This window comes from Sorex fumeus, unplaced genomic scaffold, assembly GCF_029834395.1.
Source record: "Sorex fumeus unplaced genomic scaffold, SorFum_2.1 ptg000218l, whole genome shotgun sequence".
NCBI classification, from domain to species: Eukaryota; Metazoa; Chordata; class Mammalia; order Eulipotyphla; family Soricidae; genus Sorex; species Sorex fumeus.
Genome location: NW_026606275.1, coordinates 1,686,968 through 1,755,356, shown reverse-complemented (window position 1 = coordinate 1,755,356; position 68,389 = coordinate 1,686,968). Strand labels below are relative to the sequence as shown.

The window sequence follows — 68,389 nt, the reverse complement described above, 5'->3', positions numbered from 1 at the left end:
ACTGAGGTGCTGAAGTGGGGACCCCCCGCCCTGAGGAGGGTCAGCTTCCTGTCCCCTCCCCGGGAGGCGCCTTTCTGCCACTGAGCACTGTTGGCCGAGTCAGGGCTGGGCCGGGCTCCCTGACTCTCTCAGGGCCCCCGACGCTAGGACCCGGTGACCCCCTCCCCAGGCCCCTCCAGGTCTGTGTCCTCCGCGGTGGTCCCAGCCCAGGGGTCCCCCATGCTGATGTGCCAGCTTGTGTGGGGCCGTCCCCTCCCCCAACAGCCCCTCCCCCTCCCCCCCTTGGCTTCAGCCCCCCTCCCCCTGTCCATCCCCACTTCAGGGCTGTCTGGGGGTGGGGAGCAAGGCCCCCCAGGAGCAACCACTCTCCCCAGCCACCCCCTGCAGACCCTCACCAGTGCCCCTTCCAAGGAGGGACTCCTGGCTGGGGCTCCAGGCCTCTGCCCCAGGGCCTTTGCACAGCTGAGGCAGAGGTCACCCCCCCCCCCCCAGGCTCCCCTATCAGACGGGAGATCCCTCCGCCCAGCTTCTCACTCCCTGGCTTCTCTATTTCCCTTTCGCCCACGGGCTCTCCACACTCTCCCCACCGCTCTCCTTCCCGTCCTCCCTCGGAGTGGGCAGCCCCGGGGCCCTGCCTTCTCCTGGTTCTGCCCCAGGCACGGGGCTGGCCCGGCAGTCTCTCCGTGACGGGGCGCAGGACCATGCACACACACAGCCATGCACACACGCACACACATGCACAAGACACACACACATGCATGCACAGACACACACGCACACACGTACACACATGCACACACACATGCATACTCTTGCACACATGCACACATGCACGCATAAACGCATACATATGCACACATGGACACACGCAGACACACGCATATATGCACACACAGACATGTGCACACGTGTGCGCGCGCACACACACACACACACACTGCCTGCGCAGGTCCGTGAGCCCCGCTCATCTCGAGAGCAGTGCTGGGCGCGGTTCCGCCTGCCCCAGGGTTCCGGGGTTTCCACACGCCTCTCTCAGGAGCCCAGACCAAATGTGCGCGGCTCAGGCCTAGGGTGACTCGGGCCGGCCAGAACCAAGGTCCCTCCTTTTCCCGGGAGCTGGCGTCTGGGGCCGAGGCAGCCCATTCGGCGGGTCCGGGACCCCCGAGACCTGGGCTTGGCTCTTCCTCCTCCTTGCTGCACTCTGCCAAAGGGGCTTTCTTCCTCCTGCTGGGAGAATGGTTGCGCGGTGCCCGCACCCCGTCTCCGACCCCACAGGGCAGCAGCCCAGCCAAGGAGCCGCGGGGGAGGAGGACACCCCTCCCCTCTGCCCCCTTCAGGGCTGGTGCGATGGCTCGATGGCTCGGGCGCCCTCCGAGATGGGCCTTCACTCACGCCCGCTTTGCTCCTGGGTCAGTCCCAAACCAGCCCCTGAGGCATGGCCAGAGGCCGGCATACAGGGCTCCCAACCCAGCCCACCTTCTAGGCTCCCCCAACGGCTCAGAGTCATCCTAGTCAGCCCAAGTGCTAAGCATCTCAGGGAGGACATATCTGGACGTGGACATTCTTCTAGAATTTTCCAGAAAGCGAGAGGGTGAGGGCCGGTCACCCCGGACCGCTTGGCTTTGCGAGTCGCCCCTGAGTGGGGGATGGGGGGTGGGGGTGTGGGGGTGTGTCTTGGGGAACTTGCTGCCTGAGACTGGGGGTTCCATGCAGCAGGGCGGGGGCAGAGGCCGACCCCTCGAGGGCCCGAACACTCCCCCGACTGGGCTGGGACAGATGACCGAGTCCTCACCGTCCTCGCTCAGGCTGGGCTTTGAAGAGTCCGTGGGTTGCGGTGACCCTGGGCCGGGCTCAGGGTCCAGTGGGAGGCAGGAATGAGCACACAGGGCTTCCCACCTTAGCCCCCAGCAGGCGGCACGGAAGGAACCACCTGGTGTCCTGAGATCGAGTCTCGCGCTCGACCTCCCCGTGGGAGCTGCTGGCGGTCTGAGAGAGTCTGAGCTGCCCCCCCCCCCCCCAGGCGCCAACACTGAGCGAGGGGGCAGGTTTCTGCCACCACACCCCCTGCCCCGGCCCTGGCCCCACCCTGGTCTCCCGGCAGCCTGGGAAGAGCAGTGGGAAAGTGGGATTCCTCCGTAGGACACACGAGGGCAGCAGACACGAGGGAAAGCCGAGACCAAGCCAAGACCCATGTACAGGCCGGCGGGGGAGGAGCCGAGGAAGGGCCGAGAGGGCAGGCCCGGAGCTGGGGGAGGCGCCCTGAGCACTGTGTCCCCCAGAGCTGCCCGGGGCCACGGGCTGGGTGTCACCCGTAGCCACACCCACGCACCCACCCAACCCGGAAAATGTCCCGACTGCAAGCCTCCTCTCCCGGTCGCAGTCGGAGCTGTTGCTGGTGCGTCCTCCTCTTCCTCCTCGTCCTCGTCCTTGTCCTCCTCCTCCTCTTCCTCCTCCTCCTCCTCCTCCTCCTCCTCCTCGTCCTCCTCCTCGTCCTCGTCCTCCTCCTCCTCCTCCTCCTCCGTGACCCCCACAGCGGAATTTCTGGATTGCCTCGTTCTGCCTCGCTCGGGAGAGCCACAGGAAGCGGCAGAGAGACTTCAGAGAGCCGCAGAAACGGCCACTTTCCCCGGTCTAGGTGGAGGCCGGGCTGAGGGAGAGAAACTGAGGAAAGGTCCAGCCCTGAGGCGCCACCCCTCCCGCCAAGCCAAGGCCCCACCAACCACCCGCGGCCCAGCCCCTGCCCTGTGGTATCTGGAGACATCTCTCTCAGGGTCCCAGGCCAGGACACAGTCCGGGATAGCCCGCGGCCCACCTGGGTTCCCGCCTGCACCTCCCGGTCCCCCTGCAGCACCCTGAGCTCTCCCGGGTGGCCCAGCTGGGCCCTGCACCAAAGGGCTGGGCAGGGCCGTGTCCTGGACCCTGGCACTGACCCGCGGGCCCAGTGAGTCTCACTGGGACTGACCAGCAGGACCCCCGGGAGCCTCCCTCCTGCCTCCAACAGGTGTTGGAATTGGGACTTTGATAGTGAGCAGGAATCAGGACGCAGGACGGGAGAGAGGAAAGGGCCGGTCCCCGGGGAACTCCGGCCTCTGCCACAGCACGCCAGCAGGAGGGCCGGGGGCTCAGGCAGACACCTGGGCCAAGGCAGCACACACACCTGAACACACACCTGTCCTGACACTGGACACACACCTGAACAGGACCAACACACACAGACACACACACACACACACACACCTGTCCTGAGACCAGAACACACACCTGTCCAAGAGTAACACACACACCTGTCCTGACACCGGACACATACACACACACACACCTGAACAGAACCAACACACACACACACCCGTCCTGAGACTGGACACACACCTGAACAGGACCAACACACACACACACACACATACACACCTGCCCTGACACCAGAACACACATCTCTACAGGACCAACACACAGTTCTGAGACTGGAACACACACCTGTCCAGGACCAAGCACACGCATGTCGGCTGAGCTCAGCATCCACGCACCTGTGTCCTGCAGGGATGGACAGTGTCAGGGTGAGGACTCGGTAAAAGTGCTCTGAGCTTCCCTGGAGGGGCTGGCGAGGCGATGCCATCCTCTGAAGGTCGTGGCATGGCGCCCCCCTCGGGCGGCTGAGGATCATCCTTAGTGGGGCCCCTCTGGGAGGGCACACCTGGCTGGGGCCAGGGATCCGGGTCACCCTGGCCGGGCTTGGGGGAGCAGGCGTGGTGCTGGGGATCGGACCCAGGGGCTGCGTCCAAGGCCGGCACCTTCCCTCCACCCCCTCCCCATGTCCAGCCCCCCAGGCGAGGTTTGCACCCTAATATCCGGTCGGTTCTGTGGAATACGGAGTGTCCATGACACAGTCGCTTACCCTGAATTTTCATGCAATGACCGAGGTCGAGCGTGTCCACAGCGAAAGCTGGAAACACGCATTGAAGCAGGTCGGCTTTTTCGTCCGCTGTCGTTCACCATCCTTGAAAGGTTCATCCAAGCCGTAGTTTTAAATTTAAAAAAAAGTTAAGTGACTGGAAATCAAAGGCGGGCAGATGCTGCCCAGCCAGCGAGTCTCTGTCCCAGGGAGCAGCTGGTCTCAGGGTTTCCGGGGGAGGATGCAAACCAGCGCTTCTGAGTCGGAAGTGGAGTGCTTCACCGGAAGACACGGTTAACTTCGTGTCCTCTGCCAGGGAGATTCACAGAGGGATGGGGGCGACTCAGAAGGGCACTGTGGGCAGGGGCTGTCAGTTCTCAATCACCCCCCACCCCCTCCCACCCCAAGCCCCCAACACCCCATCCGGGCAGGTCACTCCCCAACTTTCCAAGAGCCATGGTTAGGAATGGATTTATTTGGGGGGTGGGGAACCCCACAGTTAACAACTTCCTCCCCTCAAAGGTCTAGGCTCCTGGGCCTTGGCTAGAGTCGGGCCTGGCGCTGGCCTCTGGTTGGGGGCTTTTGAATCACCTCAGCCCTCCTTACGCAGGGAACCCGCTCACTCAGAGATGTCTGGAGACAGGACGCCCGGGGTTGCGGCCCTCCAGGGCAGGTCGCGGCGGGCTTGGGCTGGGCGCGTTGGTGGGTGGGTGGGGGGGGCGGCCTGCGCGTACAGAGGAGGCCGAGAGGGGCCGCGCCCACCCGGCCCGAGCGCAGATGCTGCGAGGAAACAGCGCGGAACCGAGCCCGACCCGACGGGGCGGCCGGAAGCGAGGGATGGGGCCGTGGGCACCGGGGCGCATCCGGGACGGGGCCGTGGGCACCTGGGCGCAGCGCGGTCCGAGACCCGCTGGGCGCAGAGACTCGACGTCTCCAGCCGCTGCAAAGCCTGAATGGGAAGGAGCCCCCGGCCCCCCGCTTGGCCCGCCGGGGTTGGCGCCAGCGCGCCGCGCCCCCTCCCCGCCCGGCAGGGGCTGACGCCACGACCCGCGGGCCCCAGCCCCCCCCCCCGCTCCCCCCCCCCCCCGCCACCCCCCAGCCCCCGGCCACCCCCAGCCTCCGGCCTGCCTGCCCCGCGCCAGGCTCACTGAACCTCCTCCAGGTGGCCCGGCCTAAGGCGCGGCTCAGCGTCCCCCTCTCGCCCCGCCGGTTCGAGCGCCCGGAACAGGCCCCGCGGCCACTGGCCCCCAGCGACCCCCCCCACCCCCAGCGGGCAGGCCCGCCCCGCCCTGCCTCCCCCTCCCCCAGCTCCTGCACCCCTGCAGAATCCAGCTCAGGGGAGGGGTGGGGGAGCCGGGCAGCCAACAGTCTGATGATCCCGGGTTGGACCCGGGATCCCCCCAAACACACCCCCGCAGCTCCCAGGGCGCGGAGTGCGAGAGTGCGCCCTGGTCAGGCTGGCAGGACGGAGCCCAGGGCAGGGCCCGGAGCGGGATGTTGGGTCCAAACTCCACCCAGCCGCAGGGGGGAGGGAAGCGCAGGAACTGGATTCTTGGGGCGCTCTGCGGGGCGGGGTGAGCCCCCTACGTCTGCGAGGGTGTGGGCTGGGGCGCGGCGGGTCTCCAGGGCTTGGCCTCTCCAAACCTCACCTCCAGAGGCCGAGGCCGGCGCACCTACATGGCCAGGGAAGGGCAGGCTCTGCTCCAGGGACCCACAGGGACCTGGTGTCCCTTAAAGGAGCAGCACTCCGCAGAGGGCCTCAGCAGGACCCTGTGGGCATCGTTGGGGGGGAGCAGGTGCAGCCCAATAGCGCCCCCCACCCCCACCCCCGCTGTGAGGGGCTGGGGGGCCTCTCCTGGGAGTCCCCTGGGGTAATCCGCACAGCCTGGCCCCTTACCTCAGGCTCCCAAACAGGGCGCTGGGGGTGTTGGCTGGTGGCCAGCAACTCAGGGCACTGCTGACGGAACCGCAGCAGTCTCTGTACCAGAGGGGCCCCACTGGACCCCAAGCCCAGAGCCCCACAGCCCTGCGGTCAGTGAGTACAGCCCAGCCCCTTCTGGGGCATTACGGCTGTTCGGCATTCCTGAGGACCACCCTTGGGGGTGGGGGGGCAAGTTTCCAGTGACACCTTTCCCTCTTAGCACACCCTGGGGACGGAGTGGTCCTAGGACGGGGGTCTGGGGGCTACAGGCCAGGGAGTCCGGAGAGCCTCGGGTGCCCCATCCCTGGCCTGGCCCCTGAGGTGGGGGTGTGTGGCCCGCCTGGCCCTCCTCTCCGCCCGGCCTCCCCGCCCCACTCTCCCGGTCGGCTGTACTCTCGGATTTCCCTCTGGGCAGATTACTCTGTGACAGGCTGTGATAAGTGGTGATTCGGTGCCTCTTTTGATGGCAGGATTGCTTTGTAAACAGAAGCGCCAACTCGCGGGATCCCAGTTCCGCACCAGTGACTGCGGGTCCTGGCACAGTGCACACTGGCAGCAGGTCACCTGCTCGGGCAGCGGATGGCGCGGAGGCCCTGCCTCCAGCGCTGCCTCTGGGCCCCGCGGGGCGTGCCAAAGCACACGCACATGCATACACACATGCACACACACACACATGCACACGCATGCTCACACACATGGTCACACACGCACACACATGCACACACATGCTCGCACACGCACATACACATGCACACACACACTCACACATGCACACACACACTCACACATGCACAAGCACATACGCACACACATGCACATGCACATACATGTGCACCCACACACCTCCCAGTTAAAAGTGAGCCCAGGACATAGTGTCAGCCAGCACAGGTCAGTGCGGGCTGCACAGCAGCCCCCTTGCCTGGTCACCGGTCACCATACTTCCTTTAAAATGCAGGGCTGGGCTGGGGAGGGCCCTTCTAGGCCCTTCTAGACCCTTCTAGGGTCCTCAGGGTCCTGGCCGTGCCCCCTCCAGCCTGCCCTGCTCCTCCCTCCCCTGTAGGGTCACATCCCAGAACCCGGGCTGCCTGAGGTGAGGGGGCCGGCGGGCCAGGCCCAGTGCAGGCGGCAGTGCCAAGAGACTGGCCCCGGCCCTTGCCCAGCCTGGGGAGTGTGGGCAGAGCCCTCGCAGGCTGTTCTGCTCCTTGGCCCTGGGGGAACCGAGTGGGGGCTCCACACCGAGAGATGAGGGCCAGGGCACCCCCCAGATCTTGGCGAAGACGCTCCCGCAGGAAGAGGAGAGGGTTTCACTGCTGTCTGGGGTGAGTCACAAGCTAGGAATGGTTCCTCGGGCTCCCCACCCCCAGCGCCTGCAGTCAGAACCGGTCCCCTGGGAGCAGGTAAGGGGTGCAGGTCGCGGCCAGCGGGGGTCTGGGAGCGCAGGCCCCGCCCCCCGCGAGTCCCCGCCCAGGGGGTCAAAAATGCTTTTTCGGACGCCAGAGCTGGGGGTCGGGGGTCTCAGGGCGTGGCGTCGGCCGGGCTGCAGGCGGTGGAGGCTTTGGGAGGGTCTCACAGGGGCAGGCCCCGACGGGAGGATGAGGGCTGAGGCCCCGGGGGAGGACGGGCCGCAGTGACGCCCGCAGTGGGAGGCAGCTGCGGGCTGGGCGGAACCGGCCCCGGCGCTGCGGGGAGGGGGCGGCCTCTGCGGGCCGCGGCACCTCCTGGCCACGTCTTCCGCCGCCCAGTGTGTGACCGAGTCCACGGAGGGGCGGGACCAGGCCCCGAGCTAGTCCACGGAGGGGCGGGACGGGTCACTGCGGGACCAGGGAGGGCGGGAGCCCCGACGTCTGTCCGGACCCCGGGCGCGGGCGCAGGATGGACTCCAAATCCGACCCGCGCGGGCCGCTCCTGCATTCCTGGACCCTGCCCCGCCCCGCCCCCACCCCACCGTCCAGCAGACCCCTGGGGCGCCTCCCCCAGCCCCGGGCCTGGGCCGCGGCCGTCCACCCGCCGCTGGGCTGCCCGCTTGACGGGCGCGCGCCCTGCCTTGCCCTGCCCTGCTCGGCCTGGCCGTCCAGGCGGAGGGTCCCTAGTCCCCCGCGCGGGTCCTGTGCCACGAGCACTCTCCTGGCGGGAGCCCCGCGGCCCTGGGCCAAGCCTCGCGAGGTGTGGGCACCACTCGCCACCGCCACCGCGGCGAGGGCCAGCGGGCAGGAATCCCCAGCAGACCCCGCGGCCGCCTGCGGAGCCAGGGGCTAGGGCGGGGCCCACCTGCCCGGGGGCTGCGTCCAGGGGCGCCTGGTGTGGGGACTGGGCTTCAGCCACGGGCGCTGACCTTTCGCACACATTCCCTGCCGAGTCACAGTTGACGGATGGGAAACCGGTTTTTTGGTTCCCGGCGCGGACCACGCAGAGCCAGGCCCGCATGGTCGCGGGGTCCCTCCCCGCCAGGTGTGGCTCCGCGAGCCGAGCCAGGCGGCCCCAAAGCCTGTGGCTTCTTTTAAGCTCCTTCTAATTAGAAGCCGCCGTGAAATCACCCGAGCGATTTTATCTGTCTTGGGAACTCAAACCCCAGCCCCAAGCCCCGGGGCCCATCCCAGAAGGGCCACCACCCCTCCCCCCTCGAACCCCACCTTTAGAGACCTTCTCGAGGAAAAGAGGGAGCGCTGGGGGGTGGGGAGGGGTCGTGGGGGGCTTGGCTGGGGAGAGAGGAGGCAGCAGCGGGAGTTGGAGACCTGGGGGGGGGCGGCGTGGGTGGACGGGGGCGCGGGGATCCGCGGGTCCGGGGGTCCCGGCCTCCCGGCGCGCGGCACCAGCCCGGGCCCGGCCCCGGGCCGCCGGGCGGGCGAGGGCGCGGGACCCCCGGTGCCGGGCCGGCTCCGGGGACAGCGCCGCGCTGGGGCGCGCGCAGCCGCTGGGGGTCCGCCGTCCCCGCCGGCCGGCCGGGCGCTGACCGGGAAAGCGGGTTGGGGCTGTTGGGAGACGCTGGGGCCGATGGCGAGATTGCGCGGCTATAAATCCATCACTTCCCAGGTCGGCTCGCGGCGCGCTGGGACGAGGCTGGCGGAGCGAATTCCTGGGCCAGCGCGCATGCGTCGGCAGGTAGCAACCCAGCTCTTTATGACCAGGTGAGATGTGGGTGAGCAGGTAAAAAAGGAGGATTTGCCTAAGCGATCCCAGGCAGCGGGGCCGGCCGAGCCCTCCAGCGCATGCCCGGCGGGGACTGTCGCCCGGAGCGCCCAGCCGCGATGTCCATGCTTGCCAAAGTGGGGGACTGGCAGGTACGGGGGTTTGCCGGGGCGGGGGTGGGCGGGGAGGGCGCCGCGAAGTGGGAGGAAGCCCCGGGGCCGCGGCGGGAGCGGCGCGGGGAGGCGCCCGGCGGGGCCCCCGGCGCGTCCCGTCCCGGGGCCCGCGGAGCCGAGCGCGCGGGGCGCGGGGCGCGTTGGGGGGGGGGGGGGGCGCGCGCCGCCCGGGCCGGCCGCACGCTCCACAGGTGGCCCCGGGGGTCACTTGTGGTTTGCGCCCCAGCCTCCCCTCACCCCCCAGCGGCAGCCCGGGAGGATGAGTCACTCGGGAGAGGGAGGGCGCGGGCGGGGGTGCGCCCGGAGGGAGATTCGCCGCTGCGCCGCCCGCGGCCGGCCCGAACCCCTAGGGCCGCCCGCGGGGTGGGGTTCGCGTGCACCTGTCTCCTTCCGTCCCCTCCTGGCCGGGGGGCTGGGGGGGGGCTCGGGCACGGGGGAGGGAGCCCGGGTGGCCGGTGGGGGCGGGCAAGCTCTCTCTCCGTGGGGCGGATTCTGGAAAGAGTTTGCTGGAAGTTTAGTGGACTCACTCCGCTTCCCGACGTCGGTTCTCGCGCGGCCGAGTGAGGAGTGAGGAGGGGGTGGCTGCGGGCCGAGGGGCAGGGCGCGGGGCTGAATGGAAGGTGCCGGACTTGCCACCACCAGCCCCTGGCAAACTAGGCCGCGGGCATGCAGGGCCCACTGGACCCAGCCCATCCCTCCCGCCGGACCCTCACCCTGGCCCCCAGCAGGGCGCCCCTCCACTCGGGGTTTCAGGCACGAGCCCTGCCCCCCCATGTCTTGATCATCCTGGGAGGGGAGCTGCATCTCCCCCACTGCTCGCTTAAGGGGAACACGGGCGGCTTTTCGGCTTTTCGCTCCAGCACCGCAAGGCCTGGCAAGGCCGGAATTCTAACCTGCAGGCCCCCAGGCCACTGGAGCCAGCGTCCGGCCTCCCCCCGCAGGAGAGTGGGGCTCCGCGTGGCGGGGGAGGGGTTCGCCTTGGCTCCTTTCCCATCTGGGCTGTGGGCCGAGGCTCAGGCGTCCCTCTGGGGCGAGTCCCTCCGGCCCCCATCCGAGTGACTTTGTGGTTTACGACACCCACAGCCCAGCCAAAGCCAGGGGATCCACCGTGCTGCCCACCCTGCCCAGTGCCCGCCGGGCCTGCTTCTCCTCTGCGTGTGTGTGGGTGGAGGAGGGCTCAGTGGGGAGGCCCCGGGCACAGACCCTGGGGGGCTCTCGCCCAGCTGGGGGAGTTCGGCTGTGGAATTCCTGGGTGGTGAGATGGCTGGGGCAGCACCCAGGGCAAAGCTCCCAGGCTCGGCTCCCAGGGGTCTGTTTGGACAGCCCCCACCCCGCCCCCCGTCCCGGGGGTCTCAGGAGGGGTCCTGGGTGGGCTGTACCTCAGGGTCAGGCCTGGGGGCTCCCGGGTCCCAGTGGAGGATGGGCCCTTTGTTCCTCGCACTCTGTGTTCCCTGAGCTCTGGACGCTCCCTCCCTCCCCCCACCGGCACCAGGTCAGAAGCCCCGGCTGTAGCCCCCCCCCCCCCCCCCCCCCCCCCCCCCGCCAGGGACCCAGGGACGTTGGGAGCCACAGCACTGGCTGACTCTCAGGGTCTGGGCTGGGAGTGACGCGCCCAGCCTGCCTAGTGTTCCTGCCGCGGGCCTCCCTGGCGCCCGGGGTGGGGTGCGGGGGCACACTGCCGCCTCCTCCATCGGGGTGCCCCTGTGGGATGCGCGGCCAGCCAGGGGGCTGGGTGGGGAGGGCACAGGCCCTCCTGCCCACACCAGCAGCACACAGGAAGAAAGCGAAACTCAGAACTCCCGGGAGCACTGTGTGCTGGAGCTTGCCAGTGTGAGCCGCCGGCTGGGGCCTCCCCAGGGGCCTTTAGGGGCTATGAGGTGTGGGAGAAGCACAGAGGCCGGGACCCCTACTTCCGGCAAGTCCCCCCCCCACAGGCCCTAGTGTGGGTGTGGGGGGGGAACGCCCGCACCGGGCAGGAGGGGCCTAGCTTGACCCCACACCCACCCACTTGAGTCTCCTCGGAACTTCGTCTTTCTTTTTGTTTTCCTGACGGGAGGGAGGCCGTGGCCGCCTGGGCTGCCCACAGGAGGCGGCCCCCACCCACAACCCGCCCGCTGGGAGACTGGCTCTTCTGCACGTGGGGGCCCCCCTCGTTCTCTTGCCACCTGTTAAGAAACCCCAGCTTTGTCTGGGCCTGGGCTAAGGGTGTGGGGTGAGGCTGCAGATTCGCCGGAAACGCCCCCGAAGGGATGCAGGGACGGGCGGGCGCAGGAGGAGCCCCGCAGGCCACTGCCTTGGCCGGGAGCTTTGGAGGGAGAAAGTTCAGGAGAGAGAAAGAAACTTTTTGAAGGGCCATGGTTGCCGCTCAGCAGGAAATGGACGGACCTGCCCAAAAGCTCACGTCAGGCCTGGTCTTTTCCAGGTCTAAAGCCCCGCTAAATCGGAATAATAACTAAGAACCCACCAAACTCACCGTCACCAAGAGCCTAGTGGCCCCCTGGCTTGGCGGGAGCTGGGCAGAGACCAGTAGGCCCGGCTAGAGAAGGGGTCCCTCTCCGCCGGCTCCCCCAGCAGGCCGCGCTGGTAATGCCACCGAATCATAAAGGAACTCTCCCTGCTTTAATTAAAAAAAAAAGGGGGGGTGTCTTGGGAAAACTGGAGCCGACCAACGGCAGAGAGTTTATTTGGATGCATACGTGGGGCGGTATGGAGGGGCTCAGCACATGCGGGTGTCCCCCAACTCCAGACACATGAGCGTCTCGGCGGGTCACCCGTCGCGGTCCACCTCGGAGAGCCTCCGCCAGACTTAGCCCAGTGGCCCATCTTCATGCAAACAAACGGGAGTAAATTAATTTAACCCCTGGAGCTGTCAAGGAACCTCTTCAGGGTACAATTTTTATTTTACACGCGGCAATTAAAGGATGGCAAACCCCAGCCTAGTGACCTGAGCCGTTTGGCCAAATCTCCGAGCTGGGGAGAAGCGCGAAGCCAATTAAAGTCCCCGGGCGCTGCGGCCCGCAGCGGCGCAGCCGTGGCCCAGGCCTCTCCCCGGGCAGAAGGGCTGGAGCGAGTTGGCCTGGCTGGGTTCGGCGATTCTATTTCCTCGCGGAAGAGATCATTTCTAATCATGTTGGCCGGGCCGGAGAGGCACCGAGGGCGACAGGGGCAGGGCGTCGGGGTCCCCGCCGCGCCGGGCGGCTGCAGCCGGGAGGACGCAGCGGTCGGGGCGCGGGTGCCGGGTCCGGGGCGCGCGCGCGCGTGCGGGGCGGCTGGCCTCGCCTCGCAGGCTGGCAGGGGCTGTCGGAACGAGTTCGCGGCTGCGAGAGGCCTTTATACCTGGGTCGGAGAGGCCGGCGGCTCATTGCGGTGCTGGCGAGCAATTGGACTATTGTTGATATGCTAATGAGGCGATTAGGCAGTCGGTAAAGAGCTGGAAAAGAGAAAACTTTCTACCATTAGAGGGAGATCTCCGAGCGCGCACGAGAGCTCTTTGCCTTCTCTCCTCCTCCTCCTCCTCCTCCTCCTCCTCCTCCTCCTCCTCCTCCTCCTCCTCCTCCTCCTCCTCCTCCTCCTCCCCCCATCACCCTCCTCCTCACCCTCCTCCTCCTCCCTTCTGCCCTCCTCCTCCTGTTCTCCCTCCTCCTCCGCTCTCGGCCGGCAGCCGGCACTTTGAGCGGACCCAGAGCAGCTCCTCTTGGCGCGAGGCGGAGGGGCCCATCGCTTCACGCCGCTCCATGAAAATGCTCTGGAAACTGACGGATAATATCAAGTACGAGGACTGCGAGGTAGGCGAGCGCGGGCCGGTCGGCTGCGCTCGGCCGGCGGCGGGCGCCGGGCACGAACTTTGGCGGCGCGCGAGGCCGCGCGCGGGAGCCGGGGCCGCGCCGTCCTGCCTGGCCCGGCCGAGCGCCCGCGATCCCCGGCCCGCTTCTTCCCCGGCCGCGCCCAGCGCGGAGCCCCGCGAGCGTGTCCGAAGCCTTCGCTGGCGATTGGGCACGTGCCCGCCCGCTCCGCGCGCCTGTCTTGCAGCGGGGTTCAGGGGGGCCCCTCGCCAGGAGGAGGAAGAGAGAGAACGCCTCCCCCCTCGCTCGCTCGCTCGCTCGCTCGCTCTCCCTCTCTCCCCCCACTCTGGTCGAGTTCATCTTCTTTTATTTGCTCTTTCTCTTCTCAACCCTCTTATTAAATTTTTTAAAGATTTTTTTCTGGGGGGGGGTGTGTGTGTTTTATCTAATTTCTCCCTAATTGGTGAGAGGTTTGTTCCCTGCCTCTGAGCAGGGCCGCGCCCCCCACTTAGCGGGCTCTGTCGGGCGCCCACACCTCCCGGGCCGCGGGAAGCGCCCCCCCAAGGTGCTCTGTATTAGTCCCCAAGTTTCAGCAACTTGCTGGGTGCCTGGGGTGGGGGCGGGCGGCCCCGCACCCGCCTGTCCCTGCGGCCGAGGCTCATTGCAGGAGCCGGCCTGGAAATCCAGGCTCCCGGCTCCCGGCTCGGCGGCGGGGAAGCCCCGGCGCTCGGGGGCGGCCCACGGGCGGCCTGGGAACTGGCCTGGCGGAACCACCCACAGCTCCTCGGGACGCGGGGATGAGTCACGGCCGGGGTGGGGGAGGGTGGTACCGAGAGGAATAGGTGAGTGGCCTTTCTGCCAGGTCCGCTCTTTCTTTTTGGCTTTTGGAACTGCGTGGCCGGGGCTGGTCCACACCGGAGCTCCAGACCCGGCCTGGCGTGAGCGCGCTCCCGCCCGTCCCTGCGTCTCCTCCCCGCGGGAGTCGCTTCCCGGCCGCTCCCCGCGTCCGCGCCAGTGGATGGGCCTCAGGGTGGGTGACAGTCCCCGTCGGACGCTCCTGTCGCGGGCGGCGTGGGGCGCCGAGACCCCACCCCCCCCCCGGGCCGCGCCGGCCGCTTTGTGTCGCGGCCGGGGAGAACGGGCTGGTTGGGGTCGGGGCCGTGGCCCCGCGCTCGGTCTCCCCGGGAGGCCGGCGGGCGGCTCCGGGTGCGCGCGCGGCGGCGAGGGGGCACCGGGGAGAAGTTGCGGGCGCGGAGCGGCGGGCAGCGCGCGGGGCTGGGGAGGGGGGGAGTGCGGGCGGCTGTTTGCAGAACTTTGGCGGCGGTGGGCGAGCGCCCGGGCTGGGATTTCGGGTTTCCGAGCCGGCTCGGGGCTGCCTAATTACGCCGGGCTCTGCAGGGACTTGCCGGGGGCGAGGCGCCGCTTGTTCTGACAGCCAGGCGGGCCGGCTGGCATTTGGCGGCGGCCCCGCCGTGTCATCCGGGGGGCGTGGGGGATGGGGGGACCGGGCCGGGGGTGGCCCAGCCAGTCGGACAGGTTTGCGCCCGAGCCCCGTGCCAGCGGGGCCGCCTCGCGGCTTCCCCGCGCGCCCCGGGCCGCCGCGTCCCGGCTCCCCGCCTCGGGAGAGCCCGGGCTGGACCGGGCCCGGCGTCGGCGGGCCGCCGGCCGGGCCGCGGGGCCGGGGAGCGGCCGCGCCGGGCCCGCGCGGCCCCGAGCGCCCACCCGACCCGCGCGCGGAGCCCGGGAGCGCCGGGCCGCGGCCCGCGCGGCACCCCGAGGTCTGCCCCCGGCTTTCCGGCCCGATTGTCCTCGGCGCCCGGGCTCCCCGCCCCGCCCGCCGCCCCCCTCCCCGCGCGGCCCCTCCCCTCCCCCGCGCTCCCTCCTTCCTCCCGCCCCGCGCCCCGCGCCCGGCCCCTCGCCCGCGCCGGCACTTCCCTCTCGCGCACGCACGCGGACACACGCGGACACACGCTCCCGCTCGGCGCTCGCTCGCTGCCCGGCCGGCCTCGCTCGCTCGCGCCTTCTTCCGCCGGGGCCTGCCCTGCCGCCTTTTAAGATGCGGCCCCCCGCCTGTGATTCGCCAGCCGCCGCGCCGCGGCCCCCCGCGCGCTCGCCCGCTCGCCCCCTCGCCCGCTTTTTGTCCCGGGCGCCCGCGCTCCCCACCTCCGATTCGCTACACTGAGGCGCGCCGTCAATGGGCGGCATCGAGCGGCGGCCGCGGCGCGAGTGGCCTCTCCGCTTCACGCTCGATTTCCAGGCATTCTTCCCCTATTAAGTCTTCGTGTACGATTAATCGTCTCGAATAGCTGCGATTAGGAGGCTGCGGGGACGCTCGGGAGCTCCGGCGAGCCGCGCCCGGGAGGGAGCCGCGGGTCCGGGCGCACGCACCCGCGCACCCGCGCACCACGCGCACACACACGCGCGCACACACGCGCGCACACACGCACGCACTTTTTTCCTTTTTCCCTTTCGGGGCTTTTTCTTTTTTTTCCTTCCTGTTTTTCTTTTCCTCTTCTCAAGGACCTCGGGAGCCTCCCTGGGCGCCAGAGCCCGCGGCCGCGGCGGAGTTCGGATGGAGCGGCGCGGGGCTGCGGCGCGCGGGGCGGCCGTGGCGCCCTGAGCCGGGGCGTGCGGGCTGGCGCGGGGCGCGCGGCGCCTTTTGTGTGGGGCGCGCTCGGGCGGCGGGTTTGTTTCCACCTCACTCGGTTCCCCAGACGCTTCGCAGATGTTAGTTCACAGTTTTTCAGCGATGGTGAGTCCCTTCCCGACCCCCTCCCCGCGCCCTCTCCTTAGGAATTCCGCTGCCATCCGGGCCCCCCACCCCCGACCCCAGGCGTTCCGGGGCGCGCTCCCCCGAGCCCCGAGCCGCTCGCTCGCGCTCCCGTCCTTCCCTCGCTCCCGGGCGCCCGGCTCGCCCAGCCTCACGCCGCTGCCTCCCCGGGCGCCTCTCGCCACCTTCACCCTCGCTCCCCTGCGCCCTGCGAGCTCGGTCTGTCCTGCGGGGCGTGCGGGGACCAGGGTGGGGACCCGCGGCCCCGAGGTCCCTTCCCCTCCGGGCCGCCGCCGAACCTCAGGCGCGCCGGCCCCGGGTCCACGCTGGTCCGCGCCGCGCCGCGCCCCGGCTCCCTGCAGGCTGGCGCGGGCGCTAGTTAGGGGAGACCGGGGAGGGGTGTTTCCGCCCCGGGTGCATCTTTTTCCTTTAAAGCCAACAAGACCGACTCGTTTAAAAACCCGGAGTCGCCTGTTCGTTTCATCAACCGACCCCGTGAAGCAAAAAATAAAAAGAAGGGGTGGGGGGTGGGTGACTTCTAACGGAGGAAGCGGAAGCGACAGCCCCCCGCCCCCCATCCCTCGGTTTCAAACCGTCTCTCTCGGCTGCTAATTCAAACGTGTGTTTTCCTTCCAGCCCCTCCGCGAAATATGTTTCTGTTTAAATAGTCATGAAGTCGCAGTCCACTTTGAACGTGTCTGATTTTTTTTTTTAAACTCCAAATAAACGGAACAGGGTAAACAGGCTCCGCAGCGCCGGGCGGCTCGGATTCTCGGAGGGCGCGCGAGGACCCCCGGCCGACCCCGCCCGCCGCGCTCTCCCGGGCCGCCCCCTGGCCCGCAGGAATCTGGGTTTTGCCCGAGGAGGGTTTTTCCTGCCGCGCGGCCCCTCGGAGCGACGCGCTCCCGGGGCGTCTGGCTCCGCGTCCTGCGCGCGCGCCTCTGCGGCCCGGGCGTGCGGGCGCCGTGCGGGCGCCGCGCGGGCATCCTCCCCGCGCGGCCCGCCGCGCCCCCCGCCTGATTTCTGCCCCCTGTCGCCTTCCCTCCCGCAGGACCGCCACGACGGCGCCAGCAACGGCACGGCGCGGCTGCCGCAGCTGGGCTCCGTAGGTCAATCTCCCTACACCAGCGCCCCGCCGCTGTCCCACACCCCCAATGCCGACTTCCAGCCCCCTTACTTCCCCCCGCCCTACCAGCCCATCTACCCGCAGTCGCAAGATCCTTACTCCCACGTCAACGACCCCTACAGCCTGAACCCCCTGCACGCCCAGCCGCAGCCGCAGCACCCCGGCTGGCCCGGCCAGCGCCAGAGCCAGGAGTCCGGGCTCCTGCACGCGCACCGGGGGCTGCCGCACCAGCTGTCCGGCCTGGACCCGCGCAGGGACTACCGGCGCCACGACGACCTCCTGCACGGCCCGCACGGGCTGGGCTCGGGCCTGGCCGACCTCCCGCTCCACTCCCTCCCGCACGCCATCGAGGACGTCCCGGTAAGGGCGCGCGCGGGGGCTGCGCGCTGGGGGCTGCGCGCCGGGGGCTGCGCTGCGTTCTTTGTGTCTGCTCGGCTGTTTTTCTTTGGAGGGGGATCGGTTTGTTTTGGCGGGCCGGAGGAGGCGCTTCGGGAACCCTGCGAGGCGGCGCACACCCCACTTTAGCGACCCCAGGACTTAGAGAGGGTCGCGCCCTCGCGGCCAAGGCTTCCCCGGACCCCCACGGTAACGCGCGCTCGCCCGCCCGTTCGCACCCTCCGGCCGGGCGCGCCGTTCACACCGGCCGCTGCCAGGCTCGGTTCCGACCCGGCCGGCGGCGTGGGCATTTCTCCCCGGCTGGACGAGGGGGTGCCAGCCCGCCCGTCCCCCAGAAACGGCTCGATAAATGCCCTCGTAACCCCGAGGAAGGTCTCCGCGAGGCGCGGACACGGTCTCCCAGACCCTGGCGAGGACCGGGGCCGCCGCAGCCCCGTGCGGGCCCAGCCCGGTTAAGGAGCGAAGGCCTGGGAACGCGGCGCCCACCCCTTTCTCCCCTTCCCCGGGGCGCAGAGTGACCATCTCCCCTGCCGCCAGCCGGGTTCCCAGCGCGCATCGGAAGTCGCCACAACCCCTATGAAATGAAACGTTTTGACACCGTTGGGCAACCCATTACTTGAGTTCTAATTCAGTTATCAATAAATGCGGTTTGAAATGATTTCTGAGTAAGCATGGCACTCGCGCGCTCCCGGTTCGCCATGCCAGCCAGGCTTATTGATAATTTGAAAATACTTTCTGGAATTAAATTTAAACCAGCACCCTGACCCTACTTCAGTCCTGCATATTTATGGCTTCCTCACAGCCGTCCTGAGATGGAATTAGAACAAGCCAATAATTTTATTAAGGCTGTAAAGGCTCTGTTAATGCTGCTTTGCTCTGGAGAGGAAATGTGCCTGGATGTGATTTTTGCTAAAATGCTCTTTCGAATTACTGCATCAGATATTGCGGCGGCATGTCCGTTGACAGTTTAATGATTACGGCATTGGATTGCGGAGAAAATGGTCAGATGAACTTACCTGCTAGCTCGGTGAATTTAAAACATTGTTTAAGTTACATGAGGAAATAGGAAATTTATTACAGTCCTCGTTTGACCCAGTTAATAACTGGAATTTGTTGGTGATGTGGAGCTTGGGGAAAGCAGGAATTGGGTGCTTAGAGCCATGGAGGGGTTTAGTAAACATTTCTGTGCGTGTGTGTGTGTGTGTGTGTGTGTGTGTGTATGTGTTCCTACATGCTTAAGAAATTGGTACGAAGCTGCCTTTTGGGAGGAAGTAAATGTGAGGATGGAGAGTTCAGGGAAGAACAATTAAAAAACCAAATTGGGAACTTGTCTTCCTTTTAGCTAGCTTTCCAGAGGCCCCGAATCCTTTCCCCCGGCCGCCGCCTTGAAACTATTTGAATTGCAAAAGAACGCTGTAAGCTTTGGGCACTACTCTGAATTAGAATTGCTCTCCTTTGCACGAAAATTCCTAAGTGGCCGGTGTAAATTCTCAACGCCCTTTGTGGTGAAATTGGTCGGTGGGAGAAATTAACCCAAAGATCAAATAGGAACCGGGGGACTCAGCTCAGAGCTTTCCCTTCCGTCCCCCACCTCTTCAGGAAAAAAAAGATTCTTTCAAAGGAATTTGGGTCAGGAAAGGGTTGTTTTCAATTTCCCCTTCCCTGCAACTGTTAAGAATGGCTGCTAAATATTTAAGAAAATCAAATCGATGGTGAAAATTATTTAATCATTAATATCTCAGTGGGGTTTTAAACTTAACAGTCTTCCCTGTGTGGACAGGGTCTAGAAATAACACAAATAAAAGTATTATGCCACACTACATTTACTTTATGGGTTTAGGGTGCGTGCTTAGAGGGATCATATTTCCCCATATAGTTAAAACACAGAACTGCAGCACTAGTCATTTCTGAACATTTCTCAATTTAATTATACTTAAATCCAGAAGCACTTTAGGCAAGTTACAAATGAGAGCATTGAGTATAATAAAACCTGTAATAAAGCAACTTAGTACCATCCACCCGGAATCATTGTGATCAGGCACAATTAACAGGAGCATAAATCCAAGACAGAATGGAAAATGTTCGAATCAGTATTATTGTTGGACAAAGACTAGAGAAGGAGGTAATAGTTTTTTAAATGGTAATGCCTGTGTTTGCCGAGGATTGCGAAACCTCCTATCTCAGCAGCCCTGTGCTAATTTGTAAACACAGCCAGACATTATATTGCCTGTCAGTTTCTGCATTAGAAAACATGATTTCATTTTACTTTCTAATCACGTTTTGACTCTCGAACACACGTATACCCATCCATCTGTAAGAAAAGAGAGAGAGAGAGAGAGAGAAAGAAAGAAAAGAAAGGCGGAATGAAGAGAAAGGGACCCCCTAGGCGTCCCCAAACCCACCCATCAGCAGCCCGTTGGCTGGGACACGCAGTCGCAGGACTGGCCACCTTCAAGGGGTTTTGTCTTTCGCTGATTTTCCGCTTTCTGCGGGACCCCTGCCGAAGCGGTGGGCCCCTTTGTACCCAACGCATTCTCAGCCTTGGCTGCGTGGAGGCTGGTGGACGCGGTCACTCTGACCACTCTGTCCCTAAAGGGCTTCTCGACCGGTTCCAGCTCTCGAGGGCAGCCGGCCGCCTGGGTCCTTCTCTCTATTGTTTCCCGGCTTTATTTCTTTGCTGCCCCTCACGGAAACCCTCGGAGTCCGAAGCCGCAGAGGCGCCAAACTAAAGCTGGGTGCATTTGCAAAGGTTGAGCCCACCGTGCGAGAGGCTCCGAGACTTGCCTGAATTTCCAAAGAAAGTTTCATTCCCCACCCCCCACCCCCTTCCAAGGTGGATCATCTGCTGGGGGGGGAGGAGGGCTCGGCCCGGGGTGAGCGCTGAAACCTCTTCAGTTGCAAAGCCCCAATTCCAGAGCGCCGGAGTAGATGTTTATATATAAATGGCTGCGGGGGGGGGGGGGGCGGGGGGGGGGACCTCCACACTCCACCCCTCCCCCACCCCGCACGGAATATTCATTTCCTTTTGTTTTGATTATACACTTACATCCATGTGTCCCCTTTGTTGCAGCATGTGGAAGACCCGGGTATTAACATCCCAGATCAAACTGTAATTAAGAAAGGTAAGCCGCTTCCTTCTGCATTCCGAGCATGTCCTCACAGGCTGAGCGCCGTTTGAAAGAACGTGCGAGAGCCCTTATTTCTTTTTTGCAAATCGGATTTCCTAAAGGCTCCGAAGTCGCAGCCAGCTAGGCAGGGATCAGCAGTGCCTCGCCGGCCGGGCAGCGCGCAAGAAAGAGAAATGGCAGCCGGCTAGCTTTGTTCTGATTCGGGCCCTGACCGGCTCGGCCAGTGCTCTCTGGCTGGACCAACGCACGGAAAATGTGGAACCGTGGTTCTGACCCGGAAGCCGCGTTTCCATTCTGAAACAACGGGTTGGGTCGCTTAATCCATTGTCTGAGTGACCATGTGTCTCAGAGCCCAAGACGAAAATAGCGCAAATAATTTCATATTAACCGGAGGCTGGATGATAACAAGAACTGAACACCCCTTGGTGGAGGGAGGGGAAAAAAAAAAAAGACCGCTTTCCAGTTCCTCAATTTAATTTCTCATTAGCTGTATAAGGGCTTTAAAACTTGGTGAATTAGGTTAACAAAAATTTGGCTTTTGGTTAAAATTAGCATCTTAAAGATGTCAGAATTACTAACGTAATCCTTCGCGGGCGCGACTGTGAGGAGTGATGTGAATCTGGGTGAACGGCCGAGCAGTGCCGGAGCAAGTGAAAATAAAAGTTTGGGGTGTTCCGCGTGAGTCGGGCCGCAGACAGCCCGGGACTCTGGGTGCGCGTCGAACCCCGATCGCTGTATTGTTGGCTGGTTTAAAGTTTCATTTTTCTTTCTTTTTTTTTTTTTCTTTCTTTCGCGTCTGCGAAGTCTTTGTCACGTCAAATTAGCTGTGCAAGGGATAAATCTTAAGAGATGCTCTTTTCCAAGCCGAAACGATAATTGGCTCTTTTATTAGTAATCTCTCAAGAGTTCGTTTAACTCCTATTGTGTCTATTAGCCTCTCCAGAGCTATTAATGTCACAAGCGATCTCGCCAAAACCAGGCAAACCCCCCCCCCCCAGCCTCCTTCCCCAAATGTCTAGAATATCCGCATTACAGTGAGGGGCGGCTGGGCTGGGTGGGCCCGGCCAGGACCCTGAAACTACCTTAAGACCCCTGCATTCTCCGCCAGGCGAGCCCCCAGAGGACGCCCGGTGGCCGCTTGTCACATCCGAGCAGCCTTCCTGCGGGGCCTGGGGTTTTCCTTTTCTTTTCTTTCTTTCCCCCAGCTATGGGTGGGCCCCAGGAGACCCAACCGAGTCGCATTTTTTTTTTAAATTTGGCAACAACAGGGCCGCCCCCTGCCCGAGGCGGCCCAGGCCTGGGCTGACCCCGTGGCCGCTGAGCTGGGCTTGGGGGCTGATTGCAGCGCAAGTCCCTGCAGAGGGAGGGGAGTGGGCAGGGGCTGGGCCTGCTGGTGTCCAGGGCAGGGAGGGAGGACAGGGGCAGGCCCTGCTGCTGCCCAGGGCCTGCGGGTGTCCAGGCCGGCGAGGGTGGACAGGGGTTGGGTCTGTGGGTGTCTAGGGCCTGCACATGTCCAGGGCGATGAGGGTGGTCAGGCGCCAAGCCTGTTGCTGCCCAGGGCCTGCAGGTGTCCAGGCTGGCAAGGGTGGACAGGGGTTGGGCCTGTGGTTGCCCAGGGAGGCGAGGGTGGACAGGGGTTGGGCCTGCGGTTGCCCAGGGCGGTGAGGGTGGACAGGGGCCGGGCCTGAGGGTGTCCAGGGTGGTGAGGGTGGACAGGGACCGGGCCTGCGGGTGTACAGGCCGGCGAGGTGAGGGTGGACAGGGGCCCGGCCTGCGGATGTCCAGGGCCTGCCTGCAGGTGTTCAGGCCAGCTTGGGTGGGCAGGGGCCGGGCTTGCGGGTGTCCAGGCCGGCGAGGCGAGGGCGGACAGGGGCCGGGCCTGTGGGTGTCCAATGCCTGTAGGTGTCCAGGCCTGCTCTGGTGGGCATGGTCCGGGCCTGCGGGTGTCCAGGCCAGCGAGGCGAGGGTGGACAGGGGCCGGGCTTGCGGGTGTCCAGTGCCTGCAGGTGTCCAGGCCTGCTCGGGTGGACAGGGGCCGAGCCTGCGGTGTCCAGGCCGGCGAGGCGAGGGTGGACAGGAGCCGGGCCTGCGGGTGTCCAGTGCTTGCTGGTGTCCAGGCCTGCTCGCGTGGACAGGGGCTGGGCCTGCAGGTGTCCGGGCTGGCTCGGGTGGGCAGGGGCCGGGCCTGCGGGTGTCCAGGGCGGTGAGGGTAGACAGGGGCTGGGCCTGCGGGTGTCCAGGCCGGCGGGGCGAGGGTGGACAGGGGCTGGGCCTGTGGGGTCCAGCACCTGCAGGTGTCCAGGCCTGCTTGAGTGGACAGGGGCCGGGCCTGTGGGTGTCTAGGCCGGCGAGGCGAGGGTGGACAGGGGCCGGGCCTGCGGGTGTCCAGCGCCTGGTGTCCAGGCCTGCTCGCGTGGACAGGGGCCGGGCCTGCGGGTGTCCAGCGCCTGCAGGTGTCCAGGCCTGCTCGCGTGGACAGGGGCCGGGCCTGCGGGTGTCCAGGCCTGCAGGTGTCTGGGCTGGCTCGGGTGGGCAGGGGCCGGGCCTGCGGGTGTCCAGGGCCTGCAGGTGTCCGGGCCGGCTCGGGTGGGCAGGGGCCGGGCCTGCGGGTGTCCAGGGCGGTGAGGGTGGAGAGGGGCCGGGCCTGCGGGTGTCCAGGCCGGCGGGGCGAGGGTGGACAGGGGCCGGGCCTGCGGGGTCCAGCGCCTGCAGGTGTCCAGGCCTGCTCGCGTGGACAGGGGCCGGGCCTGCGGGTGTCCAGTGCCTGCAGGTGTCCAGGCCTGCTCGGGTGGACAGGGGCCGGGCCTGCGGGGTCCAGCGCCTGCAGGTGTCCAGGCCGGCGAGGCTCGGGTGGGCAGGGCCGGGCTCGGGCGGGGTCCCGGGACGCCCACGCGCCCGTGTCTCTCCGCAGGCCCCGTGTCCCTGTCCAAGTCCGGCGGCAGCGCCGTGTCCGCCCTCCCCATCAACAAGGACAACCTCTTCGGCGGCGTGGTGAACCCCAACGAGGTCTTCTGTTCAGTTCCGGGTCGCCTGTCGCTGCTCAGCTCCACCTCGAAGTACAAGGTCACGGTGGCGGAAGTGCAGCGGCGCCTGTCCCCGCCCGAGTGCCTCAACGCGTCGCTGCTGGGCGGCGTGCTGCGGAGGTGAGGCCCCGCCCACCCGCCCGCGCCCCGCCCCGCGCCCCGCCCCGGCCCCGCCCCCGAGCCCGCCCCGCCCGCCCGCGCGCGTGCGCCGGCCCCGCCCCGGCCCCGCCCCCGAGCCCGCCGCGCGCGCCCCGGCCCCGCCCCGCCCGCCCGCGCGTGCGCCGCCGCGTCGGCCGCTACCACCGCCCCGGGCGGCGGCGGGGCGGGGGCGGGGCCGCGCATGCGCCGGCGCGTCCTGCGGGGCCTGGCCCGCCCGCCAGTGCGCAGGCGCCGCCCTCCCGCCCGCCTCCGCGCGCGCACCTGTGGGCAGCCCCGGGCTCGGATGGGGCTGTGCGTCCCCCAAGACCCCCGGGGACCCCCCGGCACACACACCCCGCGCCCCCGCCTGCACCTGCACGCACCTGGCGAGCCGCACCGTCCTCTGGGCGCCCCGGCCCGCTGCTGCCCAGGGCCGGGGGCTGTCACCTAGGGGAGTCACCTAGGCCGGGCACCCAGGGGAGTGTCACCTAACGCACACAGTCAGAGAGCACCTGAGCAGGGAGTGCAAGTAAGCACCCTGCTGCTTTCCTTCAGCGCTTTCTCCCGGGCGCTGCCTGGTGAAGCGTCAGTCTGCGCGTCTCCCAGGCCCCCCTGGGTCGCCTGGGCCCAAGGGCAGCTCAGCCCTGGACATGGCCAGCTGGGCCTGGGGACGGAGGGGGGTCGTGCAGACAGACAGCTGGCGGCGGGAGGGTGATGATGACTCAGGTCTTCTCCGGGCAGACCCACAGCAGACCCTGCACAGACACTGCCAGGACCCCCTGGGACCCGGGAGGTGGCAGCCAGGAGGGAGACCCTCGGCACTGGACCTCTGAACTCGCTGCTGGCCGAGAGCGGTTGTCTGCTGTGTCTCTGGGCAGGAGGGACTTGAGGTCCCGGCCTGGTACCAGCCTGGCCGTGGCGGCGGGCAAGACGGCTTCCCAGCACAGTGCTGGTCATGGGCCCTGCCAGGCCTTCCTGCCGGGCTGGCCCTCTGCTCCCGGGGCTGTCTGCAGCCAGGACCCAGGACTCTGCCCTAGGAGACCTGGGAGGGCGCCCACCTGGCCCCCTGGCCGGCCTGGGTCCGATCCCTGCCATCCCATAGGGTTCCCCCCCGCCGCACCCAGAGTGACCCCCGAGCGCCTCGTGGACACAGCGGGGCTCTCTCAAGCCTCTGTCCACTGTGTTTGCGAAACAGGGCCAAGTCCAAAAATGGAGGAAGATCTTTACGAGAAAAGCTGGACAAAATCGGACTGAACCTGCCTGCCGGGAGGCGCAAAGCGGCCAACGTCACCCTGCTCACGTCCCTGGTGGAAGGTGAGGGGCCGCGGGCGGTGGGCAGCCTTCGTCCTCCCCTGGCACCACAGACGCCCCCCAGCCCCCCGGGCTGCCTGTGGAGGCGAAGGGAGCTGCTGCAAGCCAGGAAAACCATTCACATCTGCGGGGCCTCCACCTCCGCTCCTCGTCCTCTCTCCCACCAAGTCCCACACGCCTCCCGCCCCGCGGCCCGAACAAGGGCCACTTTTAAGAACCGCCGTGTGTCCCCCCAGTTCCTGTCTCCTCTGGAGAGCAGGGCAGTAAATCGCTTAAGCTGTTCTGACATCTGCCTTTGAGAAATGCGTGACCGTTACTTCCTGAATTAATTTGGGAATCTCTGACCGGCATCCTGATTTAAGGCCATCCCGAGAGCTCAGGGTTATGTGCCCTTGAAGGCCTGGTTTTCCAGACATGTGCTCCCTTTTCTCTCCCTGAGTTCTGTTTTTCTCTCCCGGAGAAGAGAGGTGAGCAGTTTTAGGCTCTGGATTGTTCGATAGGAGAGGAAGAAAGAATTGGAAGCGTGGCAGAAAGTTGCTTATGGGGCTCTCTTGCGTGTGCGCTCGCTCTCTCTGTCTCTGTCTCTGTCTGTCTGTCTCTCTCTCTCTCTCTCTCTGTCTCTGTCTCTCTCTTTCTCTCTCTGTCTCTGTCTCTCTCTCTCATGCACACACATGCACGTGTACACACACATGCTTCCAAACTTCTCAAAGCAGAAGTCCCTTCCAGACCTTCTCCTGCTCATTTTTTCAGATGCTCCGTTGGCTTAAATCTGGGTGTGCAGAGAGGTTTGCCATTTGTGTCCTGTTGGAAATGTCTCGGGTTCATAGGAAAAAAACAAAACAAAACAAAACAACAACAAAAAAAAACCAAGTCTGTTACTAGCTAGATCCAAACCGCTGTTGATAGAGGCGGTATTATATCTTGTTTGCATCTTGTGTTTGGGGAGATACATTACAATTGAATTCAAGGTCCAGCTCTGTAAATGACTTTAAAAAAAAACATTTTCCACCCTGAATTTGGGCAGGGCACCTTGGCACCGTTCACGGTGTGCGAGATGATGACAGCCTAACTGTTAAGTAGTAAGCGAATGGTTCAGGGCCAGTAACTCAACTCCGGTCGCATTAAATTAAAAACAATGGGGGTACCGGGAGAACGCTCACGACATAACCCCGCGGGTCTGAGACATAGAGAAATGGGGTGTCTGGGGGGCTGGGGGCAGGTGAGGGCGTCCATGCGGGCAGAGCTCTGCAGTCAGGAGTGTTTCTCCAGAGCTGCCGGTTTTATGGAAACAAGGGCTGGGAGGACCCGGCTTTGATGCGCTAATTGGCGCATGCGTTCTTCCGGGCTTGAGCTAATGGCAGGAAACCCCCGCAGTAAAAACCAACTGGTTCAGGAAATTAAAACCAAAGATTCGAAAATCAGCAGCACAGACCGGCCTGGTGGAGTGACCCTCAAATCCTCTTGGTTAATCGGTTCGGATGAACAGATAATTATATGCGATCAAGTTAAAATGTAACCCCTTCGAGGTCCCGGCAGGAAAGCTCTGAGGTGTGAGGCCGGGGCACTGTCCGGGGGCTGGGGGAGGGGCGTGCGCGTCCAGCCCGGCCAGGCCCCCACCCCCAAAAGAGGCGCCCAGCACCCCTCCCCGGAAGGAAGTGCCCAAGGGGGAAGGGCCCCGGCTGGCCTGGGGGCTCAGAAGCCCGGGCGGGCGAGTTGGGAGGGCCGGACGCCCCAACCCCCTTCTTCCTGCAGGAGAAGCCGTGCACCTCGCCAGAGACTTTGGGTACGTGTGCGAGACGGAATTTCCTGCCAAAGCAGTAGCTGAATTTCTCAACCGACAACATTCCGACCCCAATGAGCAAGTGACGAGGAAAAACATGCTTCTGGCCACAAAGTAAGGGGCTTCTCCCTGGCCTGGGGGTCTTTGAATCAGCCCGGTAGCCTGGTGCACCCCCGCCCCGTTCCCCTCCGTCTGCGCGGCTCCCGAAATGGAAAGGAGGGCAGCCCAGCCTTACAACCATCATCTGCTTGATTTATTGCCCAGTTTTAAATATTTTTTTTGGGGGGGCTGCGGGCGTGGGCTTTTGGGTCACAGCTTGCAGTACTCAGGGTTTATTCCTGGTTCTGTGCTCAGGGATCTGTGCTCTGGTGCGGCTTGAGGGACCCCCTGCAGTTGTGGGGGACCCAGCGCAGGCCGGCCGCGTGCAAGGCCAGCACCTGAGCCCCGTGCTATCTCCGCCGTTAAAGGGGCGATCCGGGTCACCGTTGGGGGGTTTCTGCGTTTTCCTCTTGTCTTCCTCATGTCTTAAAGCGGATGCGTGGAGGACGCATGGGGGGGTGGGTGTCGCAGTGGGACCAGGCCCCATGGCAGCTGAGGGTGGACTCGTGGCTCAGTGGCCGCCACGGAGAGTAGACGCCTGACTCAGTGTCCGCTGAGAGTGGACTCCCGGCTCCTGGCTCAATGCCGCTGAGCGTGGACTCCCAACTGGGTGCTCCCGAGAGAAGCCGGGTCCAGCCCTGACAGGGCTGGGGGGCCGCGGGCTCTGGCCTCTCGGGGCCCGGGGGTGGCGGCTGTGTGCGCCTGTGCCAGCTCCCACCCTGAGCCTCTCCTATTCCCTTTCCCGCCTTTTTCCCTCTGCTTCGAGGGCCATGCTTGGCGGCACTCCGGGGCTGCTCCCACCTCAGTGCTCTGGGGCCATGTGGCGGCAGGGCTTGAGCCTCCGACGGCCTGAGAGCAGGTCGCTGCAGCCCTCTGGGCCTCACCAGCCACTTTTTTTTTTTTATCTTTTATTTGTTTTTGGGGCCATACCCAGGATGCTCAGGGCTTCGTCCTGGCTCTGCGCTCAGCTTAGGGATCACTCGTGGCTGTGCTGGGGGGCCCTCTGGGATGCCGGGGATCGAACCCGGGTCGGCCGATGCAAGGCCAGTGCCCTCCCCACTGGACGGTCGCTCTGGCCTGTCCCTCCACTCCTTCTCCTTCTGCCAAACACCTACAGCACACAAACACGCATGCGTGAGACAGGTGTCCATGTGTACGCAGACACACGCACTCAAAGCACACATGTGCATCACACAGACACATGTACACACACGCACACACATGCATGACCACGCGTGTGCGTGTGCGCACACGTGGGCGCTGCACGGTGCATGTGTACATGCACGCAGACGCAGAGCTGTGCACGGATGTGCCCACGCGTACTCGTGTGTATTCAGGCACGGACACAGGTGCAGGGACACACGGGCATGGCACGGACGCACACGGAGGATCCCAGACGTGCCCACAGGCAGCCGTCAGCAAGGGGCTGAGGGTCCCCGTGGGTGTCGGGCTGGGTGAGCTTCTTCAGGCCGCCCGGGGGGGGGGGGGGGAGCAGATGACTCCTGCCTTATGTGCTCGGAGTCCCACGGCCGGTGGAAGCCCAGTCACGGGGGACTGTGGCCTCAGGCGGGGCTGTGTTTATCACCCCCCGCCCCCCGCCTCTTGAGGGGCTTCTGGGGTCCTTCCCAAAGCCCACCCTTCTCTCTGTCCCACGCTCCCGCTCTCGGTGCTCCAGCTGGTGTGGATTATTTGCCGGGATGTGGGGAGGAGGTGGGGTGGGCCACTGAGCTCTTTCTTCCCGGGCCCTGGAATCTCCGTGCCCAGGTCCTGCTCTGTCACCTGGGTCTGCTCTCCAGCAGGGCGGAAGGGCGGAAGGGCGGAAGGGTGGAAGGGAGGAAGGGGGAGGGCGAGGGAGGGAAGGGAGGGGGAGGGCTGGAAGGGGGAGGGCCGCTTTGGGCCCTGAGGGTCCAGGGCAGGGCAGGGCAGGGCAGGGCCGGGCCCTCGGCTCCCCTCACGCTCCCCCTCGCCCCGCTGATCGCAGGCAGATCTGCAAGGAGTTCACGGACCTGCTGGCCCAGGACCGCTCCCCGCTGGGCAACTCGCGGCCCAACCCCATCCTGGAGCCGGGCATCCAGAGCTGCCTCACCCACTTCAACCTCATCTCGCACGGCTTCGGCAGCCCGGCCGTGTGCGCGGCCGTCACGGCCCTGCAGAACTATCTCACCGAGGCCCTGAAGGCCATGGACAAACTGTACCTCAGCAACAACCCCAACAGCCACCCCGACGGCGGCGCCAAGGCCGGCGACAAAGAGGAGAAGCACCGGAAGTGAGGCCGGGCCGGCCGGGCGCCACCAGCACCCGCACTGCTGCTGCTACTGCTGCTGCTCAGGCCCTGCCTCGACCTCCCCAGGGAGCACAGCGGGCCCCAAGCCACGCGCCAGGGAGGGAGAAGCGCGCACGCGCGTCGCCCCAGCCCGGGGACCTTCTTTTCTTTTCCCGAAGAAGAAAGAAAGAAAGAAAGAAAGAAGCGCAGAGAAGACGCCCGCCACCACACACACACACACACACACACACACACACACACACACACAATTTTGAGACTTTGTTTTTCTAAAAAAAAAAGAAAAAGAAAAAGAACATAAAAATGAAAAAAACAAAACAGAACGACCCCCCACCCCTCACCCCACCCCATCGTGCTGCCGGGACGCCTTCGCCGAGCGATCGAGGCCCAGGAGAATGACACTCTTATCAGTATTGCGAATAAACTCTAGCGTGCGTGGCCCGTGGCCCGGCGTTGGTGGCGCGTTGGTGGCGCGCGCTGGTCCTCTCCAAGGGAACGCGGCGACGGCGTGGACTTCCCTCCGCAGCGGGCCTGCCGCTCGCGTCTCTGTACAGATTTATTTATGTGTAATTTAATGGGATTGTAAATATGGTGAGTCTGTTCGAAGCCCCCCGCCCCCACCCCCCTTTTTTTTATTTATCTGGTGACCTTGTTCCCTCTCGCTTCGTGGCTCGACTCTTCCTTCTCCATGTGACTCTCGCTTCCTCGCTCGAGACCCAAGGCTGGGGGCCCTTCCGTCTGGAGTCCTGAATTTAGCCCTGTTGTAGCATGTGAAAGACAACAATGAAACAGCTGAACACGTCTTTTTTTGGTTTGTTTTTCATTTGTTTTTTTTTTTAAAAAAAAAGCCCAAATAAAATTTTATATATAATTAGTATTCCCGTGAGCTGTTTATTGAACCGAGAGAAAAAGTTTTTTTCTGTTTCTGTTTTTGGAAAACTCACGTGGTTGGATGACCCTTCTGACCTCCTGAGGATTTCGGGGAGGGGGAGATAAAAGCCCCCCGCCCCCCCCACGTCCTTCCTCCCGGCATTATTTGAGCAATAAATGAAGGGGGTCCCTGCACCAGGGGTAGGCCTCTCCCTCTCGCTCTCTCTGTTCAGACAACTTCAGACGTGGGGGACCCCGGCATTCTGTCTGCACTGCCCGCTGGGGACGGCCCTCCTCTCGCTGTCGGGCTGGCAACCATCTCCGTGTTTGTCAATGTATCATAGTCCTTTGTTGCCCAGATAAATAAATATTTGATACGCTTTATGTCGATTTTTTTTTATTCAGTGCTGTCTTTACCCAGGCGTCTTTTTGTCCTTGGCAGTATTTTTTATTCAGTATGGTTACAGTAATTGAGTTTAACTCTCCCTTGGCAATCGTCCTTGCAGTAAGCAGCTGAACCCATTGTTTCCCTCAAGTACAATAAAAACTTCCTTTCAACTTGGAGTTCAGCGCAGGGTACCATTTAGATGTTCCACCGAGCCTGCGCGCAGACAAATGGCACAATAAAGCTTGGTGTGTCCTCTCCGGTGAAGGATGGTTTGCACGGCGGCAGGGATGACGGACCGTCGTTCCCCTCCCAGACGCATTAATTTTATTATTAAAAATAAAGTTTTATTTTATTTATGTTGATCCTTTAGGTTTTCGTTTGTGTCTTGGAAGCCCACATAGGAGCCAGACCCTTCGGAGGGTGAGGAAGACCGAGGCCCGCCCAGGGCACCTGGCAGCAAATCCCCACCCCCAACTGTGGGCGGGTGGGCACTGCGACCCCTCGGGCGCAGAGACCCCTCGCCTCCCTCCCAGGCCCCCCACGGGCAGGTCCCTGTGATTTGGGGAAGAGGGACTCAGGGTAGAAGTGGAGGTGCAGGGTGGGGGTGGGGTGGACCTGTGTGTTTCTAGAGTGGCCCGAGTCGCAGGGGTGGGTGGGACGGGCGCCCCCTTGATGCTGGCCTTGGCGTCACCCCACATAAACCCACCCTTCCGGGTGGGGGGTGGTGGGGGCTTTGATGCTGCCCCCATCTTGCTACCTGTGTATGTGTGTGAGCTCAAGTGTGCGCGATTGTGAGTGTGTGTATGTGTGTGAGTGTGTGTGTGTACGTGTGTGTAAGAGAGTGTGTGTGTGTGTGTGTGTGTGTGTGTGTGTGTGTGTGTGTGCGCGCGCGCGCCTGTGTCTCGCCCCAAGGAAGGACTTCCTGGCAGACAAACGGCCCACTCAGAGCTTTTGTCCCCGGACTTTGGCCAAGTCCCTCTCCTCCCTCCGGGGCAGGGCGGTGAGGGAGCCCGTGGGGGTGCAGCCCCGCGGGTGGGGGAGGCCGGGAGGGAGAGGCGCGGGTGTGGGTGGGCGCTGGGCCCTGCAGCCCCGGCAGAGCTGCTTTCTAATCTCCTTATGGAAGGGGAGGAAATTGATCTCCGCAGACCAATGGGAGTTGGTGGGTCTAAATTCTATTTTCCAAAGCCAGAGAATCCATAACAATGGTGCTTGGTTGGTTGGTTGGTTTTTTTTTCCCTCCCTTTCTTTTTTTTTAAATTTCAAATGGAAAGTGCAGCCTCAGAACGCAAGGCGGCAATTGTTTTTTAAAGCGGTTATTTATTATTTCCTAGAGAGACTGGTTAACCGGAACGTAGATGTAACAGAATAATGAGGCGCGTGAACCCTGACCGCACACGCTCCCGACGCGGGCAGGTGACGCCGCTGCCGTGGGCTTTGTCTCTCCGAGCCGGTTTCCTCGGCCGCCCGCGTCCAGCCGGGCTCTCACCCGCCGCGCTTCCCCGTGACGCCCGAATAATGCTCCCTTCCGAGCGGGAACCATCGTGTTAGACACCGTTCACTCCGGCCGGGATTCGCAGACGCGCGTGGGGCTGGAGCGCCCGGGGCCAGCCTCGTCCCTGGGAGCGGGCTCAGCGCGGGTCACGCAGACAAAGGTCCGCCAGACCCGCCGCGGCCGCTTCCCCTCGGGCGTCCGCGATCTCGCGCGGGCCAGGGCTCTGCTCTCTGGCTCTTTCCCTTCCTAACGAGCAGAACAGCCCCGGGATGCTCCGGCTGCGTCCAGAGGATGAGAGAGGGGCAGTGCTGGGAATTCCGCTCCAGGGCGAGAGGCTGAACTGGCTGGGTGTCGCGTCCCTCCGCTGTGGCCCCCACGTGCTTCTGCACCTCAGGGGCTGAGAGCCAGCGGTGACCCTCCTTGGGCTGACCCGCCTTGGGGACAGCTGCCTCCCCCGTCCTCCGCCCCCCGCCAGCTCCCGGACTCTGCTGATCACCGATGCACCCCGTTTCCACGGGAATCCGATGGTGGTGGGCGGAGGAGGCGGGCACCTCCTTGGAAACCCACCGCCCTGCCCGGGCCTCTCCCAGATCGAATATTCATATCATTCCCGCTCTTGATGGAACCACCGGCAGGACGGCAATGCCCCGCAGCTGAAATAATATTTAAAATAGAAGGGATTTGACATTTGAGAAGTCAGTGGCTTGAAATACCCAGCTGTACTTAGCTAATTCAGTCCTTAACCTCTGGTTTCAAATAAATCAATTACAGTCGATTCCACTTCAGTTCAGAAGTGTAAGGGGGTTTTAGTTAATTGAATACATTTTATTCACTTGCGAGGAATATTCATTTATCAAAATTCCAAATTTAACGTCCGTTTCTTGACGACGCGGGCTCCGTGGCACCGTGAGGATGGGGTCCCGTGGACTCCCGTTTTCCACCAGTCCTGCCTAAAAAATCTCCGTGTGCCTCCCTGTTTGGGAACAAAGCGTCTCCAGGCTTTTCCCAGTCGAAAGTGAATCCATGAGCCTCGAGAGAGGCGGCCCCCAGCCCCGACCCGTCCCCCCTATTCTGAAAGGACGGGGAGCTCCACCACAAAAGCCACTGGTGTGGTGGTCACCGGCCTCCAAGGGAGTTTTCACAGGTTAAGGACAGGGCTGGCGGAATCAAGTTTTCCTAAAGAAGGGACTGGAAATCTGAAAAAGAATGGAGCCGGGATTCCTCAGCGCCTGGAACCAGGGCTGGCAGGTCCGGGCGGTTTTGGGGGGGCCGCAGGCTGGGGTCTCCGTGCCGCTGCCCCGGGCGTCCCGAGGAGGGCTGGAAGAACCGGTCCCGGCCCGGAGCCCTGCCCGGATGGAGCCGTGCTGAGCGGACTGGGCCAGCCATTGGCTGTTTGGAGAGGAACCGGGTTAATCAGCGTCATTATCCATCACTAACGCTCGCCTAACGTGTCCGTGTCCGAGGCGGGGCTCAGCTGTTCCCGCCCGGCTGGCCCGTCACCGCAGACCCTCAGCTGCCGCGGGGCCGGGCGGGGGGTGTGGGGGCGACGCTCTCGGCGGCCTCAGAAACCAGGTCAGGGAGGCGTCAGGCCGGGCCTGGACAGCTCGCGGTCAGCAGGAGAGATTCTGGCTCGGGGCGCGGAGGAGGGAGAGACAGACCCAGCCTCGTCGACCCTCACCCGCGGGCCACTCCTCAAGCCCCTTCCCGTGGCCCGGGGAGGGGCCCCGCCAGCCACTTTCCTCGGGGGAGACCAGGCTGTGGCCGCGGGGAGCGAGAGCCCCGAGGCACCCGGCTAGCGGCTGCCGACCCAACCCTGGGTCCCTGCAGTCGAGGAACGGGAGGTCCTGGGGCCGGAGTCCCACCCCCACCCGGAGGGGAGGCGGGCAGGGCGCCCAGGCCAGGGGCCGAGTCCCGGCAGCTCCTGGGGTCTGTCTGGGGAGTGGCCCGAGAGCACAGTGCTCGCTTTCTCCGTGGGCTGCCGCTGCTATTTGGTGCCTGGGTCACCACCCGTGCTCAAGGTGGCTCCCGGCTCTGTGCTCACGCCAGGACGGGTGAGACCCCAGGCCTCCCCCATCAAATCATGTCGCGCACCCACCCTCAGGGCTCGGCGGGGTGGCTGGTCCCCCAAGCCTGGGGCCTCTACAGATCTGGGCCAAGCAGGCAGCTAGCTCGGGAGGCCGTCAGCTGGGGAATGCATGCTGGGATGTGTGTGTGTGTGTGTGTGTGTGTGTGTCTGTGTGTGCGTGTGTGTGTACGTGTCCGCATATGTGTCTGTGCGTCTATGTCTGTGTGTGTCTGTGTGTGCGTGTGTGTGTGTGTCTGTGTGTCTATGTCTGTGTGTGTCTGTGTGTGTCTGTGTGTGCGTGTGCATGTGTGTGCGTGTGTGTGTGTGTGTGTGTGTGTGTGTGTGTGTGTGTGTCCCTAAGCGGGAGCCCTGTCATCCTCGGAAAGAGACCCTCTCCTGCCCTCGGCCTCTCTGCCGCCCCTCCCGAGTCCGGCCCCTTCTGGGGGAAATCTGGTGGATCCGTTTGACTTTCCGCGCTCACGAGTGTCCAGCAGCCCTGCGTGTTCTCAGCAGCGGGGCCGCGCTGTGTCCTGCGTCTTGATTCTGGGAACTGGAGGGCAGGGGAGTGGGCGGGAGGAGCCTGTCCACGCGGCCCCGCCCGCGTTTGGCGGGACGTGACGCCCCCGCGGAGCCTCTCGGGCAGTGGCCCTCACTCCGGGCCCTGATTCCTGTTTACATGCAAGTGTTTGCTCCCACTGCATTTAGCTAATATAGCTTAAAAGAATTTCCCCCCCCCCCCAGGCGCTGAGTTAACGCTAGATCGAGTTTCCCTTTGCCTTGTCAGCGCCTGCCCTGGAACCTCCAGGTCTGGCCAGTGCCTTCGACCGCGGCCGGGGTGGGTCCAGCCCTGACCCTGTCCCCCCAGCCACCCAGAGCCCCCCCAACCCAGAGGGGTGGGTGGGCTGCAAGTCGGCCTGCACGGGGGGGAGGGGGCTCAGTCGGCAGAGGACCCTGGGGCCTGGGGGGGCTCAGGCTCTAAGGGGAGGAGGTGGGGGTCCCCACGACGCCCAGGGTCAGGGCTCAGCTCTGTGGGGAGCAGGCTGGGCTCTCAGCCCGCCTCCCTGCCGCCCCTTGCCTTGCCCCGGGCGGGCGGGGTCAGTCCCCTGCACTCCTGGGGCCCCGGGTGCTCCCGAAGTCGCTGGGACCAAAGGCGCTCCTCCAGCCCCCCAGGTGTGCGGGCGCGGAGTAGGGAAGGGCCGGCCTTAGGGCCCCCACCCCCTCTCCTCCCCCCTGCCTCCCCTCTCTCCTCTCCCCTCCCCTCTCCTCCCCTCCCCTCCCCCCTCCCCCTCGGCAGCGGCCGCGGATCTTCGCAGGCTCCCGGTTCCTGGGCGCAGCCGGGGGGAAGTGTCGCCCCGGGCCAAACATATGCTTCTCTCCGCGCTAATCCACCTTCCGCGCCGCGGCGTAATTGCCCGAGTGTCCGCGATCTGCCGCTTTGTCCCTCTGGCTCCCGTCAGCCCTGGCACAGGCCGCTTCAATCACATCTTCTCCAAAAGGCGCCTTTTATCACGGCCCGGGCCCTGCCGGCACCGGCGGGGGCTGGGGGGGGGAGGGGAGAGACAGAGAGAGACAGAGACAGAGACAGAGGGAGAGAGAGAGGAAGAAGACAGAGACAGGGAGAGACAGAGACAGTGAAAGATGGAGAAAAGGAGAGGGAGAGACAGAGAGACAGAGAGAGAGAAGCAGAGACAGAGAGGGCCGGGACAGGCAGGGATGGAGGGAGAGAGTAAGGGGGAGGGAGGTGGAGAGACAGAAAGACAGCCGGGGAGGGGAGGAGAGAGATGGGGAAGGCGGGGAGGGAGGGGCAGAGCACGGGAAAAGCACCTCGGGGTCCCGGGTCAGGTGTAAGAAAGGGAAGGTCAGGGGTCACCCGTGGTGGGCACCGTCTCGGCTATTCTTACCCGGAAATCACAGACCTGAGGCCTGGGGGTGGGGGTGAGGGGTGGCGGCCGGCGGGGAGACCGGGTCAGGGCAGGGCTGCTGTGGGGACGCTGAGCCCGGCTCCCCCTGAGCCAATGGCCGTGGTCAGTATGGGGCCAGCACGCAGGGGGAAGGGCTTGGGGTGGGGGGACCCTCGCTTGGGGCCCGGGCCCATTTCAGGTTCTAGGGAACCGGGCTTGGTGCCGGCTGCCCACCCAGGAGAACCCTGACCCCGGGCCCTGCGGAGGCGGCTGCCCAAGGCTCTTGCGTTGCGTCTAGAGCTTGGACCAGGGGCCCCAGGGAGGGGGAGTCAGAGCTCTGGCGCTCCCCTGCGCCCACCAGCCCACCCTGCCTGCTGGGAGGGTCTGGGTGGAGCCAGGAGGGGCTGTTTGTTGATCATCAGGGCCGTAGGGGCCTGGGCGGGCTGGGCAGTGCGGTTCTGGGGCAGGCAGACAGGGCAGGAGGCCACGCTCCCTGGGATGAGTGGACAGACAGACGGACGGACGTGGGGGCTGCACTCAGGGGAGGGGGTCAGACCCCCGGGGGGTCCTTCTGAGCTAGAGACCCCTAGGGATCGAGGGCAGCTTGGAGGAGACCTTCCTTCCCAAGGCCCAGGGCAGCCTCCTCAACTGGGGGCCACACTCGGCCCTGAGACCGTCCTTGGCTTCCAGCCACGCCTCCGTCTTTCTGGGGCAAAATTCTCTTTAGTGCCACTTGCCCCCACCAAAAGACGAACAAACAAAACACCAAACCCAAAGGACAAGAACGAACAAGCAAGGAACTTGGGGTGGCGGGCAGGGGCGGGGTTGCAGGAGATGGAGCTGGGGTCTGGCGCGCACTGTCCAGGGCGCGCGGCTGGGGCTGGTCAGTCAGGTCAGTCACCCTCGCTCCGGCCCTGTGGACTCCGGCCCCGAGTGCAGAGAGCCGGGCAGTGGCCGTCCCCCGGGGCTGCCTGGGACCAAGGGCCGGCGAGGGCGGGCGGAGAAGGCCGTCACCTGTGTGTGTGGGGGGACGCCTGCCTCCGGCCCCCGCCCGCCCGGGACTGCCCCAGCCCAGGACGCGGCAAACAAGGGCCCCATTCACGGGGCCAGCACAGCGCCTTCTTCTCCTACTTATGCAAATACTAAATTGAATCAGCGGCTCTCGGGCAGCAACGCGGGGAGGCCCGGCAGGGCGGGACCGGGTCCAAGGAAATTGATTCCAACAGTCCGTTTGCCGGCGCTGGCGCTGTCTGTGAGTCTGGAGACACAAGTGCATCTTGTTGGAGTCGGGGAGCAAAGTTGTAGACGGCCTCCTCCCGCTTCCCGCGCGGCGCGGCTGGGGCAGGGGGCCCTGGCGGCCGTCTGGGGGGACGCTGGGCGCGTCTCGGGCTTGGTGGGGGCGCCTTCTGCGGAGAGTTTTCCAGTCCCGACGGCGGGCAGTCCCCCCGCCCCGGGATAGCTGGTGGCACGGAGCCACTGTCAGGCCTGGGGCTTGTCCCCCTCACTGGCCAGGCCCGGAGAGAGCCAGGCCCAGGGACTCAGTGTCCAGAACGAGGCCAGGCAGCGCGAAGGTCCGGGGGCTCGCAAGGGGAGCGGAGGGGTGAGGGGAGCCTGGTTCCTAGGAGGTCCTGCCTCACCATCAACGTTTTCTAATTTTCTTATTTTATTTTTATTTTTTGCATCTTCCGCCAGAAGGAGGGACTAAACACCTGAAACGCATCTCCGGGGCTGATGACGGATGCTTCTTTGTCTGGAGAAGGAGCTGGGTCCTCGGGGGTCGTGGATTCGGGCTGGGGGGACGGTGTGCCCGCGAGGGCGCGCGCGCGCCCCCGGGACAGGCGGGGGTGGGGGTGGGTGGGCCCCGCGAGGGGTCAGTGAACAAACGCGGCGATGTCCCCCTGCGCCAGGCGTCCCCCAGGCACGGCAGGCAGGACGGGGTCAGGGCGCAGCTGCGCCCCGCGGGGTCCGCCCGGCCCGAACTGGCCGCGGGCGAGGCCCCGGCGCCCCCGATAACGGACTTAGCGGCGCGCCCCCGCGCGCGGCGGCGCAGACGCCGTAATGAGCGCGCAGACGTGGCGCCTCGCCGGGAGAGGGGGGGATGCGGCGCCCCGTCCCCGCGGGGCCCCGGGGGGTCTCTCCCTAGCGGCCTCCCCAGCCCCCAGCCCCCAGCCGCCGCCTGGATCCCCCGCCACCCCTTCCCCCCGCCAGCCCGCGCCCCCAGACCCCGCGCGCGCCGACGATTTCTGGGCAGTTGCAGTTGATAAATTTCTGGTGTCAAGGTTTGGGGAGGGGGCGGGAGCTTGGGAGAGACCAGATATTAGCGTCAATCTCATAATCTCTTAATCACATCACACTTTAAGTGAGCCTGTGTGATTTCACCCACCAACGATTTATTTAAGCATCGGGAGCGCAATTACTCTGTCCGCAAATACCCGGGTTGGGGAGAAGCAGGGGGCTGGGGGGTGGGCTCTGGGGCTGTATCCAACCCCGGGGGTACGGGGGAGGCGGCAGCATCTCTCGGCTCCGCACAGCAGAATTCATCGGTCCCCGAGACGCCCCCCCCATGCCCGGAGGGCCCGTTCCGTCAGAAAAAGAGGCCCGCAGAGAAATCCCCCTCCCGAGGGAGGGGACACACGTCCACCGGCCTGTTTTCTAGGCTTTCACAGACTTCAAAGCTGACACAGATGCGGGTGGGATGGGAGGCCCAGGGCGGCTCAGCACAAAGCCCCTCGCACACACAAAAGGCCGCGTGTGGGGAGGACCGGCCGTGTCCAGCGGCCAGGTGCCTGAATTATTGACAAGCAGCGGTTTCAGGGCCTGGGACAGGCGGCCCCGGGATCAGGAGGGAATTTGGCACCTTCTCTGCGTCCTGTCCATGGCTCATCCGCCAGCCTCGGGGTCGCTAGATGGGGTGGGGGAGACCCCACTTCAGCCCTGCACCCCGTGGGGTTCTTCCTGGGGTGGGTGGACCCCTGGTCTTTTGCTGGTCGGGCTCCAGGCGGCTGAGGCTGGTGAATGAGGCCCTACTGCAGGCGGCTCCCTGCCAGCGAACCCGGGGTGCAGCCCAGCCACAGGGAAACGGGGAGACCCTGGGGGAGGGGCCTGGCGTCTCCCTGCACACCCCCCTGGGCGGGATCCCCAGGGTTCAGGGTTCTGGGCAGCGGAACCAGGAAAACTTGTGGGTCTGTTTTTCTGTTACATCCGCCTCTAAACTCCCCTGCTAGCTCCCAGCTCACTCCCACCTCCCTCTCTGGGGGCTCCTGGGGTGCCGGGGTGGAGGGGGTCTCTGCTCACCGCTCAGGGGCACCCCACCGCCACCTTCCGGGAGATGCTGGCCCGAGTACCCCGCTTGGCAGGATGGATGGGGAAGGCTACACCCCAGCAGGACCCGTGAGGTGGGTCCCTAATGACGCCCAGGAAACCCCAACCCACACCAGGTGCCCGGTGGGGCCTCCCCACTCTGGAGACAGAGCAGGTTTGCAAACGGGCGGGCGCTGGGCCCCGGGTTCCAGGTCTTTCCTGCTCCCGCTGTCCCTCCTGGGCTCCTGGCAGGGGCCAAGGCACCACCTTGTCTTGTCCGGGGCTGCTGTGCCCACCTGGAGCTGCGACCCCTGGGGTCCCCCACTTGCCCTGAGGAGAGGACGGGCACAAAGGCGGTTCCAGCGCGCGGCTGACTGTCTCCTCCACCCCAGGGTGGACGCAGACCCTTTGCTCATCCCCGAGGGCGCAGGGAAGGACAAAGGACCCATAAAAAATCCAACACAAAAATATCAGCTTGACCCCCAAAAGAGCACTGTTTAATGAGGTGGAAAATTCTTCCACACAAATTGCTTTTTCTGCTACTTTATGAGAGTTCATAAATGTTAATGAAATCCAGTTACCAAAAAAGTGGCATGTATCACGGCGGCTGAGGGGAGGGGACCCGGGGGCTGGGGCCACCGGCTAATTAAAGCCCTGCGGCCACCGCTCCACGGCCCAGGGCCGACGCCCTGGCCATCTGGGCTTCCTGGACACAAGCTGTAGCGCAAGACGCCCGACTACATGGGGAAGCCCCTCGCACTCGCCTTCTGACTCGGTTTCCAGACACGCCCTGCCTGCCATCCACTCACCTTCCTTGCCTGCCCGCCCTCCCCCTCCCTCCCTCCCTCCCTCCCTCCCTCCCTTCCTTCCTTCCTTCCTTCCTTCCTTCCTTCCTTCCTTCTTCCCCTTCCTTCCTTCCTTCCTTCCTTCCTTCCTTCCTTCCTTCCTTCCTTCCTTCTTCCCCTTCCTTCCCCCCTTCCTTCCTCCCCTTCCTTCCTTCCTTCCTTCCTTCCTTCCTCCCTCCTTCCCTCCCTCACTCCCTTCCTCCCTCCCTCTCTCCCTCCCTCCCTCCCTCCCTCCCTTCCTTCCTTCCTTCCTTCCTTCCTTCCTTCCTTCCTTCCTTCCTTCCTTCCCCCCTTCCTTCCTCCCCTTCCTTCCCCCCTTCCTTCCTCCCCTTCCTTCCTTCCTTCCTTCCTTCCTTCCTTCCTTCCTTCCTTCCTCCCTCCTTCCCTCCCTCACTCCCTTCCTCCCTCCCTCTCTCCCTCCCTCCCTCCCTCCCTCCCTCCCTCCCTTCCTTCCTTCCTTCCTTCCTTCCTTCCTTCCTTCCTTCCTCCCCTTCCTTCCTTCCTTCCTTCTTCCCTCCCTCCCTCCCTCCCTCCTTCCTTTTCCCTTCCTCCCTCCCTCCCTTCCTTCCTTCCTTCCTTCCTTCCTTCCCCCCTTCCTTCCCCCCTTCCTTCCTCCCCTTCCTTCCTTCCTTCCTTCCTTCCTTCCTTCCTTCCTTCCTTCCTCCCTCCTTCCCTCCCTCACTCCCTTCCTCCCTCCCTCTCTCCCTCCCTCCCTCCCTCCCTCCCTCCCTCCCTCCCTTCCTTCCTTCCTTCCTTCCTTCCTTCCTTCCTTCCTCCCTCCTTCCCTCCCTCACTCCCTTCCTCCCTCCCTCTCTCCCTCCCTCCCTCCCTCCCTCCCTCCCTCCCTTCCTTCCTTCCTTCCTTCCTTCCTTCCTTCCTTCCTTCCTTCCTTCCCCCCTTCCTTCCTCCCCTTCCTTCCCCCCTTCCTTCCTCCCCTTCCTTCCTTCCTTCCTTCCTTCCTTCCTTCCTTCCTTCCTCCCTCCTTCCCTCCCTCACTCCCTTCCTCCCTCCCTCTCTCCCTCCCTCCCTCCCTCCCTCCCTCCCTCCCTTCCTTCCTTCCTTCCTTCCTTCCTTCCTTCCTTCCTTCCTCCCTCCTTCCCTCCCTCACTCCCTTCCTCCCTCCCTCTCTCCCTCCCTCCCTCCCTCCCTCCCTCCCTCCCTTCCTTCCTTCCTTCCTTCCTTCCTTCCTTCCTTCCCCCTTCCTTCCTCCCCTTCCTTCCCCCCTTCCTTCCTCCCCTTCCTTCCTTCCTTCCTTCCTTCCTTCCTTCCTTCCTTCCTTCCTTCCTTCCTTCCTTCCCCCCTTCCTTCCTCCCCTTCCTTCCCCCCTTCCTTCCTCCCCTTCCTTCCTCCCTCCCTCCCTTCCTCCCTTCCTCCCTTCCTCCCTTCCTCCCCCTCCCCTCCCCTCTCCTCCCCCTCCCTCCCCTTCCCTCCCCTGCCTTCCCTCAAGCACCACACCTGAGGTGGCCCTCCTGTCCCTCTGTGCTTGTCATGCGGCCTCTCCCCATGGGCACTCGGTAGCTGTCCACGCTGACTGCTAAGCGGCCCCTGGATGAGCACTGACAGGAGGCCTGGAGCTGAGCAGACAAGCGCTGGGGGCTCCTCAGACAGGCCAAATCCAACCGCAGGGCTGGGCGGTCGAGCCTCCTGGCGCTGGGACCCAGTGGCTGACCCAGTGAGCGCCCTGCCCCGACCCCAGCTAGGGGCTGGCTGGGACTTGGGAGACAGGAAGAGCCCGTGGCCGCGCCTTCTCCTCAGCCCCTCGCTGCTCTGAGCTGCCTCAGGGAAGTCTGGGACGGGCACCCCAGGGCCCCCGCGGCCATGGTCCCCCCAGCCTCACTGATAGCAAAGGCTTGGAGCACGGAACAGGGTCTTCTGAGGCCGCAAGGGGACGTGGGGGCCACGGCTCATGGTGACACGGGCAGCGCCTTGGAGCTGATGCCAAACATGTAGTTTTTTGGGGGGGTTGGGGTTCAACCTGGTGTGCTCAGGGCTCACTCCCACCTCTGTGCTTGGGGCTGACTCTTGGCTCTGTGCTCAGGGTCACTCCTAGCTCTGCTTAGGGCTCACTCCTGGCTCTGTGCTCAGGGCTGAGTCCTGGCTCTGTGCTCAGGGCTGACTCCTGGTTCTGTGCTCAGGATCACTCCCAGCTCTATGCTCAGGATTTACTCTTGACTCTGTGCTTAGGCCTGACTCCCGGCTCTGTGCTCAGGGCTCACTCCTGGCTCTGTGCTCAGGGATCGCTCCTGGCTCTGTGCTCAGGGATGACTCCTGGCTCTGTGCTCAGGGCTCACTCCTGGCTCTGTGCTCAGGCCTGACTCCTGGCTCTGTGCTCAGGGATGACTCCTGGCTCTGTGCTCAGGGATGACTCCTGGCTCTGTGCTCAGGGCTCACTCCTGGCTCTGTGCTCAGGGCTGAGTCCTTGGCTCTGTGCTCAGGCCTGACTCCCGGCTCTGTGCTCAGGGCTCACTCCTGGCTCTGTGCTCAGGGATGACTCCTGGCTCTGTGCTCAGGGCTCACTCCTGGCTCTGTGCTCAGGGATGACTCCTGGCTCTGTGCTCAGGCCTGACTCCCGGCTCTGTGCTCAGGGCTCACTCCTGGCTCTATGCTCAGGACTTACTTTTTTTTTTTCAACGTAGGAGTCACTTGTCACTGTCACTGTCCTCCCGTTCATCGATTTGCTCGAGCGGGCCCAGTAACGTCTCCATTGTGACACTTGTTACTGTGTTTGGCATCTCGAATACGTCACGGGGAGCTTGCCAGGCTCTGCCGTGCGGGTGAGATACTCTCGGCAGCTTGCCGGGCTCTCTGAGAGGGGTGGAGGAATTGAACCCGGGTTGGCCGCGTGCAAGGCAAACGCCCAGCCCGCTGTGCTATGGCTCCACTGCAATTTATTCAGCCATTGACTGAGCTGATTGAATTGGGCCTGAGTTCCACATTACTTTTTAAAAATTATTATTTAAAGTTTTTTTTTTAAATTGAATATCCGTGAGTGAGACCATTACAAAGCTGTTCATAGTTCAGTTTCAGTCATACAACGATCCAGCACCCGTCCTCCCCCAGTGTACATTTCCCCCCACCAAAGTCCCCCCATCCCCCACCCCCTCCCCCACCCCAGCCGCCCTCTGTGGGAGTCACTTTCCTTCCTGCGCTCTCTCTCCTTTTCCTTTTGTGCATTATGATTTGCAGTCCAGGTCCTAAGGGGTCAGTCGCGGTGTTTGTCCAGGGCATTCGGTATCTTTTATCGGGATGGTAAGGCTGGAGTCGCTTTTCAAGTGGGTGGCCGCTCTGGAGTCTGGATGTGACTGCCGAGGCTTCCGGCAGTTCAGGGAGGTGGGGGGAGGTAGCCTGTCCCGGCCCTGAGGGAGCCTGGAGGTTTCAGTCGCAAAGCATGTACACCTGAATTGGCAGCGGATTATGTCTTGGTGAGGTCCGTCCTGGGCCGGCGGAGTCAGGCCAGGCATATGGCAGCGATTTTGGATTATGGAAGCGAGTGGCTGCCGGGAGCTCGGCTTGGGCGGGCACCAGCCAACCCGCCCCCCTCTGATTTATCCCGGTCTGTTCAGCCGTGAGCGGGTCTGAGCTTAACTGTGGCTTTTGATCTCTTTCGAGATTTATTTCGGGGTCTCTGAGGCAAGGCGCTGGACTTGGTTCTTGGGGGTGACTGCTGGTGCTTCCAGGAGTATTGGGAAGTGGGGGGAGGTAGCCCGCCCCAACTCTGAGAAAGCCTGGAGATTTCAGCAGGATCTACTCTTGACTCTGTGCTCAGGGCTCGCTCCTGGCTCTCTGCTCAGGGATCACTCCCGGCTCTGTGCTCAGACCTGACTCCCGGCCCTGTGCTCAGGGCTGAGTCCTGGCTCTGTGCTTGGGGCTAACTCCTGGCTCTGTGCTCAGACCTGACTCCTGGCTCTGTGCTCAGGGTCACTCCCGGCTCTATGCTCAGGGCTGATTCCCGGCTCTGTGCTCAGGGCTGAGTCCTGGCTCTGTGCTCAGGGCTGACTCCTGGCTCTGTGCTCAGGGCTCACTCCTGGCTCTATGCTCAGGGACCACTCCCGGCTCTGTGCTCTGGGCTCGCTCCTGGCTCTCTGCTCAGGGATCACTCCCGGCTCTGTGCTCAGACCTGACTCCCGGCTCTGTGCTCAGGGCTGAGTCCTGGCTCTGTGCTTGGGGCTAACTCCTGGCTCTGTGCTCAGGATTTACTCTTGACTCTGTGCTCAGGGACCACTCCCGGCTCTGTGCTCGGGGATCGCTCCTGGCTCTGTGCTCAGGACTCACTCCCGGCTCTGTGCTCAGGGCTCACTCCTGGCTCTGTGCTCAGGGCTCACTCCTGGCTCTGTGCTCAGGGCTCACTCCTGGTTCTGTGCTCAGGGATGACTCCTGGCTCTGTGCTCAGGGATGACTCCTGGCTCTGTGCTTAGGGCTGAGTCCTGGCTCTGTGCTCAGGCCTGACTCCCGGCTCTGTGCTCAGGGCTCACTCCTGGCTCTGTGCTCAGGATTTACTCTTGACTCTGTGCTCAGGGACCACTCCCGGCTCTGTGCTCGGGGATCGCTCCTGGCTCTGTGCTCAGGACTCACTCCCGGCTCTGTGCTCAGGGCTCACTCCTGGCTCTGTGCTCAGGGCTCACTCCTGGCTCTGTGCTCAGGGCTCACTCCTGGTTCTGTGCTCAGGGATGACTCCTGGCTCTGTGCTCAGGGATGACTCCTGGCTCTGTGCTTAGGGCTGAGTCCTGGCTCTGTGCTCAGGCCTGACTCCCGGCTCTGTGCTCAGGGCTCACTCCAGGCTCTGTGCTCAGGACTCATTCCTGGCTCTGTGCTCAAGGCTCACTCCTGGCTCTGTGCTTGGGGCTAACTCCTGGCTCTGTGCTCAGGATCACTCCCAGCTCTATGCTCAGGATTTACTCTTGACTCTGTGCTCAGGGCTCACTCCTGGCTCTGTGCTCAGGACTGACTCCCAGCTCTGTGCTCATGACTCACTCCCGGCTCTGTGCTCAGGGATTACTTCTTGTGGTGCTCGGGTACCACATGGGGTTCCAGGGATCAAACCTGGGTCAGCTGCGTACAAGGTTAGCTCCTCACCCACTGTACTATCCCTCTGGCCCCTTAGGTCGACGAATATTCGATTTAAACATTTATAGAGCATGTTCTCTTTTTTCCTTTCTTTTTTGTAAAAGGAGGAAGTTTATTTAGGGAGAAACGGGGGAATGGAGGAAAGGCGAGTTGCTCTAAGGGACAATGGGGACAGTTTCCATTTAAGGAACGTGAAAGTGTGAGGGCTGGAGAGATTCTACCGTGTTTAAGGCGTTTGCCTTGCCTGGATCCGGGTTCAAGCCCCAGCACCTCCTCAGATCCCCTAAGCACCTTCAGGCGTGACGCCTGAGCACAGAGCCTGGAGTGGCCCCCTGGGCCCACTGGGTGAGGTGCCGGCTGGATCCCGGCTCCACACGGGCCCCTGACTGCCTGCATGTGGCCCAGAGACCAAGAGCCAAAAGGAGCAACAAAAACACAGAAGGAGAATGTATTTGGATGACTCTGTTTTGTTTTGTTTGTTTATTTATTTGTTGGCCTTTTGGGTCCCACCCAGCAATGCCCAGGGCTTCCTCCTGGCTCTGTACTCAGGAATCACCCCTGGCGGGGCTCGGGGGACCCTATCGGATGCTGGGAATCGAACCCGGGTCGGCCATGTGCAAGGCGAACGCCCTCCCTGCTGTGCAGGGACGTGCAGACTCCAGGAGGGAACCAGGCCCCACACTTGGCAGGCCCCCCAGGGGCTCGAGGCCAGTGTGTCGGGTCCCTTCCTGGTGGCCTCAGGTGCAGGGGGGCATGGGGCAAACCCTGAGTCAGGCTGTGGTTGGCAGAGCTCCCCCCGGGCCCTGTTCCCCTTGGCCACAGTGGTCACTGGGTGTCGTTCAGGTGACTGGGGCCAGGGCTGGACCCGCAGCCTGACAGTGTCCCACAGGGCTCTGGACGAGGGGACACTCCCGGCTCTGTGCTCCGGCTTGCTCCCTCTGGGGCGTGGATGGCATGTCGGGTAGGACCTGGGTGGGGTTGGACCCAGGTGGGCCGCGAGCCTGGCCCAATCCCTCCCCACTGCGTGACCCCCCAGCCTGCTACGTAGAGTTCCTACTCGGGTTCAGGGACACGCTCTGTGCACAGGGCAGCTCCCAGCCGAGTGCTTGGGGCTGGCTCCTAGCAGTGCTTGGGACCGTGGGGCGCTGGAACCCAGCCAAGCCTGCACGTGGCCCTGGCCAGTTGAATGACACCCCCCGCCCCCCTGCAGTTCCAGGGGTCACTCCCTCCTCTGCGCCCGGATGGAACTGCGTGCACGCCACTGCCTCTGCTTTGCTCCCTCTTGGCCTGAAGTGGCTTTTTCTTTTTTCTTTTTTTTTTCATTTTGGGTGCATTCGCGGCCATACGACATCTTATTATCTCATTCTTGCTTTGGACAAACTGGCAGGCTACCCAATGTAACCTGCCCACATGGCAGAGTCTGGCAAACTCCCCGTGGCGTCCCCAATATGCCAAATACCAGTAACAATGACGGGTCTGCTTCTCCTAAGCCTGAAAGAGCCTTGAATATGGCACTTTCTAAAAAAATCAGGGCTAGGGACTGGAGTGATAGCACAGCGGGTAGGGCGTTTGTCTTGCACACGGCCGACCCGGGCTCGATTCCCAGCATCCCCTATGGTCCCCTGAGCACTGTCAGGGATAATTCCTGAGTGCAGAGCCAGGAGTAAACCCTGAGCATCGCTGGGTGTGACCCCCCCCCCCCAAAAAAAATAATAATCAGGGCTAGGATGAAGGAGACGTTACTGGGGCCTGCTCGAGGCGATTGATGAACAACAGGATGATCGTGATCGTGATCCTTTTTGGGTTACATCTGGCGATGCTCAGGGGTTCCTCCTGGCTCTGTACTCAGGAATCCCTCCTGGCAGTGCTCAGGGGACCCTGTGGGATGCCGGGAATCGAACCAGGGTCGGCTGCGTACAGGACAAGTGCCCTCCCTCTGTGCTATCGCTCCAGACCCCTGAAGTGGCTTTTCCACATTGGCGGTGGCGCCTGTCCAGAGCAGCCGTGTTGGACCGTCCGATATCACAGTGTGATTAGCGATCGCCGGGGTGGTCACACGGGGGCTCCGATTTGCCTCTCGCTGTGGCCACCTGAAGAGGAAACTGCTCTGGGCCGGCCCGGGGGCTCCCAGCGTCCCGGGCGCAGAGGGACGTCAGCCTCCGGCCTTGCCTGCTTGCAGCCCTGACAGGGCGATGGGTCCGGCCCTCCTGTCCCTCAGCCCCAGGGAGCCACCGTCCACGGCTCAGGACGGCAGCATGGCCCTCAGCCGGGCCCTGGTGGAGGGAAGGGCAGGGCCCCGGGGACTGGCCTTCCACGGATCAGGGGGACTCGGTCCAGTGGAGACGTGCCGGCCGCAGAAGTCCAGGGCCCCACTCCCAGCTAGACCTGGGCATCACTGGCCAGGAACGTCCAGGAGTGGCCCTGAGCCCCCGGCCTGCTTGCGAGTCCCACAGAGCCGGGCGGGAGCCGGTTCCTTCTGCCTCCCATGGACACGTCCAGTGTGAAGGGGCCTTTGTGCAAACAAGCCCCAAAGCCTGAGCTCTGTGCGGGTTGGGGGCTGGCCACACCTGCCGGGCTCAGGGGTCACTCCCGGCTGGTGGGGGTTGAACCCCATGGTCTATCTCTCTGTCCCAGCCCTGGGTGCTGCCCCTTCGGCGGCCTTGGCGGCCTGGGTGCTGCCCTCAGCTGTCCCCCTCCTTCCCGTGTCTTCTGCTCACTCCTGGCTCCATCCTCACCAGGCCTGGCCTGGCTGCTTCACGACTGTCAGTGGAAGCTTCCAGGGCGTCCTGGGATCAGGGGGCCGGACCTGCCTGAGCCCCCCTGTCCCAGGGAAGCCCCTGCTCTGTGGCCTGGCGGAGGTCACCTTCACCCCAGCTCCGGGCACTTGGGGGGGCGTGCTCTGCTTAGCCCCTGCAGGGGCGGGGGGCTCTGAGCAACCCCTCCCGGTCCGATCCTGCTGAGCCCCTGGTTCCCGCCCCTCAGGCCCTGGCGCTCGACCTGACTCCGTCACCGCGCCTGCCTGGATGGGGGTCCCAGAGGCTCTCCTTATCTCTCCCTGGATTCCCCCACCCTCATTCCTGACCTCCACCCCCTCCTCTCTCTGCCGTTCAGAAGGGCCCCAGCCGGGGGCAGAGGGACAGTCCGGGCTGGGGTGGGGGCGGTTACGGCCCAGTCCAGGTCGGTCCCCGTACTGCTTACGGGCCCCGAGCACCGAGATGGGAGTGAGCCCTGAGCACCGCCAGGAGAAGCTCCAAGTGAAACCAAGCCAAACCCTGTCCAGAGAGCAGACAAAACCCCAGCCGGCGAGACAGGACGGTGGGCAGGACCCTCGCTCTGCACAGGGCCGACCCCGGGTACCCCCGCTCCACCAGGAGACAGCCCTGAGCACAGCTGAGCGTGGCCCAAAGCACCAAACAAAGGCCCCAAACCGGAACCCACCCCGCCAAACAGCTAAGACCCGCCAATGTGCATCAAATGGCAGTCGCTGGCAGCTCTGCTGGGCCCAGTGGCCGCCGGTCCCAGCACCCTGGGCGGTTCCTGCATCTTCAGGCTCTTGCTGTTTGGGGAGTTCGGCCATACCCGCCCTTTCCACGGAGGCTTTGGGCCGCGCGGTTCTGCGTGGACCCAGCCTTCCCCGTGAGCATGGTCTCGGGGTCCCCACAGCTGGCCGGGTGCCATGGTCTCGGGGTCCCCACGGCCTGCTGCTGTGGTCATTATTCCATGGGGACCAACTGTGAGGCCCTCTGTGTCCTTCTCGGGCCACACCCGTGGGTGCTCAGGGATCCCTCCGAGTGGGCCCGGGGGCCCTGTGGGGTGCTGGGATCAGACCCAGCGCCTGCATGGTGCTCTCTCTCTCCGGCACCCCGAGTTCTGCTTTAGTTCCTGGGACCGGGCAGTGACTCCCCGCACGGAGCCCAGACTTGGTCCTGGGCACTGCATGGTCCCCTGAGCACCGCTGGGAATGAGCCCTGAGCACAGCCAAGAGGGAGCAGCCCCTGAGCGGCCCAAAGCTCCGAATAAAGATGTTTGAAGACGTTTAAAGGTTTTCTGTTTCTTTCAGAATGTCAGGTGTGGTGCTTAACGGAGTCACGGTTAGACAATTTTTCTCCTCCTGCTCCTCCTCCTCGTCCTCCTCTTCCTCCTCCTCCTCGTCCTCGTCCTCGTCCTCCTCCTTCTTCTTCTTCCACACCCAGCGATGCTCAGGGGCCACTCCTGGCTCTGCACTCAGGAATCACTCCTGGCGGTGATCAGGGGACCCTATGGGATGCTGGGGATCGAACCCAGGTCAGCTTTGTGCAAGGCAAATGCCCTACCCACTGTGCTATCACTCTAGACTATTTTCCAAACACGCACTCTGGGAAACAGCCTTTCCGAAGACGCCGACACGGAGCTTGGGAGTTCTGACACTGAGTTCTGCTGGGTCTCAGCTCAGAGGGTCTCAGCTTAGAGGACACATGTTGATTGTAGATGGTGGGGGAAGCCCACGAGGGTCTCCGGAAATGTCCCGAGTTCCGGGCCCGAAGCCAGGACTCGGGGGTCCAGCAGCAGGAGGACATAAGCGTGGTCTTCGCATCTGTGCTCAGGGACCCCCTAAGTCTGGGAGTCTCTCCTCCCTGCCTCCCCCTCTCTCTTCCTCTGTCTCCCCCTCTCTCCCTCCCTCCCTCCCTCCCTCCCTCCCTCCCTCCCTCCCTCCCTCCCTCCCTCCCTCTCTCTCCTCTCTCCCTTTCTCTCTCCTCCCTCTCTCTCCTCCCCCTCTCTCCCTCCCTCTCTTTCTCTTCTCTTCCTCTCTCCCTCCCTCTCTCTCCTCTCTCCCTCCCTTTCTCTCTCCTCCCTCTCTCTCTCCTTCCTCTCTCTCCTTCTCTCCCTCCCTCCTTCCCTCCCTCCCTCCCTCCCTCCCTCCCTCCCTCCCTCTCTCTCTCTCTCTCTCTCTCTCTCTCTCTCTCTCTCTCTCTCGTCCAGCTCTCCTTCATGTTGGTCTTGTTTCTGCTCGGACTGCAGACACACTGGCCTTGGCTATCGCAATCAACTGTTTGCTCGTGCTGAGCTGGACAGTGGGGGAGAAGGTCGGTGGGATTTGGAGCCACCGGGAAAGCGCGGAGGTGAGCGAGCGGGTCTCTGCTGGCCGGCGGGCGGCCTGTGGTTGCTGAGCTGGACGGGGGAGCCGTGAGGCAGCGACACGCACGCCCGGGACTGGCGCTTCAGGGCCGGCCGGCGGGACGCCCTGTCTGTCGCTGCGTGGACGGACTCGAGGGGCGCACGCAGAGAGACACAGCCCGCGCGTGTGGGCGTGAGTGTGTGCGTGTGTGCCGGTGTCTGTGTGTGAATGTGCCCGCGTGTGTGCATGTGTGTCTGCTGTGTGTATCTGAGTGCGTGCACACATGTGTGTGTACTGTGTGTGTTTGTGCATGTGTGTACGTGCCTGAGTGTGTGCATGTGTGAACATACATACATGTGTGTGAGCGTACATGTGAGTATACTATGTCTGCTTGTGTGTGTGCATGTGTGCTTGTGTGCGACTGCATGCATGTGTACATGTGAGTGTGCTGTGTGTGTCTCTAAGTGTGTGTGTGCGTGTGTGCATGTGTGTGCTGTGTGAGTGCGTGCATGTCGTGTGTGCTGTGTGAGTGAGCGTACGTGCATGTATGTGTGCTGTGTGAGTGTGCGCATGTACATGTGTGTGCTGTGTGAGTGTGTGTGCATGCATGTGAACGCGTGTGCATGTGTGTGCTGTGTCAGTGTGCGTGTGTGGGTGTGTGCTCGTATGTGAGTGCGCGTGCACGAGTGTGCGTGTGTGTGCCCAGGTCTTGTGAGTGTGTCTGCGTGTGCGTTCTGTGCGCACTCGGGTGCGGCGTGATGATCTTGTTTGGGGAAGTTCTGAATGAAGAAGAATTAAGCCCTGAGTGTGCCTCCAAATGTCAGACCCCCAATCCCTGCAGTGATCAATTCAGCAGCCCGGGGCGCGGGGTCACGGCGTGGGCAGGGGGGAGCCCAGCCCCGCCCCCTCCCCCTCTGATAAAGCATCTTCCAGACCTTGGAAATTTGGCCACCGCCAGGCAATTAACTTGTCCGGAGGCCAGTCCTGCCCTGTCCAGCCCCGCTTCCATTACGATTCCAGCAGGCCCGCGGCCCCAGCCGAGGCAGGATAATTAAAAGTCCCCCACCTCCTGCCCTAGGCCCTGCCGCAGCCCCGGGGACCCTGCTCCAGCCCGGGGACCAATCGATCAGCTGATTAACCCCGGGCGGTGATTGGCGAGGGCTGATTGCATCTGCACGAAAGAAAGAAATCTCTGGCCCGGGGCGTGGGGGCCTCTCTGCAGGGCAGAGGGGAGGTGGACCCCAGACCTCTCCTCCCCACGACCCCGTGGCCCACTGTGCGCGGGTTCCAGGCCTGGCGGGGGTGCAGGGCAGCTTCTGGGGCAGGCGTTTTGGTGTCCCTGCACCCCTGCCAGGAGCTCTGTCAGGCCGGGGGGGGGGGGGGGGCGGCTGCCCTGGCCTCTCACGAGAAGAGACGCAGCCTGGGCTGCAGAGTGACTGTGTCCCCCACAGACTGGCCCGGGTGGGACGCGCCGGGCTCCGGTGATGCCTTGGGTCAGGCTGGGAGCCCCCTGTGGGTGTGTGTCTCAGCTTCTACTCTGAGTTTAGCCCCTGCTTGGAGAGGGGCCCGGCATGTGGTCACAGCAGAGGGGAGAGCCGAGGGTCCAGCTGGACTGAGAAGAGCTGGGGGCCCTCGGGGACGGTCCCCCTCACCGCCATGGCCCAGGGTCCCTCGGGGTCCGTCCTCTCACGCCCAGAGCCCAGGGTCCCTCGGGGATGGTCCCCTCACCACTAGAACCCAGGGCCCAAGTTTGTGCCCCTCAGGGCTGGGCCTGCTGCCCACACGCACCACACCCTCAGTCTCACGTGTCATACACCGACACACCCTCACACCTGCTTGCCGAACCCCAGCAGGGAGTGAGCGGGTGGATGTGGCCGGGCCGGGTCCGGGTCCCTGGGGACCGTCTCTCTCAGCCAGGAGCAGCAAGCTTGCCTTTCCGGGCTCGACTTCACCGACTCGGCAGATGACAGAGACAGTGGGGCCAGGGCCGAGCCAGCCCCCCGCAGCCCCCAGCCTGCCCAGGGGTCCCCGAGAGCAGCAGGGCGGGGGGCACCCTCCTCGGGGGCGCGGCGGCGGCTGTCTGCCGAGGCCCCCTGATGAGTCAGCCCGGTGTTTAACAGTAAAATATGGTTATGGCCCTAAATGCAGGCTACATTTAACAACCGTATATTGATTTTTCTTGTAATTTTATTTCCACGAGCATTTCTGGTTTCTTAATTAGTAGCCTTTTAGAGAGAGATTTAACATTCTCTCTACCAGAGGGCGAGGATACGGCTTCTGGGGGGAAGCTGTGTGTGTGTGTGTGTGTGTGTGTGTGTGTGTGTGTGTGTGCGAGAACATTCTAGAAGGGCGATGATCGCGGCCGGCCTGTCTGTCCGTCCTGCCGGCCGGGCCAGGGGAGGCCGCTGAGCGCACCCCCACCCCCCCACGCCGCCCGCTAACGGGAAGGCGCTTCCCCGACTTGACTTCCCCTCCGTTCCTTATTAAACCGAAGCGTTTTATTAAATGAGCGTGACGCAGCCTGGATGTCACCATAAATCACCGGCTGGTTTACAAACTCAATAACTGGGCTTCCTGCTCTAAGGAGGCTTGAGCACACCTTAAATTATTCACACGCGGCCTCAAGGCGGGCCTTTGATGATGATATAAACAGTGTGGAGACAAAGCACCCCCTCAGCAAAGGATTATTGACTCTAATTACCATTTACCACAGGAAAAGGCAGAGCAAAAGACAATGAAGGAGGAGGAGAGTGGAAATCTCAGATTTAATTTTACGGGCGCTTTAAACGCACCCCGTCCCCAAGCCCGGCCCCCGTTCTCCCCTTGCCGCTCCTTTGGGGGGTCCCCGGAGCATCCCTTCCCTGGTCGGACCCTCGGACCCTCGCGGCGGGGTGAGGGCGGGCCTGGGCTGAGCCGTCCCGGAAATGCGCCTGGGGGAGGCCCGGAGAGGAGCCGTCTCCCCGTGTCCCGCGTCAGCACCCCGTCATGAGGTTGGGGCCCACTGGGGGGGGCGGCCCCTCAGCCCCTCGGCCGTTCCCAGGCGGGCAGGGTCAGAGCTTGGGGGCGGCGGGCTGGCTCTCTGGGACTGGACACAGGGCCCCAGACCCGCCTCTCCCAGGACAGCACCTCATGAGGGGCCCCACCACGGCCGGCGTGTGGAAGCGGGTGTCACCCCAGCACACCCCGGGCGCCCACAGGGACCCTGGTGAGACCCACAGCCACAGCCAGTGACGCCAGAGAACTCAAGGACCACGGCCGTGGGAGCACCGCAGTCAGGTTGGGAGCACCACAGCCAGTGTGGGAGCATTGAGGTCAGTGAGGGAGCACGGAGGTCAGTGTGGGAGCACCACAGTCAGTGTGGGAGCACCAGGACCATGGGGGAGCACTGCAGCAGGGTGGGAGCACCACAGCTGTTGGGGAGCATTGTGGGCAGGATGGGAGCATCATGACCGTGTGGGAGCATCACAGTCAGGGTGGGAGCACCACGACCATGGGGGAGCACCGCAGTCAGGGTGGGAGCATCATGGCCGTGGGGGAGCACCACAGTCAGGGTGGGAGCACCACGACCATGGGGGAGCATTGTGGTCAGGATGGGAGCACGGAGGTCAGTGTGGGAGCATTAAGGCCAGTGTGGGAGCACCACAGGCAGAGTGGGAGGACTGCAGGCAGTGTGCGGGCCGGGCTGTGTGGACCCTAAGGAGCACCACAGTGCAAACGTGAAGGCGCCACAGCCGGGCATGTGGCCTGGGCACCAGCACTGACCGTGATGAGGGCACGGAAGGGACAGGGCAGGGCACGGAACATGAGGATGGAAGTAAGCCGGGAAGGAGGGAGAGAGGGGAGCAGGGAATGGGAGGAGGGAGGGGAGGAGGGAGGGGGAGGGCAGGAAGGGGGCAAGGAAGGAAGGACGGAGGAAGAGGGGCGGGATGGAGGGAGGGGCGTGGGGGGAGGGAGGGGCGGGAGCCCCCGCTCAGGCTGACCCTCGACTTCCGCCCCGAGGAGGACCAGGAAGCGCGGCTTCCGCTTTCCACGCCGGGCTCAGCTCCGTTATTCAATGTATTTCTTAAGAATTAAATTAATTATAATGCACTTGGAGTCCCTGAGCATTCTCACAATTAATTTGTGCTATTGAGTTATCAAATATCCTTTCTTGAGGGATTCGCTCCTTTCTGATGTTTTGCACTGGTATCCCGAGAAGTAATTTTGGACTAAAAATAATGGATCCCCCCTCCGCCCCCCAAGGACTTGCATTTAATCTCCAAAGGAATTCTCGGAGCACTGAAATGAATGCGTGCAAAGTGGCTGGTCCCCCGGCAAGGCTGCCTGCCCGCCCAGCCCAGCGAGGAAGTGGGGGCCAGGGGCGGGGTCTCTGCCCGGCTGCACTTTGGGTGGGTCGGGGCAGTGAGACGCGGTGTTTGGCACTCAGAGTTCTTGCACCACCGGAGACTGATGGCTTCCACCGCCCAAAGTCTTGCCTTGTGATAACTTGCTTCGGTCGATCAGCTGTTCCTGACCGTGCCCTGGATTTGGAAAAGATTTCGTGGGAGTCTGGGACTCGTTCCACTCCATCACCTCGTTCCGAAGGCGAGCTCAGCGTCTCTGCCCACGGGGCAGGGGCGTGTGGGGGTCACGGGCTGGAGCGCAGGTCCTTCCTTCCCACACACCAGCCCCTTGGTCAGGTGGGAGGCACGACTCGCGCTGGACAGTGTCGGCACACAGATCTGTCCTCTTGGGCTGGCCGGAGCGCCACCGGCCTGAGGAGGAGGGGCTGTCTGCGGCGCAGGGGCAGGGCGCAGGCTGAGGAACGGAGCTGGGAACTCCGGAAGGTCAGGCAGGTGCGGCCCTGGCACCGCCTGGGCACGCGGCTCCGTTCGGAGAGAAGGGCGGGCTCTGTCTTGGAAAGCGACGGCGCTGGGCCCACACGACCCCACAGGGTCACGCGCCTTCCAGGTGCCAGTCGAACAGCCGCACCTGGCGAGTCTGCGTGCGTGGAAACCAGCCCGGGCCACGTAGAAGATCCTCCCGGGGCGAAGAGCCGCGGTGTGGGGGAGCCTCTCTCGGTGCTCGGTGCTCGCGGCCGCCTAAGCTGCGAGCCAGAAGGCACAAGCGTCCTCCTTGACGCTCCCGCTGGGCGCGGGGGGGCGGGGGGCTCCCAGGGCTCCTCAGCTGGGGGTCGCAGCCACACGGGGCAGGGGGGATCCAGCTCGCTGCTGCTGTCAATGCTGAGGCTCCCCTGGCCCGTAGCTGCTCTCTGTCTGTCCGTCTCTCCGCCTGTCTGCCTGTCCATCTGTCTGTCCGTCTGTCCGTCTGTCTGCCTGTCTGCCTGCCTGTCTGCCTGCCTGTCCGTCTGTCTGTTCGCCTGTCTGTCTGCCTGTCTGCCTGTCTGTCTCTCCATCCATCTGTCTGTCTGTCTGCCTGTCTGCTTGCCTGTCCATCTGTCTGTCCGTCTGTCTGTCTGTCTGCCTGCCTGTCCGTCTGTCTCTCTGTCTGTCTGTCCATCGTCTGTCTGCAGGAGTCTCCAGTCACCCACGGAGCAGCTGGCGAGTGTTTCCTCCCGCTCCCTGTGTGACAGACGGTCACTTCTTGGGAGGACAAAAGTGTCACCAAGCACGATCCGGCCTGAGACCACGACAGGCCGTCCTTGGGGCCCCGTGTGTGTGGTTTGGGCCCTTGACCCTGGGCTGTTCCAGGGCGGCTCTCAGGACCCTGGAGGGATTCCTGTGGGATTGTTGTAGAACCTCTCTTGGGCCGCTGCAGGGACTGTTCTGGAACTGCGGTAGAACTGTGGTAAGAATGTGCAGAACTGTTCCAGGGCTGCTGTAGGGACGGTCGTGGGGCTGTTGCAGGACTGTGTCGGCCTGTTGGAGGGCCGTGTAGGACTGTTGTAAGACTGTTCCATGGCTGTGTAGGGCTGTCGTAGGGCCGTGTGGGGCTTTGTGGGGCTGTTGTTGGACTCTGACGGGGCTGCGCGGGACTGCCGAAGACCGTGTAGAACTACTGGAGGACTGTTGTGGGGTTTTGTAGTGCTGTTGTGGGGCTGTTGTAGGGTTGTCGTGGGACTGTTGTCGGGCTGTTGTAGGGTTGTCGTGGGACTGTTGTCGGGCTGTGTAGGGCCGGAGGCTGCTGGAGGCCCAGCCGGGCGCTGTTGTGGGGGTGCCGCTCACTCCGAGCGCAGGGCTGGCCCACCTACGCCGGCAACCCTGGCTCCGGCACGGGGACAGCTCGTGTCCAGCTCTGGCCCGGCACCGGCCTCCAACGGGGGTGGCTCATTCTCTTCTCTGTGGAAATCGTATCTCGGATTGAGCAAATTCTAAACAGCAAATCTGGGTGGGCCTGAGGCCCAGAGGCTGGCGGGGTCCTTGAGGGGGACGAGTCGGGGTCCAGGAGGGCACGTGGTCCGAGGAGGCCCCGGGCTCCAGCTTAGGGGGGAGCAGGCGTCTGGGTGGCTTCGATGGCTGGCCTGGGGCGTGTGTGTCTCCACACCTGATGGCCTGCGGGGCCACAGCACCGGCCCGGAACAGCCTCCTGCAGCAGGCGGGTGTGGGGAGGGACACAGGGTCCAGGCTGGCACTGGGCAGACCGTGTGGCACAGCCCGGCAGCACCACACCGGGAATCCAGGCTTCCGGCCCTGAGCCTCCAACTCTCCCTGAGCCAAGGCCTCGCAGGCAGAGCCGTGTCTGTCGGCCAAAGGGCCAGCATGGCCTGCTGCTCCCAGGGGGCGTCCACCCCCTTCCCTCTGGGCAAGGGATGTCCCAGCCTCTGAGAGCAGCCCGGGGGAGGGGTGCACGGGACAGACCCCTCTAGACCCAGCTCTGGGGAGTCGCAGGGGGAAGTACCAGAGCTCAGTCCCCCAGGACGGGCCTCGGCACAACAGGACGGAGAACTGGGAACTCAGCACCCCCAGGACCGGATCTGGGCCCTCAGCCGCCTTCCCCTCCCGCTCCTCAGTGTGTCTATTTGGGGCCACTCCCTGCAGTGCTGGGGACGGAACTCACCGACAGGCACGGGGCTCCTGGCTCCCTCCTGGCCCTGCCTCTGGCCTGTCCCTCTGCTGCACCCCGAGTGAGTCCCGAGCTGCCCGCCTCCCGCCGCACTCACCCCTGCTCAGGGCTGCCCGTTCCCCCTGGCCCGGGTGACAGCCGACCCGAGCGGTCTCCTCCCGGTCCTGGGGTGCCCACCCACCCGTGCTCAGAGATTCCGAGTGCCCAGCACGAGGGGGCAAGGTGCTGGGCTTCGCAGGCGATGGAGGGTGACCGGGGACCCCGAGACACCCCGGGCAGTGGTGGCTGGTCCTGCTGTCCCTCCTGAGGCTTGTTCCTGGGCGGCCGGGAGGAGGGTGTCTGGGTCCTGTCCTGGCCGGCGGGTGATGGGCACAGGGGCCTCCTACTTGCCTCTACACACACCGAGTCCTCCCTCTGGAAACGCACCTAGGGGCAGCTCAGACGGGCACCGTGTAAACATGCACCCGAGCCGGGCGAGAACAGTGACAGAAAGCTTCCGTGGAGGGAGCGACAGTCCAGCAAGGTGGTCGCTGGCCGTACACGCAGCCGACCGGGTTTGGTTCTCGCACCACACTGGGGCCCCAGAGCACCACCAGGAGTGACCCTGAGCACAGAATCAGGAGTCAGCCCTGAGCACTGCCCTGAAACAATAAAAAGAAACAGAAATAAAGACTGTGAAGGGGCCGGGGCACTTTGGGGGAGATGCAGCATTTAAAATTTTTTTTTGTGGGGGGCTGGAGCGATAGCACAGCGGGGAGGGCGTTTGCCTTGCACGTGGCTGATCCGGGTTTGATTCCCAGCATCCCATATGGTCCCCTGAGCACCGCCAGGAGTAACTCCTGAGTGCAGAGCCAGGAGTAACCCCTGTGCATCGTGGGTGTGACCCAAAAAGAAAAAAAAATTTTTTTTTTTAATGAATCACTGTGAGATACAGTTACAGAGTCACAAATGTTCCTTCACTATGAGATACAGTTACAGAGTTACAAACTTTCGTGATTATGTTTCAGTCATGAACTGCTCCAGCGCCCATCACTCCGAGTGCCCACGTCCCACCACCAGGGGCCCCGGTATCCCACCCCGGCCCATACCTCCTCCTCCCCCCACCCCTCCGCCCCCCCTCCGCCCCGCCTCTGTGGCGGACACCTTTCCTCTTACTCTCTGTAGAGATGCAACAATTTTGAACTGAAAATGTAGCAATGCCTGTAACCCCGTCACTAAACTCGGCGTGATAATTATTATGAATGGCTCCCTCATCGTGGGTAGCGGCCAATAATCACTATTATTTATGGCTGATGTTGCTGATTAGGAGCACTAGGAGGGTCCGGAGGGAGCCCAGGGCACTGGGAGGCCCGGAGGCCGCGGCCCTGGCTCAGTTCCTGCTCCGCGCGCCCCGCAGCTCTGCCGGGCGGCCCTGGGAGAGCCTGGCTGAGCGTCACCGGGGGCCACGCTCCCCCCAGAAGAAAACGATGTATCTGCATCCCGGCAGTGCTCGTACTGGAACCGGCCTACGAACACGGCTCATCATCACGGGAGGAAATGAATTCACGTCCTGGCGTCTATTAATCTCACCCCGCTCATTACATACATGAACCGACAAATAGCAAATACATCAGACTCTGTGAAGCCGTAAAACAAATTAACCAGGATCGTTGGAATAATTGCCCCCACCAGGAGTCCCAGCCGGGCCTCACCGGGGAGGTGCTCTCTCCTCTCGCTCTCCCTCTCTCCTTCCCTCTCTCTCCTCTCTCCCTCTTTCTCTCTCTCCCTCTCTCTTCTCTTTCTCCCTCCCCTCCCTCTCTCTCCCTCTCTCTCCTTCTCTCTCTCTCCCTCTCTGTCCTCTCTCCTCTCTCTCCCTCTTTCTCTCTCCCTCTTCTCTCTCTCCCTCTCTTCTTCTCTTTCCCTCTCTCTCCCTCTCTCTCCTATCTCTCTCCCTCTCTGTCCTCTCTCCTCTCTCTCCCTCTTTCTCTCTCTCCCTCTCTTCTCTTTCCCTCTCTCTCCATCTCTCTCTTCTTCTCTCTCTCCTTCTCTCTCCTATCTCTCTCCCTTTCTGTCCTTCTCTCTCCTCTCTCTCCCTCTTTCTCTCTCCCTCTTCTCTCTCTCCCTCTCTTCTTCTCTTTCCCTCTCTCTCCCTCTCTCCCTCTCTCTCTTCTTCTCTCTCTCCCTCTCTCTCCTATCTCTCTCCCTTTCTGTCCTTCTCTCTTCTTCTCTCTCCCTCTTTCTCTCTCTCCCTCTTTTCTCTCTCTCCCTCTCTTCTTCTCTTTCCTTCTCTCTCCTTCTCTCTCCCTCTCTCTTCTCTCTCTCCCTCTCTCTCCATCTCTTCTTCTCTTTCCCTCTCCCTCTCTCTCCATCTCTCTCTCTCCCTCCCTCTCCTCTCTCTCTCTTTCCCTCTCTCTCCTTCTCTCTCTCCCTCTCTCTCTCCTCCCCCTCCCTCTCTCCCTCTCTCTCCAATGCTCAGAGAGCATTCCTGGAGAGGCTGAGGTCCTACGGGGGGGGGGGGTCATCGGCCATGTGCACGGACAGGACCCCTCCCCCCTCCACGATGCTCAGGCCGCTGGACTCTCGGCTCTGGAGTCTCGGAGACGTGGGGAGCGCGGCTTCTCATGAATTTTCCCCGAACAGCAAGCCGGTCCCTGCCCGATGCCAGTCCCACTTCCGGCAGCCCTCCTGCGCTTTCCCGTTATTTCTTCTTGAGGTGGGTGATGGGTTTGACGCAGCCATCGCTGGCAGACACTCCTTGGTGCCTCGCGCCCCTCTCATGCCTGCATTCATTAAACTGTTTTCATTTATGTGACTCCGACCAAGTTATAATTAATCAGATCATTTCACTGGAACCTGGGGGAATTATTCTTTACCCGGACCAAATCTTCAGAGGTGCTGTGCACATCCGCACGCGTGCTGGCGTTTGCGGGGGTGTCTCGGGGGTGCCGCGCTTCTCTCTCCGCCCGTGCACGGAGACTCCCAAAACGCCTCGTGCGGGGGCAGGGGGTGACCACAGACGCCTTCGCCTCTGCGATGGAGCTGGGTGTGCCGCACAGCGTGTGTTCGCCACAGTTTAAAGTTCTGGGGTCTTGGGGCTGGAGCGATAGCACAGCGGGGAGGGCGTTTGCCTTGCATGCAGCCGACCCAGGTTCGATCCCCAGCATCCCATAGGGTCCCCCGGGCACCGCCAAGGGGTAATTCCTGAGTGCATGAGCCAAGAGTAACCCCTGTGCATTGCTGGGTGTGACCCAAAAAGCAAAAAAAAAAGAAAACAATAAAGTTTTGGGGTCTCCCTAACTGTGCTAGGGGCCTGGGACCCCTCTGGCAGTGCTTGGCTCCGAGAGGGTGTCCTGAGAATTCGGGCTTGGGTTGGTGGGGGGTGTTCTGGGACCCGGCGGTGTTGGGTGCAGGGAATGTGGGGAGCTTGAATTCTAGCTTACTGCCGGCCTCCCTAAAGTGCGTGTCACACCGGCTCGAACACGGTCACTCTGGACTCTGTGCTTTGGACAGCGAATGCATCCTTGAAGTCGGCAGGCCGGTTCCTCATGCTCATTCTCCTCCAGGATGAACAACTCCAGCTTCTGTGTCCAGCTTCACGTCATCTTGTCTCTGTCTCTCCGGGCTCAGGATCGGAGCGAGACAAAACCATCTCACCGGGCTCAGAGCCGAGTTCCGTCCTGGGAGGTCCGTGAGGAGCAGGACAGCAAGACCTTGTCCGGGAGAACTGTGTCTTTGTTGATGGGGTTGGCTAAGAGGTGGTCTCCTGGATCGAGGGGGGGGGAGGGGGGACCCTGGGCCTAGTGTCCTTGGAAGAAGAGGTGTGGACACTCCCACACACTCATGCAGACACACACACACACGCATGCTCGGGTACACACACACTCATGTATACACGTGCTCAGGTATACATACTCACCCTCACACACGCACACACTCACACTCACACTCACATGTGTACGCTCATGTACACTCACACGCATGCAGACACATGTGCACGCTCAGTTACACACACTCACACACTCATGCAGGTGGAGCCGGAGCTACGTCGGGAAGGGAAGGCCCCGACCCCTCTGTCCGGGGGTCACCAGAGTGACCTGGTGCAGCTGCCCGGCTGGTCGGGGTGGGTGGGCCTGGGGCAGCCCAGGGAACCCGCCTCCATCCCCCGACTCAGGGACCCCTCTGGGTCCCTCTGCACCACAGTGGCCACATCCCTTCCGCGGGTCCCGGAAGTCCAGCTGGTGCTCCTGGGAGGTCTCTGTAGTGGGCCAGTGTGGAACCTCAGAGATGGAAGGTTCCAGAAGGGACAGAACAGCCACTGCCTCAGCACCGGCTTTGTTTGCGGAGAGAAGAAAGCAATTCCCCCTCCCTCTCCCTCTCTCTGTCTTCCTTTCTCTCTCCCTCTCTCTCTTTCCCTCTCTCTTGCCCTCCTTCTTTCTCTTCCTCTCCCTCTGTCCCTCCCTCTCTCCCTTTCTCTCCCTCTCTTTCTCTCTCCCTCTCTCCCTCCCTCTATCTCCCTCTCTCCCTTCCTCTCTCTGTCTCTTTCTCTCTCTCCCTTTCCCTCTCTTTCTCTCTCCCTCTCTTTCTCTCCCTCTCTCCCTCTCTCCCTCCCTCTCTCCCTCCCTCTCTCTGTCTCCCTTTCTCTCTCCCTCTCCCTCTCTTTCTCTCTCTCCCTCCCTCTCTCTGTCTCCCTTTCTCTCTCCCTCCCTCTCTCTCTTCCTCTCCCTCCCTCTCTCCCTTTCTCTCTCCCTCCTTCTCCCTCTCTCTCCTCCTCCCCTTCCCTCCCTCCCTCTCTCCCCCCCTCTCTCCCTCTCCCTCCCTTTCTCCCTCCCTCCCCGTCTCTCTCCCCTCTTTCCTCTCCCCTTCCATCTCTCCCTCCTTCCCTCCCTCCCCCTCCTCCCCTGCGTGCCACTTTGGTGCCGACTCATTTGCGCTTTGCCGGGAGGAGGAGGGCGAGGGTGCCAGCGGCTGGCTGGCGAGAGGCGTCAGAGACCCGGCAGAGACCCGGCCACCGCCGGGAGACCGGCCCTTCCCGCCCGCACGCGGCCGGGCAACTTTGCACAAAACCAACGTGGCAGCTGGTTCCGAGCCTGCAGGAGCGCGGCCCCCATGCCAGCCGGGCCCCCAGACTCAGCCGCGCGCTCTGGCCGGGAACGAGCCGTCGGCAGCGTAAACACTCGCCGGCGCTTCCCGGGACGCGCGCGGAAGGGAGGTGTTAATTGCTGTGCTAATTACAACATGATTGCTTTGCACTTGTTTTGCACTTGTAGGTGATTAAATTTTTAACGAAGCATATTACTTGGCACCGTTAGCACAGCCAACACATCTCGCCCCTCGCCCGCGCCGCCGGGGACGTCCCGCCCGCGGACCCTGCCCGGGCTGCTGCTGCCGGGCGTCGCGCTCGGGCCGGCCGGCTCGGGAAAGAGCAGCCGCCGAGCTAATCGGCCCAGCAGGACGCACTGGCCAGATGCGCACGCGGGCCACCGCGGAATTAGCTAGAACTCAGGCAGGGCTGCCAACGCCGGTCTCCAGCCTTCATTTAAGAACCACGGCGGGCGACAGCGGTTCCCGTGATTGATTCTGCCTCGTGGCCGCTCCCGGCCCGCCCGCCCGGCGCAGGACGCGGCATCTGTCGCGGCAAAGCGGCCTCGCTCCCCGCCGGGCAGACGGGCGGGCGGGCTGCTGCCCCGGGCAGTGGGGCTGGGGCTGGGGGCGCGGGGGGTGGGGGGAGCGATGCCCGGGGGTGGGGGGCTCCGGGCCCACAGCCAGACGGGCCCCCAGCTGCCTGTCAGCAAACAAACCAGCCCTGCAGCGAGAGCGCTGGAGCCCAGAGCCTGGCCCGACTTCCTCTGACTCAGCGCGGACAGACGCGGCTCTGGGCCCAGGGTGGGAACCAGGCCCGGGATGGGAAGGAGGAACCAGGAGGAGAGATTGACCGGTGGAGCAGGGCGGAAGGGTCAGCTCCTCTCAGGGGCCGGGCGGGTGGGCAGAGCCAGGGGCCAGCAGGCCTGAACTTGGTGCCACCAGGCCCAGCCTTGGGGTCACCAGGCCCGAACTTGGGGTCACCAGGCCCGAACTTGGGGCCACCAGGCCCAACCTTGGGGTCACCAGGCCCGAACTTGGGGTCACCAGGCCCGAACTTGGGGCCACCAGGGCCAGCCCTGGGGCCACTAGGCCCAACCCTGGGGCCACCAGACCCAACCTTGGGGTCACGAGGACCAGCCCCGGGGTCACCAGGCCTGACCTTGGGACCAGCAGCCCTGAAGGGCTCACGGGTGAGGGGACAGCCATCCTGGGCTGGGTCTGTGTCTCAGAGCAGAGGCGTCTCCGGAACATTCCACGCTCCTCACCAGAGTCCAGGAAGGAGATGCCAGTTGAGACGAAGCCCTGGGTCCCACAGGGTGCGACCGCCCCAGCAGAGCAGAGGACCGGGGCTCCCCCGGGAGTGTCACGCACAGGGGCCAGGATGGGCGTGACCGTGCCCGCCTCCACCCCCCCCAGCCCATCCCAGGACCGGGCCAGACCTTCCCCTCTGGTTTAAGTCTGACTGTGGACTTGGGTCTCGCTGTGGGGATCCGCCCCAGTGCTGCGGGCAGAGGCCACGCTGGGGACTGGACTGGGCTGACCACGCGCAGGGCCATGCCCGTCCCGCCGGCCCTTTCTCTGCTCACGCGGACCTGCCGGCCGTGCCTCGTGCCCTCCGGGCTCTGTCCCTGCCCTCCTGCCCGGGAGGACGCAGAGGCGGCTTTTAGGTGTTGGGGGGCTCGGCCCTGGGATTGGGGGTCTCATCCACACCCAGAGGTGCAGCTGATGCCTGAGCCTGCGGTGGCCGGCAGGGGCCACCTCAGGCTTGTGGTCCTGGTCCCCAGAGTTCTGCCCCTCCCCGCGCCCCTCACTGTCCCCCGCTGGGTCCTTCCCTCCAGCTCGCCTGCAGCTTGCCCTCCCCAGGACAGATCCGCGTCACTCGCTGCCTTCCGGGTTTGGTTCCGGTTCCGGCCCCGGCCACGTGGGCACCAACAGCACCTCATTTTCCCGGGTGTGAGCACCACACTCTCCCAGCCGGGCCGCGGTCCCGAGTGCTGCCACGGACACGTGTCCTTCCCACCGTGACTGGGTCGCTGTGGCAAGTTCTCGGTACTGCCCCGGCCATCGGGAGTGAGGGTTCTAGTCTTTTTAATTAATTGGAGCACTGTCGCACTGTCCTCCCGTTGTTCATCAATTTGCTTGAGCGGGTACCAGTAATGTCTCCATTGTGAGACTTGTTGTTACTGTGTTTGGCATATTGAATACGCCGTGGGGAGCTTGCCAGGCGTTGCCGTGTGGGTGAGAGATTCTCGGTAGCTTGCTGGGCTCTCCGAGAGGGGTGGAGGAATCGAACCCGGGTCGGCCGAGCCGGCCGAGTGCAAGGCAAACGCCCTACCGCCGTGCTATTAATTAATTAATTAATTAATTTTATTTTAATGAATCACCGTGAGGTACAGACTTACAGACGTACACATTTTCATGATTGCGTTTCAGTCAAACAATGGTCAAGCACCCATCCCTCCACCGGTGCCCAAGCTCCACCCCCAATGTCCCCGTTGTCCCTCCCCGACCCCCGCCTCTGTGGCAGGCTCCTTCTCTCTCTCTCTCTCTCTCTCTCTCTCTCTCTCTCTCTCTCTCTCTCTCTCCTTTTGGACCACATCTGTTTAAGATACTAAACGTGATTCGTTCTTAACTGGGTTCCACTGGTTTCCGAGACTGGTTGGCTGTGGGATGGGGTCACACCCGGCCCTGCTCAGGGGCTGCTCCTGGCTCTGTGCTTGGGGCTCCTGAGGGCAGGGCTGGGAAGGGGCTGGGTGGGCTGCGTGCCAGGCAGGGGCTCTCGGTCCCTTCCTGTCCCCAGGTCCCCATGCCCCGGGTCTTGGAGGCGTCAGAAGGAAGCCCCTCTTAGCTTCAATGTTGTGGAGAGTTCTGCCTACATTTTCCTCTATGTACCTGATGGATTTGTGTCTGATGTTGAGGTCTTTAATCCACTTTGATCTGATTTTTGTGCCTGGCATTAGAACAGAGGTAAGAGTTCATTTTTTTTTTTTGTAGGTAGCTCTCCAGTTTTCCCAGCACCACTTGTTGAAGAGGCTTTCCTTGTTCCACTTCACATTTCTTGCTCCATTGTCAAGGATTAAGTGGTCACATATTTGGGGGGTCTGTGACAGAATATTTAACTCTGTTCCATTGATCTGCAGGTCTGTTTCTAGCCCAGTACCATGCTGTCTTAATTACTACTGCTTTGTAGTAGAGTTTGAAGTTGGGGAAGGTGATGCCACCCAGCTTCTTTTCCCCAAGGGTTGCTTTAGCTATTTGTGGGGGTTTATTACGAATTTCAGGAATGAGACCTATTGTAATTACGTCAGTAAAGAAGCGAACAGCACCAGGCCCAGACAAGGCCAGACCCGAACACCTGAAGAATATGCCTTCGGTACTCATCAATACGCTGGCTCGGCTCTTCACACGCTACCTGTCTGAATGCAAGGTTCCGTCCCAGTGGAAAACCAGCAGGACTGTACTACTATACAAGAAAGGAGACATCCACGACATTGGCAACTATCGCCCGATCTGCCTATTGTCTGTCATCTACAAGCTGTTCACTTGAGTCATCCTAAATAGGATTGGCAGAACACTAGATGAAGGACAACCATGCGAGCAAGCAGGGTTCCGCAAAGGATTCAGCACCATCGACCATATCCACACGGTAACCAAGCTCATTGAGGTTTCTCGGGAGTTCAAAATGCCGCTCTGTCTAACGTCGTTCCTGACATTCCATTTGCTCTCAACGGAACGACCATCTCCGAATGCAACAGCTATGTGCACCTAGGTTGAGAAGTCAACATGATGAATGACCTGGCACCCGAGCTGCGCAGGAGGAAGAGAGCAGCTTGGAATGCCCCCAAGAGCATCAAAGAAATAGCTAAGAGGATGAAGAACCTCCGGCTCTGGGCACATCTCTTTGATTCCACTGTTCTTCCTGCATTAACATATGCCTCAGAGACCTGGGCCCTACGCAAACAGGATGAGAACGCTATTCAGGTCTCCCAAAGAAGAATAGAAAGAGCTATGCTTGGAATATCACGTTTCACTCAAATGAGAGAACGAATCTGGAGTTCTGACATCCGTCGACGATCAAGGATCAGGGATGCTGTCTCATTTGCTAAGGTGTCGAAAATCAGATGGGCTGGTCACGTAATGAGATTTAAAGACGACCGCTGGACTAGAGCTGTTACCGACTGGATTCCACAGGACATTCAAAGACTGCGTGACTGCCCACCTACCAGATGGTCAGACTTCTTCATCAAGACCCTAAATGATCAATTTGAGGCTCTTCATGTTCCTAGAATGAACAGGCACCATTGGGCTACACTAGCATGTGACAGGGACAAATGGAGACGTTACTGGCGCCCGCCCAAGCAAATCAATGATTAACGGGATGTCAAGTGATCAAGTGATGAATTTTAGGAATGTTTTGTCTATTTCTTTGAAAAGTGTCATGGGTATCCTAATAGGGACCGCATTAAATTTGTATAGTGCTTTGGCAGTATTGCCATTTTGATCATGTTAATCCTCCCTCGCCATGAGCAGGGGATGTGTCTCCATTTCCTAGTGTCCTCTTTTATTTCTTGAAGTAGTGTTTTGTAATTTTCCTTGTATAGGTTCTTCACCTCTTTGGTTAAGCTGATTCCGAGGTGCTTGATTTTCTGAGGTACTATTGTGAACGGGATTGTTTTTTTTTAATGTCTCTTTCTTCTCTTTTGTTATTTGTATGTCAGAAAGCCATGGACTTTTGGGTTTTGATTTTGTAGCCTGCCACTTTACTAAACCAGCCTATTGTTTCTAGGAGCTTTTCTGTAGAGTCTTTAGGGTTTTCTCAGTATAGTATCATATTGTCTGCAAATAGTGATAGCTTGACCTCTTCTTTTCCTATCTGTATTCCCTTGATACCTTTCTCTTGCCTAACTGCAATGGCCAGGACTTCCAGTACTATATTGAATAGGAGTGGCGAAAGTGAGCAACCTTGTCTTGTGCCCGATCTTAGAGGGAAGGCTTTCAGTTTTTCCCCATTGTGGGATTGTTGTAGATGGCTTTGGCAGCACTGACCATGCAAGTGGAAGCAAACATAAACAAATGGGACTACATCAAACTAAGAAGCTTCTGCACTTCAAAAGAAACAGTGACCAAAATACAGAAAGAGCCCACAGAATGGGAAAGAATATTTCCCCAATACCCAGCTGATGAGGGATTAATATCCAGGATATACAAGACACTAGTACAACTGTACAAGAAAAAAGCCTCCAACCCCATCAAAAAATGAGGAGAAGAAATGAGCAGAAGTTTCCTCAAAAAAGAAATACAAATGGCTAAAAGGTGTGTAAACTCACACAAGGGGGGCACGGCACACAGAGGCGGTGGCTCTATCTCTCCCGCCGCCCGCGTTCGGTAGTCTCACCCTTCTCCCACCCCGGGGAGGTCGATGGCGATGGTCAGGCGGAGGAAGGAAATGAGGGCCAGGCTGGTTGGTATTAGTCGTAGTTTATTCTGATTCTCTCTCCATCTACACCAGTCTTCCTTCTCTGCCTCTGCTCCCCCATGCTACTTCATTCTCCTTCTCCATCCCCCTTCATCCTCCTTCTATGGAGTCTGGATTCTGATTCCTCTTTCTCTTTCCTTCTGACCTCTGCTTCTTCCTTCTGAACCCCTCTGCACCCCTCTGAACATCCAGCCCACTCCTACAGTCTAGTTAAATCCCAAAGCATGAGGGGTTGGGGGAACACTTACACATAGGTGCGGTCACAATCAATAGGGGTAGAACTCTTAGCCTCAGGGAAATCCGCTCCTAGGACAGATCCTTTCTCAGCAGGACGACCCACCCTAGAGCGGAATCCCATGGGTGTGTTTCTCCTCTCCTTGTCCAACAAGCATATAAGCATATATAATATAAATCATTTTGTATGGATACAGTAAGAAATATCTTAAACTTATAGAATTGCTCTCCTAGGGCCATCTCGATCTCAGACTACGGTGCTCAGGTCAGATAGTCTTTCCCACCCCTAGCAGGATCCTAGTCTCGTCGTTACTTTTGGATCATGACAGCATTTGTCCATGATCAAACTCTTAATTTATAGTTAAGAATCGTGGCACTTTGGCCTGTCCCATTTCGCTGCCAGGGTAGCTCACCGCTTTCCCTGGGTCCATTCAGTCCCTCGTCGGGACCCTGCTTTTGGGGTGTTAGGAACTAAGGGCGACTGAGGCTTAAGTTGAGAAAGCAGATGCCCGGGAGTGAATAATATTCAAGGCCAATCAAATCCTAAGTTACAAAGCATGATGTTAACGGTCTTCCTGTATCTATACAGAAAGGGCATTGCTTTAAAGTAAACTGTTCATAAGGCATAAGGAGGGGAGAAAGGCAATATTTCA

At 62.6% G+C, this 68,389-nt stretch overlaps 1 protein-coding gene across 2 annotated transcripts; it reads left to right on the top strand.

Annotated features, from left to right (window-relative positions):
- The first annotated feature begins 12,777 nt into the window (after positions 1 to 12,777).
- On the top strand, positions 12,778 to 28,934 carry TFAP2A (transcription factor AP-2 alpha). 2 transcript variants are annotated; one of them, XM_056108525.1, is made up of 7 exons: positions 12,778 to 12,894; positions 16,713 to 17,147; positions 20,254 to 20,305; positions 23,223 to 23,454; positions 24,668 to 24,786; positions 26,536 to 26,677; positions 28,644 to 28,934. In XM_056108525.1, the coding sequence occupies exons 1-7, from the start codon at positions 12,844 to 12,846 to the stop codon at positions 28,930 to 28,932; spliced, it is 1,320 nt and encodes a 439-aa protein (XP_055964500.1). In that variant the 5' UTR covers positions 12,778 to 12,843; the 3' UTR covers positions 28,933 to 28,934. The 2 variants fall into 2 exon arrangements, with proteins under 2 accessions (XP_055964500.1, XP_055964501.1); XM_056108526.1 differs by lacking the exon at positions 12,778 to 12,894 and adding an exon at positions 15,476 to 15,643.
- Positions 28,935 to 68,389: the final 39,455 nt, after the last annotated feature.

Bases quoted from the DNA above. Each gene is read 5' to 3' on its own strand.
- TFAP2A (XM_056108525.1), top strand. From the start codon at position 12,844: ATGAAAATGCTCTGGAAACTGACGGATAATATCAAGTACGAGGACTGC. The intron at 17,148-20,253 runs GTAAGGGCGCGC...CCTTTGTTGCAG, and splicing joins ACGCCATCGAGGACGTCCCG to CATGTGGAAGACCCGGGTAT. The intron at 26,678-28,643 runs GTAAGGGGCTTC...CGCTGATCGCAG, and splicing joins AACATGCTTCTGGCCACAAA to GCAGATCTGCAAGGAGTTCA.